Consider the following 64,536-nt stretch of genomic DNA (forward strand, 5'->3'; position numbering starts at 1 on the left):
AAGAGGGGCGTTTATTTGAGGTAAAACAATTAAAAATGAAAATTTTTACAAAACTTAAAAACATCGTTCAAACTAGCTGTTAAGTGTTTCTGTGTTGTTTAATCCCCCCCCCCCCCCCCCCCCCCCCCCCCCCCCCCCCAAAAAAAAAACATAATTATTTGGCATCCAATTTAATGCAGTGTGTCTTTTATGCATTTAAATACGGTACCTCGTGTATTCCACGCTCGTGACACTACCCATTACGTCATGACCCAAACAGCTGTTGACTCCAATAACATTGTCCTTAGTACATGCGGGTAGCTAATAGTGCAATACACAATGTCTATGGTTTGACACGCTGCTGTGCCTGCTTTTAAATTAAAATTTCTTAAAACTGCCGAAGAAAAGGGTATATGGTAAACACATTGCGGCAGGAAGCGTGTGCGCGAGTGGTGTAAAAACAAATCAAAAATGTATTTACCGTTTAATGTTCTGTTTGATGATTGGCTATGTACCGTACTTAGTACAAATGTTTTGGACTTACGGTACATGGACTCACTGTATAAAAGTGTGTGTTTAATTTTTTAATACATTTGACTTTAGTACTGTAAATTACTTATTATATGGACTTATAAAAATGAGGATGGTGATTTTTTTTCCCGTTCTTGTTGGCTTTTTTTCCCCCTCCAAAATGGGGGGGGGGGGGGGGGTTGCTTAATTCGGGAAAATACGGTAGTATAAACCTACAAATATGAATTTACAATCCTGGATGGTTTAAATATTGTTTAATTCAACATGCATCTGAATTATGCACTGACCGCCTAGTCGCAAAACTCTACTGGTACTGATGATAAACCCGGACAGATGATAAAGTCGAACACCTTGGAAATATTCGATTGCAATCGGTTATTTATAAAATTGAACACACTATCTAATAGTTTCCACTTACAACACCAACTGGTGCAAACAAAAACAAAATTGGTAAATATTCTGTATAAATAAGTGATTTACATAAATTTCATATTTTGTATAAAAAATATTTATCCAAAATTACTGGGGAAGAGGGTGTTTTTTGCGCATGCTCACTGTCGAAACATGAAGGCCAGACATTTGTTAACTTTTCATTACTTGATCAGAAATGACTGTTGCAGCTTTTTGGGGAATGTTTCAATAATAATACCAAGAAAATTTTGTAAATGACAAAGTGTTCGAATTTATCAGGCTAATGGTACTTTGCGGAACGGAACGAAACGGAACGGAACAAGTTAAGAGGCACCCCACGGGGTATAATCAAAATGTAAAAAACAATGCTTTCAAACTAATCAGACTACCATCTCTGATAAAAAATAACCTATCGCATTTGATTCATTGTCCTGGCTAGTCGCATGTTAGTGACAAATGAAGACTGTTCTTCTTTTCACTTACAGTTTAATTGTAGCTGTATCAATATAATTGTAACTCTATGTACTATCTACAAAATTTGAAACTGAGAATGCGTGTCAATGCTTGCAAAACGTATGAGCTGCAGAAGCAGTGCACGAAACTAGTCAGTTGGTTGTCTGTGTTACAAGCTGAAATCACATCAAGTAAGGTATTTCTTGTTCCGTTCCGTTCCGCAAAATACCATTACCTATATAGCTAATGGTACTTTGCGGAACGGAACGGAACCAAGTCAGGAATAAAACTCAGCTGCATGTAATGTAGAAATGACTAATCCGAATATGTTATAAACATCACCAGAAGTTCAATCGTAATGTGTCAGATGTAATCATTACTTAAAGATTACAGAAAGAAATTTCTTCTTTTCACTTACAGATTGTAGGTGCATACTTGTTACTTGGATTCTATGTACTATTTACAAAATTACAAACTGAGAACTAGTGCCAATGCTTGCAAAACTTATTTGTTGCAGAAGCAGTGCTTGAAACTAGTCAGTTGGTTGTCTGCGGTACAAGCTGAAATCACATCAAGTAAGGTATTTCTTGTTCCGTTCCGTTCCGTAAAATACCATTACCTATATAGCTAATGATACTTTGCGGAACGGAACGGAACCAAGTTAGGAATAAAGCTCAGCTGCATCTAATGTAAAAATGACTAATCTGAATATGTTATAAACATCACCAGAAGTTCAATCGTAATGTGTCAGATGTAATCATTACTTGAAGACCACAGAAAGAAAATTCTTCTTTTCATTTACGGATTGTAGGTGTATACTTGTTATTCTGATTCTATCTACTATCTACAAAATAAGAAAATGAGAATGGGTGCCAATGCTTGCAAAACTTATTTGTTGCAGAAGCAGTGCTTGAAACTAGTCAGTTGGTCGTCTGTGGTACAAGCTGAAATCACATCAAGCAAAATATTTCTTGTTCCGTTCCGTTCCGCAAAATACCATTACCTATATAGCTAATGGTACTTAGCGGAACGGAACGGAACCAAGTCAGAATTGATGCTCAGCTGCATCTAATGTAGAAATGACTTATCTGAATATGTTATAAACATAAACAGAAGTTAAATCATAATTTGTCAGATGTAATCATTACTTGACGATTACAGCAAGATCATTCTTTCTTTTCACTTACAGATGGTAGGTGCATACTTGTTACTCTGATTCTATGTACTATCTACAAAATTAGAAACTGAAAATATGTGCCAATGCTTGCAAAACGTGTTTGTTGCAGAGGCAGTGCTTGAAACTAGTCAGTTGGTCGTCTGTGGTACAAGCTGATATCACATCAAGCAAAATATTTCTTGTTCCGTTCCGTTCCTCAAAATACCATTACCTATATAGCTAATGGTTCTTTGCGGAACGGAACGGAACCAAGTCAGGAATAAAGCTCAGCTGTATCTAATGTAGAACTGACTAGTCTGAATATGTTATAAACATCAACAGAAGTTAAATCATAATGTGTCAGATGTAATCATTACTTGAAGATTACAGCAAGATCATTCTTTTTTTCACTTAAAGATTGTAAATGTATACTTGGTACTCGGATTCTGTGTACTATCTACAAATTTAGAAACTGAGAATGTGTGCCAATGCTTGCAAAATGCATTTGTTGAAGAATCAGTGCATGAAACTAGTCAGTTGGTTGTCTGTGGTGCAAGCTGAAATCACATCAAGTAAAATATTTCTTGTTCCGTTCCGCAAAATACCATTACCTATATAGCTAATGGTACTTTGCGGAACGGAACGGAACCAAGTCAGAAATAAAGCTCAGCTGCATCTAATGTAGAAATGACTTATATGAATATGTTATAAACATCAACAGAAGTTAAATCATAATTTGTCAGATGTAATCATTACTTGACGATTACAGCAAGACCATCCTTCTTTACACTTACATATGGTAGGTGCATACTTGTTACTCTGATTCTATGTACTATCTACAAAATTAGAAACTGAGAATATGTGCCAATGCTTGCAAAACGTATTTGCTGCAGAAGCAGTGCTTGAAACTAGTCTGTTGGTTGTCTGTGGTACAAGCTGAAATCACATCAAGTAAAATATTTCTTGTTGCGTTCCGTTCCGCAAAATACCATTACCTATATAGCTAATGGTACTTTGCGGAACGGAACGGAACCAAGTTAGGAATAAAGCTCAGCTGCATCTAATGTAGAACTGACTAATCATATGTTATAAACATCAACAGAAGTGAAATCATACTGTGTCAGATGTAATCATTACTTGAAGATTACAGGAAGATCATTCTTCTTTTCACTTACAGATTGTAAGTGTATACTTGTTACTCGGATTCTATGTACTATCTACAAATTTAGAAACTGAGAATGTGTGCCAATGCTTGCAAAACGCATTTGTTGCAGAAGCATTGCATGAAACTAGTCAGTTGGTTGTCTGTGGTGCAAGCTGAAATCACATCAAGTAAAATATTTCTTGTTCCGTTTCGTTCTGCAAAATACCATTACCTATATAGCTAATGTTACTTTGCGGAACGGAACGGAACCAATTCAGGAATAAAGCTCAGCTGCATCTAATGTAGAAATGACTTATCTGAATATGTTATAAACATCACCAGAAGTTAAATCATAATGTGTGAGATTTAATCATTACTTGAATATTACTACATGACCCTCTGGACGGGGCCTCTTTTCCCCAACCCCCAGGGCCATAGCTTGAGTAATCTTGTTTGAGAGCCACTAGGCATTGCTAAATACTAAATATCAAAATCCTAGGCCTTGAATTTTCAGTCAAGAAGATTTTTAAATGTTTTTTCCTATGTAAGTCTATATAAAACTTGAGACCCCCAAAGCGGGACCTCTTTTCACTCCAGGGGCTTAATTTGAATAATTTTGGTAGGGAACCAAAAGGCAATGCTACATACTAAATATCAAAGGCCTAGGTCTTTCAGACAAGAAAATGTTTAAGTTTTTTTCTATATAAGTCTATGTCAAACGTGGGACCACCGGGATGGTGCCTCTTTTCATCCCAGGGGCATATTTTGAACAGTCTGTAAAGAGGACCATTAGATGATACCGCAGGCCAAATATTAAGGCTCTATGCCTTGTGGTTTTGGACAAGAAGATTTTCAAAGTTTTCCGTTAACACCCCTGAAACTAGTACAAAGATGCCCTTTTTAATTATCTTTTATAATATAGGAACACTTAAATAGATTTTACATACTGAATAAAGTTTAAGATATAACAAGACACTTCAAGTAGTTCTCACATAGTCTGATGCCCAAAAAAAACAAACAAAAAGTTGGTCTACCTACTTACCCTATTTTTTTCAGAGCCGCTAGCGGAAACAAGTAACTTTTTCAGGCCTTACAGGTTTCTATTTTTCATATTTTCGGTGATTTTTTTATTTAAATAATATGTAATGAAATATTTTCATCAAGTAAGTTGAAAAAAACGACAGTGTTCATTTTACTTGATTAAATAATATACGAGTCGAATATTCTTAAATCTTTAACACATAACTAAAACACGTACCCGCAGAAACGTCGCAGGAACCGAATTAGATCTGTATAATAACTATGGAAGCATATCTATGTAGTTTATTCAACTTAATTTCTTGTATTAAATCAAAAACTTTTTCTTTGACACGAAATACTGTTGCTGTACGTACACCATGGGTGGTTTATAGTACAGAAATATGCATTTATTTGTAAAGCGTTTTAATGAAAAAAAAATTGTCAAAAGTGTTGCAAACTTCTGTCAACAGTTTTACAAAATATAAGCAGGTCATTATACTGAAGTTACAGTTGAATGTGATATCTTTTAAGTTGGTTCCGTTCCGCAAAATACCAATACCCATATAGGTAATGGTATTTAACGGAACGGAACGGAACAGGATAGATTTATTTTATTGACACTATTAAAATAATTTAATTGAGTTAATATTGGTATTATGGAATTCCGTATACAGTCGACATTGTATTAACTAAGAAGTGGTCTCTTAATGGAATGGTCTCTTAATGAATTTCAGTCAGATGAAAAGGAAAGTTATTTTAACTGGTAATGTAACTGTATTTATTATGAACATACATGTATGGTTTCAAAATCTGTTTTAACATCGTGAACACTTTTCCAAGTCCACAAACCGTGAAAATTATGGCTAGTTTGTTTGTCAGTTTTACTGATACAAAGGTTAATTGCATTCAGTCACGTGCAAAACGTGCTCGCTAATTACACAAATGAAGAATTGCGGTAGAATTTTGATACCCGATCACTTAATAGATACTTTTGTCGAATAATTTACCTGTCGGGACTACATTATTGTGGTCGCTAGTCGTTTAGTAGAAGTCTTTTAATGGAATGAATTTATATACTAGAAACGTTCGGGAGGGATTTTGACTGGTCGTTTAATACAAAATTTGCTGAATAGAGATGGTCGCAAGTTCGATGTCGATTGTATTAGTTTTTATTCATAACAGAGATTTTCGTAATTTTTAAGCCATATTTTACAACATTGCAGCTAGGGTCATGGTCAATTCATAGGTGGTTTGCAGTACAAGAATATGCATGCGCCGACCTGTGGGACGTTTTTTCAGGGGAAATATTTGTCACTTAAATGGGGTAAACCATAACTAAATGACTTTCTTTGTTGGTTCCGTTTCGTTCCGCAAAATACCAATACCCATATAGGTAATGGTATTTAACGGAACGGAACGGAACATGATAAATTTATTTCTAATAGGACTATCAAATACTTTAATAACGGAACTCCGTATAGTAGTTTTTATTTATAACGGGTGGTTTCGTAATTTTCAAGCCTATTTTAACATATTATTATTGTAACAGTTTGCGTTGGGGGTCAGGTCATGGATGATTTGCAGCAAAAGAATGTGTATTTGAATATGTGCTTTCAGTTGTGTACTCTTTTTTTTCGACGCCGCCCTGAAGGCGGTGTCGAGTATATGGGATACACTTTTACTTCGGACCCTGTAAAGATGGTAATGAATAGTTTCGGAGTGATAAACTGAACACAGTGAATAGTTTGTAAAAGGATCAACGATATTGTACAATACATTTTAGTGAATAAACAAAAAAATGGCAAAAAGAAAACATAACAAGAGGACCATGATGGTCCTGAATCGCTCACCTCTTCCCACATGACCTAGTTTTGAGTATGACGTCGTTTTTTCTATCATTTGACATAGTGACCTAGTTTTTGAGCTCATGTGACCCAGTTTTGAACTCGACCTAGATATCATCAAGATAAAAATTCTGACCAATTTTCATGAAGATCCATTGAAAAATATGGTCTCTAGAGCGGTCACATGGTTTTTCTATTATTTGACCTACTGACCTAGTTTTCGAAGGTACGTGACCCTGTTTTGAAATTTACCTAGATATCATCAAGGTGAACATTCTCACTAATTTTCATGAAGATCTCATGAAAAATACGGCCTCTAGAGAGGTCACAAGGTTTTTCTATTTTTATACCTACTGGCCAAGTTTTTGACCGCACGTGACCCAGTTTCAAAACTGACCAAGATATCATCAAGGTGAACATTCAGATCAATTTTCATGAAGATCCATTGAAAAATATGGCCTCTAGAGAGGTCAAAAGATTTTAATAATTTTAGACCTACTGACCTAGTTTTTGACCGCAGTTGACCCAGTTTTAAACTTGACCTAGATATCATCAAGATAAACATTCAGACCAACTTTCATACAGATCCCATGAAAAGTATGGCCTCTAGAGAGGTCACAAGGTTTTTTATTATTTGACCTACTGATCTAGTTTTTTTATGGCACGTGACCCAGTTTCAAACTTGACGTAGATATCATCAAGGTGAACATGCAGACCAACTTTCATACAGATCCCATGAAAATTATGGCCTCTAGAGAGGTCACAAGGTTTTTCTATTATTAGACTTACTGACCTAGTTTTTGAGGCACGTGACCCACTTTCAAACTTGACCTTGATATCATCAAAGTGAACATTCTGGCCAATTTTCATGAATATCTCATGAAATATATGGCCTCTAGAGAGGTCACAACGTTTTTCTATTTTTAGACCTAATGACCTAGTTTTTGACCGCACGTGACCCACTTTCGAACTTGACCTAGATATCATCAAGATGAACATTCAGACCAACTTTCATACAGATCCCCTGAAAAATATGGCCATTAGAGAGGTCACAAGGTTTTTCTATTATTTGACCTACTGACCTAGTTTTTAAAGGCACGTAACCCTGTTTCGAAATTGACCTAGATATCATCAAGATGAACGTTCTGACCAATTTTCATGAAGATCTTATGAAACATATGGCCTCTAGAGAGGTCACAAGGTTTTTCTATTTTTAGACCTACTGACCTAGCTTTTGATGGCACGTGACCCAGTTTCAAACTTGACCTAGATATCATCAAGATGAACATTCTGACCAATTTTCATGAAGATCTTGTGAAATATATGGCCTCTAGGGAGGTCACAAGGTTTTTCTATTTTTAGACCTACTGACCTAGTTTCTGAAGGCACGTGATCCAGTTTCGAACTTGACCTAGATATCATCAAGATGAACACTCTGATCAACTTTCATAAAGATCCCATGAAAAATGTGACCTCTAGAGTGGTCACAAGCAAAAGTTTACGGACGCACGCACGCACGCACGGACGGACGGACGGACGACGGACGACGGACACCGCATGATCACAAAAGCTCACCTTGTCACTTTGTGACAGGTGAGCTAAAAAATGTTGGTAATGCAACTTATTATGTGATTTAAAACAATGCTATCTGTCTTTCCTCTCCTTATTTGTAGAGCAGAACATATTTTTTTATTTACAATTTCGTCAAAAATGTTGATCCGATTTATTGATAAGGAAGGGTACTCTGTAAGTCAAGTTTTCTATTTCTATTCTTAGCATGACCTACTTACCTATCTCATTTTCTATAAATAGAACACACCACAGAGCTGATATACCATATACTGCAACGCGTGAATCGCCTGGACAAGGGAGCGTTCGTGTATTTTACAATAATCTTGCAGTAAACTTCGAAGAGAATATTAAAAAAAAAAATACAATTTGCCTGCATAAAAATTCCTTGGAAAAAAACGTATTTACAAAGTCTATAAAGGAATCAATAAGCATAGATATGTTGAAATGAACGAAGGAAGTGCTGCTGTTAACTTAATTATTTTTAACCTTTTGTCTTATTTTCTTTGTTGATAGGTACAGTGATGTAATTTCAGAATGCGCACACTTTAGCAAATTCCTATTTCTATTTGTTTTTTAAACAGTAAATTGCTGTGTATAATCTGCATTTTGAAATCTATAATGTAGGTGACTAAGGTCCATAAAACTCCATCAGTAAATAGAAAACACTCATTACATTACATGATAATAAAAATAATGTTCTGTGAACCACAACTTTGAAATAATTTCAACATTTCCTCATTTCCCAACAAACTGCATTTCTGTGAAACTTCATACACGCGCTCCTGCATAAAAGAACTTTTCACAGGAGGTGACCTTAGTTAGTGAAATAATTACTTTAATTTTGTATGTAAACGGACCACCTACTCGCAGTGTTAATGTCATTGCAGGTAGAGGATTTGTATTGCATGGTAAAACTTTTCTATCATGTTTATTCTTCATGTTTTAAACAGTTTATAACATATATTGTTTTATGTGCTAATGTTGATAACTTGTAGCCAGTCAGACTAATAAAGTAATGATTAGGTGATTTCTCATATTGCAAAAAAATGTACTTCAGACACAACACTTGGCGGCGTCTTTGATGCTTGCATCAATGAATTTCCTTGTTACTATATGCTGGAGTGTGATGTTTGGTGCAGGTCTTAAGACGACGTACACAATGCTTTGGTTTTAGTTGTTTTAAACCTTGATGGGCTTCCATAGTCGTTGAAGAGTTAGCTCCCTTATATAGTTTCGACGCCATTTGCTTTGCTTTACTGGGCGAATTTAGTCCATTTATACTGCCCAATGGTGTAAGTAATGACCCTTTTTCTTTTTCTACAATGAAATATGCATGTTTACGTTTAAAGGTTAATTAAAATGCGTGAATGCTGAAAGTACACAAAAAACATACCAATCACAAATATAAGGTTCACAAAAATAAGTCATTACAATTTACATATATACTTGTAACTGGAACAACTGACACGTATTAAACCTTCCTGCTTGTAATAATACAAAACCTTTACTGTAGTCTGTTAAGCATTTAGCACAGTAATTTAACACCGAATCTTTTAAAACAGCACCATTCAATCTTTAGTAACATTTAGTGCATTATGATCTAATGACCCGGACCGATTTATATACCGTAGGGTACAGAGTTTAGCTAGGAATAAACATATAATGCGATATAGCGTCTAATAATGCGGAAATTTGCTCATCTTAATTTTCCTTTAAACATAAACATGCATTATATAGCGGAGAAAAACAAAAAGAAACATAACTTACACCAAAGGGCCACATAAATCGACTAAATTACAAAAAATAAACGCCGAGGTTAGCATTGCAAATGGCGTGAAACTATTTAAGTGAGCTAACTCTTTAACGACTAGTCAAGCCCACCAAGGTTCAAAACAACTAAAACAGTTTTCCATAGCACTATGCAGGTCTTCTTAAGACCCGCACCAAACATTACAATATGAACTGATCAATAGGGCGTTTTCAGGGGTTGTATTCTGTCGCCGGAGTTTGTAAATCAGAGCTGCTCATCGAAATCTTGTTTTAGTTTGTTCAGTTTGGCGATTTGTCCTTCAGGGGTAAGACTTTGTAAACAGTACTGGAAAATTAGCGCAAGTCATTGTAATGACGTGGGGGGAGAGGGGGGGGGGGGGTTGGGAATGTGGGATCTTTTCTTTGATGGTTCCGTTCCGTTCCGCAAAGTACCATTAGGTAATGGTATTTTGCGGAACGGAACGGAACAAGAAATATTTTCAGCTTGTACCACAGACAACCAACTGACTAGTTTCATGCACTGCTTCTGCAACAAATACGTTTTGCAAGCATTGGCACACATTCTCAGTTTCTAAATTTGTAGATAGTACATAGATTCCGAGTAAAAAGTATACACCTACAAACTGTAAGTGAAAAGAAGAACGGTCTTGCTATAATCTTCAAGAAATGATTACATCTGACACATTATGATTTAACTTCTGTTGATGTTTATACCATATTCAGATTAGTCAGTTCTACATTAGATGCAGCCCGCCCGCTTAGCTCACTAGGGAGAGCGTTGGTCTATGGATCGTGGGGTCGCAAGTTTGATCCCCGGGCGGGGCGTGTGTTCTCCGTGACGCTTTGATAAAAAACATTGTGTCTGAAATCATTCCTCCTCCACTTCTGATAATTCATCTGGGGAAGTTGGCAGTTATTTGCAGAGAACAGGTTTGTACTGGTACAGAATCCAGGAACACTGGTTAGGTTAAATGCCCGCCGTTACATGACTGAAATACTGTTGAAAAACGGCGTTAAACACAAAACAAATCAATAAATAACCATTAGATGCAGCTGAGCTTTATTTCTGACTTGGTTCCGTTCCGTTTCGCAAAGTACCATTAGCTATATAGGTAATGGTATTTTGCGGAACGGAACGGAACAAGAAATTTTTTACTTGATGTGATTTCAGCTTGCACTACGGACAACCAACTGACTAGTTTCAAGCACTGCTTCTGCAGCAAATACGTTTTGCAAAGATTGGCACCCATTCTCAGTTTCTAATTTTGTAGATAGTAAATAGTATCTGAGTAACAAGTATACACCTACAAACTGTAAGTGAAAAGAAGAACTGTCAGACTGTAATCTTCAAGTAATGATTACATCTGACACATTTCGATTTAACTTCTGGTGATGCTTATAACATATTCAGATTAGTTATTTCTACATTAGATGCAGCTGAGCTTTTTTCCTGAATTGGTTCCGTTCCGTTCCGCAAAGTACCATTAGCTATATAGGTAATGGTATTTTGCGGAACGGAACGGAACAAGAATTTATATTTTACTTGATGTGATTTCAGCTTGCACCACTGACTACCAACTGACTAGCTTCATGCACTGATTCTGCAACAAATGCGTTTTGCAAGCATTGGCACACATTCTCAGTTTCTAAATTTGAAGATAGTACATAGAATCCGAGTAACAAGTATACACTTACAATCTGTAAGTGAAAAGAAGAATGATCTTCCTGTAATCTTCAAGTAATGATTACATCTGACACAGTATGATTTAACTTCTGGTGATGTTTATAACATATTAAGATTAGTCTGTTCTACATTAGATGCAGCTGAGCTTTATTCCTGACTTGGTTCCGTTCCGTTCCACAAAGTACCATTAGCTATATAGGTAATGGTATTTTGCGGAACGGAACGGAACAAGAAATATTTTACTTGATGTGATTTCAGCTTGTACCACAGACAACCAACAGACTAATTGCAAGCACTGCTTCTGCACCAAATACGTTTTGCAAGCATTGACACCCATTCTCAGTTTCTAATTTTGAAATAATACATAGAATCAGAGTAACAAGTATACACCTACGATATGTAAGTGAAAAGAAGAATGATCTTGTTGTAATCTTCAAGTAAGGATTACATCTGATACATTATGATTTAACTTCTGTTGATGTTTATAACATATTCAGACTAGTCAGTTCTACATTAGATACAGCTGAGCTTTATTCCTGACTTGGTTCCGTTCCGTTCCGCACAGTACCATTAGCTATATAGGTAATGGTACTTTGCGGAACGGAACGGAACAAGAAATATTTTACTTAATGTTATTTCAGCTTGCACCACAAACAACCAACTGACTCTTTTCAAGCACTGATTCTGCAGCAAATACGTTTTACAAGCATTGGCACACATTCTCAGTTTCTAAATTTGTAGATAGTACATAGAATCCGGGTAACAAGTATACACTTACAATCTGTAAGTGAAAAGAAGAATGATCTTTCTGTAATCTTCAAGTAATGATTACGTCTGACACAATATGATTTCACTTCTGTTGATGTTTATAACATATTAAGATTAGTCAGTTCTACATTAGATGCAGCTGAGCTTTATTCCTGACTTTGTTCCGTTCCGTTCCGCAAAGTACCATTAGCTATATAGGTATTACTTGATGTGATATCAGCTTGTACCACAGACAACCAACAGACTAGTTTCAAGCACTGCTTTTGCAGCAAATACGTTTTACAAGCATTGGCACACATTCTCAGTTTCTAAATTTGTAGATATTACATAGAATCCGGGTAACAAGTATACACTTACAATCTGTAAGTTAAAAGAAGAATGATCTTGCTGTAATCTTCAAGTAATGATTACATCTGACACATTATGATTTAACTTCTGTTAATTTTTAGAACATATTAAGATTAGTCAGTTCTACATTAGATGCAGCTGAGCTTTATTCCTGACTTGGTTCCGTTCCGTTCCGCAAAGTACCATTAGCTATATAGGTAATGGTATTTTGCGGAACGGAACGGAACAAGAAACATTTTGCTTGATGTGATTTCAGTTTGTATCACTGACTACCAACTGAGTAGTTTCAAGCACTGCTTCTGCAGCAAATACGTTTTGCAAGCATTGGCACCCATTCTCAGTTTCTAATTTTGTAAATAGTACATAGAATCAGAGTAACAAGTATACACCTACAATCTGTAAGTGAAAAGAAGAATGATCTTGTTGTAATCTTCAAGTAATGATTACATCTGACACATTATGATTTAACTTCTGGTGATGTTTATAACATATTCAGACTAGTCAGTTCTACATTAGATCCAGCTGAGCTTTATTCCTAACTTGGTTCCGTTCCGTTCCGCAATGTACCATTAGCTATATAGGTAATGGTATTTTGCGGAACGAAACGGAACAAGAAATATTTTACTTGATGTGATTTCAGCTTGTACCGCAGACAACCAACTGACTAGTTTCAAGCACTGCTTCTTTAACAAATACATTTTGCAAGCATTGGCACCAATTCTCAGTTTGTAATTTTGTAGATAGTACATAGAATCCGAGTAACAAGTACACATTTACAGTCTGTAAGTGAAAAGAAGAATTTTCTTTCTGTAATCTTCAAGTAATGATTACATCTGACACATTACGATTGAACTTCTGGTGATGTTATAACATATTCGGATTAGTCATTTCTTCGTAAGATGCAGCTGAGCTATATTCCTGACTTGGTTCCGCTCCGTTCCGCAAAGTACCAATAGCTATATAGGTAACGGTATTTTGCGGAACGGAACGGAACAAGAAATATTTTACTTGATGTGATTTTAGCTTGTACCACAGACAACTAACTGACTAGTTTCGTGCACTGCTTCTGCAGCTCATACATTTTGCAAGCATTGACACGCATTCTCAGTTTCAAATTCTGAAGATAGTACATAGAGTTACAATTATATTGATACAGGTACAATTAAACTGTAAGTGAAAAGAAGAACAGTCTTCATTTGTCACTAACATGCGACTAACCAGGACAATGAATCGAATGCGATAGGTTATTTTTTATCAGAGATGGTGGTCTGATTAGTTTGAAAGCATTGTTTTTTACATTTTGATTATACCCCGTGGGGTGCCTCTTAACTTGTTCCGTTCCGTTTCGTTCCGTTCCGCAAAGTACCATTAGCCAATTAATCATCAGTCAACGTTCATACAGTCCCCTTTTAACATACTCCTTTCAGTCCCTCACTTTGTGTGAGTTTGCTTACTAAATATAAATTTGAATTATGTAAATTTTTCAGCAAAGGTTAAGCTTTATTTTGATACCGACCATTGATTTCAATTTGCAGAAATAAAAAAGTTACAGGTAAAAAACCTCATTTTCTGTTCGGGTTTATCATCAGTACCAGTATATATAACCAGGGCTCCAGATATTTTTTTTGGCCTATGAGTATTTACTCTTCATAATTTTTGTGAATGAGTAAAATGGTAAAGTCTAAAATTTACTAGGAGTAATTTTACTCCTGAAAATTTGTAAATGTGAAAAAAAAGAAAACGGTTTTATAGCATATTTATTAATTTGGTGTAACACCCATAAATTTGTTTGCAGTTCAGTTTCAATTCAACATTCAAGTTTTTGCTTTTTGTTCTCCCTTGGCTTACTTTGGCTTAAAACACCGCTACTGAATTCAATAGAATACTCAATATAGCTGTAAATATATATGTTTTAATGATCGTTCTTGTTGGTTTAAAGATGCGTAGTGTTTGTTCACTTTTTACAATCTTAGAAAGAGACATTTTGTTGTTTACTCTACACCGGAGGTTGATATTTTAAACCGACACCGATTTAAAATACACTATCGTTACCATCAATATTGTTTCCCAACTATTTGATTTACGAATGCATTGGGTATATCATATAGTTTAACTTATAAAGTACCATTCAATGCGTGTGTACGTTCTGTGTGGGAGAATTAATGCTGACCGTGCTTTGTTATGTAAAGCCTTTAGATGATTCAGATTTTGTTTACGCTAGTAAAAAGTCATTGCAGGAGTTTCTGTAATTATGTCCCCCCCCCCCCCCCCCCCCCCCCCCCCCCCCCCTCTGGGGGAGACATATTGTTTTTGCCCTGTCCGCCCGTCCGTCCATCCGTACGTCACAATTCATTTCCGAGCAATAACTGGAGAACCATTTGACCTAGAACCTTCAAACGTAATAGGATTGTAGGGCTGCTGGAGTAGACGACCCCTATTGTTTTTGGGGTCACTCCGTCAAAGGTCAAGGTCACAGGGGCCTGAACATTGAAAACCATTTCCGATCAATAACTAGAGAACCACTTGACCCAGAATGTTGAAACTTCATAGGATGATTGGTCATGAAGAGTAGATGATCCATTTTGATTTTGGGGTCACATCATCAAAGGTCAAGGTCACAGGGGCCTGAATATTGAAAACAATTTCCGATCGATAACTAGAGAACCACTTGACCCAGAATGTTGAAACTTCATAGGATGATTGTACATGCAAAGTAGATGACCTCTATTGATTTTAGAGTCACTCCATCAAAGGTCATGGTCACAGGGGCCTGAACATTGAAAACCATTTCCGATCAATAACTAGAGAACCACTTGACCCAGAATGTTGAAACTTCATAAGATGATTGGTCATGAAGAGTAGATGACACCTATTGATTTTGGGGTCACTCTGTCAAAGGTCAAGGTCACAGGGGCCTGAACATTGAAAACCATTTCCGATCAATAACTAGAGAACCACTTGACCCAGAATGTTGAAACTTCATAGGATGATTGTTCATGACCCCTATTGTTTTTGGGGTCACTCCGTTAAAGGTCAAGGTCACAGGGGCCTGAACATTGATAACCAGTTCCGATCAATAACTTGAGAACCACTTGACCCAGAATGTTGAAACTTCATAGGATGATTGAACATGCAGAGTAGATGACCCCTATTGATTTTGGGGTCACTCCGTCAAAGGTCAAGGTCACAGGGGCCTGAACATTGAAAACCATTTCCGATCAATAACTAGAGAACCACTTGACCCAGAATGTTGAAACTTCATAGGATGATTGTTCATGACCCCTATTGTTTTTGGGGTCACTCCGTTAAAGGTCAAGGTCACAGGGGCCTGAACGTTGATAACCAGTTCCGATCAATAACTTGAGAACCACTTGACCCAGAATGTTGAAACTTCATAGGATGATTGAACATGCAGAGTAGATGACCCCTATTGATTTTGGGGTCAGTCTATTAAAGGTCAAGGTCACAGTGGCCTGTTCATGTAAAATCATTTTTTGGAAATAACTAGAGAACCACTTGACCTAGAATGTTGAAACTTAATAGGATGATTGTACATGCAGAGTAGATGACCCCTGTTTATTTTGCGCTCACTTGATCAAAGGTCAAGGTCACAGGCGCCTGAACAGTGACTTGAGAAGCACTAGGCCAAGAGTGTTGAAATTTAGCGGGATGACTGGACATGCCAAGTAGATGATCCCGATTGCAGCCAACCAACTCTTTGACTTTCGCTCCTGACCCCTATTGACTTCTTGCCTATAGGACTTTGCATTGCGGGAGACATGCGCTTTTTTACAAAAGCATTTTCTAGTTTCTTATACGTTTTTATACGCTTAAAAATGATCGCGCATGCGTATATGCATTATTTCAAAGCGTAATTTACGCTAATACGCATCTTATCTGGAGCCCTGTAAAACTGTTCCACTATTCGCCAAAACACTGTACGCCTATTCAATAAAGAAATGACAAAGTGTTTGGGCTTGTAGGCTGTATACACTGTACTTACTGAATTTATAAAATATATAAGTTTTGTATTGTATTTTACTTGGACAGTAAAACAGTATTTAATGGTCTGTTTCACCAACGATGTCCTCGTCTTGGACAAGAAATGGAATCTGTATGTATACGAGTTTCGTTTAAATAACACACGAGAAAAGTATATATTTATTCTGCTCAGCTTGACAGGACACAAGTATAGTTTTTTTCTTTTTCTTTTCTTCTTTGTATTTTTAGCTAGATTATTCGGGGAATAGCGGTGCTTTTCTACTAGCACCGAATTTGGTTAATTTTTTTTAGAAATGTCAGAAATATAAACTCGTTTAGAATTTTACTCAAAATATCTTCAGATCTGTTTTAGAAATACTCATATAATATATATTTAAGGTGTCCAGTCTTGAGAAAGGTTTTGAGGTATTTACATACTCTACAAGAGTAATAAATGCAACTTACAAGTTGTGGAAAACTTTTGTCAGGGTGACTTTGTCTATAATCATCAAAAATCCTCTCTGCCATTTCATAATTAGTTCTACCATAACTTGCTGTGGCAAGGATTGTGCTGATATTGTCTTTCTTGACAGTCTGTAAAAGATATTATTAATTTTCATCAAGAAACAAGTTTATGTTGTGATTAAAAATAATGTCGGGTTCTTTATCCCCACTTGAGCAAAAACTGCTCAAGGTGAGTTTTTATGATCTACATGATTGTGTGTTTCTCGAAGTCATTCATCGACAATGCAGTTCAACTGTTAACACTGTAGAAGTAATAATTTTGGCCCAGTCTTAATGAAAATTCGTCAGGATGTTTCCTTGTCAAAATGTTAACTTTGATTAAATATTGGATGGGTTTTGTATGGGTAATCTGGGGTCAACTCAAAACTAGGTCATACGGTCAAATCAAAGGAAAAGCTTATTAACACTCCAGAGGCCACATTTATACATAATATGAAACTTGGTAAGAATGTTAATCTTAATGATAATTAAATCCAATTCATATCTGGTTGAGATGGGTTTTAAAAAGTATGTCATGCAGGTGACCTAAAAACCAAAGAAAAAGCCTTAGCTTGTTAACACTATATAGGCCACATTTATGACTGTTTTTTCTTGAAAATTGGTCATCGGAACAAAATATCGAGAGAAAAAAAGACAAACATATCACAGGCCTGTCTTCGACTGGGCTAACCAACAAGTAAATTTTATACTATTGTAACGATTACTTCCCTTTATTCTTTCAGTAATCGTTACACTATCTAGTACATAACCGTCATTAACTAAACGAGTTTTAGTATAAAAACGGCATTTATCACAATGGGAAATTTCATCTGTGGTGAATTTAATGTCATTTCCAATTATTACGCATAAATTCAGTTTTTTTGTTTGTTTTTTATTTCGGTTGTTTTTATAGCTGTTTATATTGGGCTATATTCCCAATGCCAAAAGTATTGATTTTTTCAAAAATAAGTGCAGAAAATCCCAACCTACATTCTGAAAAAATCTCATCACAATTGCACAAACAGCGCCCAAATCATGGGCAATTTTGTAATGGCAGTATGTTAAAGAGGTTGTACAATGTGAAACAAGTGTATGAGAAAATGCTTAAACACATTCTTACTAGATTACTATGGGACTAAATATGTCCCAATTTGGAATGTTTATGTGTCAAAATTCCCAATATTGAGGGTATAGGTTATGTTCTCAAAATTGAAAGAAAAAACTCTTATTTCCCAACTTCAAATGTCAAGGGCTCTTTCCAATCTCCTGATGAAAAACCCTGCACTAGTTCAGATCTAATCAAAAGGTAGTTATAAGGAGTTACAATTTGGTTAGGTGAGCGATACAGGGCTTTCTTTACCCTCTTGTTACATCTCCCACCACACAGTGGTGTTGGTCACATACTGATTCTGGGTGTGTGTCTGTCACAAAGCTTGTCCGCACTCTTTTTAAGTCGAACATTTCTCATCCAGTTTTCACCAAATTTAAAAGGAATGTCATGTGTTGAGTAAGTGCTATTCCAAGTTTGATAACTTGGCACTCTGGAATTATGGCACTTGAAATTTCACGAAATGTTCAAACTTCCTTTGCGTTTTTGACACCAGAAGGACCTTTGTACTACTGTTAAAAGTAGTATAATTTATAGTTCCTTTTGGTGTCAAAAAAGTGCATGCGCATGTGCTCTAGTAAACAGTATATAAAGACTGACCTACTATTTAGATGAGTAGGCAGTTGTGGGAGACATTCCTTTATGTCAAATTTTGAAAGCAACTCTAGTTTTTAATGAGCTTTTGTATGTTATTGAAATGTTCTTTGTAGATGTCAAATGCAAGTATGAATTTGGACAGAAGGTTCCAGGCAGTGAATTGTCCACATTTACCAGGAAAGGAGTGGGAATAAGTCTACCGTTTGACAAATCCACATTGTGTTGGTATGAAGATTTAGTACACCTCTATTTGGATGATAACTATTTTTCTAAATATTTAACGATTTGGAAGAGTGTTTTAACATAAAATTTCAAATTAAACTTAATAATAACATTGAGATAGCAGTATTAAGATACTGACATACGAAAAACAACCAGTGGGGGTGGGGGGATGTTGCTTCTGCTTTGTCCGTCCAGCACTCCTTCCGTCCGGCAATCACACTTCATTTTCAATTAATAACTGGAGAACCATTTAAGGTAGTATGCGCCCTTTGTCGAGATTTTTAAAAAGGCGTCGGATTCCTTTCAAATTTAGATTAAATAAACGTGATACAACTGCCGTTGGTTTCATGAACCTTTTGTTTTATTCTGACGTCGGTACCATAGCAACATAATGACGTCAAAGCGCCATCTGTCGGCTCTAACTGAAATCGGGGTGTTTCTGTATTTTTGCGTTGTATCTCTTTTATTAGTGCATCAAAATTTAAAATTCAAACTACACTGAAATCACGAATAAAATATCTATGAAAACATTACTACATATTTGTCGCTAATTCTCCGAGTGTGTGTAAGTCAGTAAAAATGCAACGTCAAAACGTTATAAACGTACCTGTTTTTAACGTACTGTTGCATCTTTGACTGCATATAACGAAAAAACGGCGCGGTAAATGTTTTTCAGAAATTTTCTTTGAATTCCTCTATCATTTCTGCACTAAATGGACTAATAAAAAACATACCTTCTCGATTTAGATTTTGCATAATTCAAATTTGAAACGCGGCGCATTGTGCGTGTGACGGTATTGTGGGCGGTTTGTCCTGATCTCCGTGACTTACCCGTTTGATGAGCTCATAAAATAAGGCTGTTAAATACGGGAAAAGCACATACACTTTAAAGTACACAGAAAGGAATTTCTGAGAGGGTGATATGCAAAATTTTCACCGCGAGATATATGAATATCGACCGAGGCGCCATAATGAAGGCCGGATTCACACATCTACAAACAACACCTTCGTATAAAAATGTATCATCTCAGTCTTTTTATCAATGCGAAAGTATAGATATCTAAATGGGAGATATGAAAAAATAATATCACATGCATAGAAAACCAAAATAGCGTAGTTGCACATGTGATATGAAATTATGCACCATATCACATGCGCATAAATTGAAAATAACGGCTTTGCGCAGGAGTTATAAAATCACTGGTGGGTATGATATATCATTCGAGTTAAACTAATGGAAATATAATGGAAAATTTGCATTGGATATTTATGTCAGATAAAATAATATGTAAATCTTGCTCTTCAAGAGAGAGTGATATAAAACAGCCGACCGATCGTCGATGAAATGACAAAAACAAAACAAACAAAAAAAAAAAAAAAAAACGCACAGGTATATTGAATGATTTTCAAGGAAATTTCATTTTTCCCCTTTATTTCTCATAAAAGTGAAATAAAGGCTTGATATTCTTGTTTAGAGGGGTGAACGATTTTCATTTCACACTCTCTGATGCAATATTTTATTATACCGACAGAAATCGTCATAAAATGATTATGAGACGAACAAAACCCATATGGTATATAGTAACTGGGTGGAAAATGTGCTTCCGTGATTCAGTCGAAAGTAGTCCGGATTAGTTTAATCAGAGAAGAATTCTTTAAGACTATGTGACTTTCATTCTTATCTTTTCCAACTTACCTTGTTCAAACTATGATGTATGTATTAAATTTGTACATGTATTATTGTGAATGAAATATAAACTAACAAATTGATCCTGATTTTCCCATTTTTCGTACATTTTCGCGTCAACCGGGGGCAAAATGCGCATTATTTAACTCATGAAATGAATTTTACATGGAATAAGAAACTTTCCATGCATGTTTTCGAGTTGTTTGCTTGAAATGAAAACAGGGTATTTATTTTACAGTTCGCTTTCTGAAATGCGGCAATATGCGGGTACCATAATTTCAGTTGACTTTTATTTCACTGCAAACTATTCAACACCCCTTTTTCTTTTCGTTTTCTTGTGTGGATATTTTGTGGAAAAAAATAGATCTACGACGGAGGGAAAATGTAGAAATTGTATCAAACTTGTTTTAAAGTTGCTGAATTTTATATGAAACAAAGAAAAAATTCTTTTATTGTTATGTACCCTTTGTGCATGTTCTGTTATCAGCCAGCGCTCCTTGCAAGCGACCACTGGGATCCAGATTACTTTCATCAGTGAGCCGTAGTGCATAAAATTCGCACATATGATATTTCAATATTACCCTCAAAATTGATATCACTGCGCATCGTTTTACGCATGTTTGAATAAATATACGAAACTTATCCCTCTAAACTGGTTATCCTTGTATCCCGATTTTTTTTTTTTTTTTTTTTTTTTTTGACAAATGTTTCCTATGCCTTGTGTCATCATTTTTTCAGTAAATCAGTTACTTACTAACTAGCATTTTTTTTTACAAAAAGGACGCCTAATTTAGAGGCACTGTTCTTGCACTGTTCTACTCTCTACAACGATGACAAATAGAAATAGCAGCTATTGTTGGAATAAAGTTCTTTTTCACTTCTACACTGTGGGGAATCACATGATCAAAATAATCTCTAAACCAAAGTTATATTTTGAAGAACATGAATAAATTTCCTGCCATGATAAAATATGAAATTTAAACATAGCCTATCATGTTACTAATGAAAATTGTTAAATTATCATGTAGTTGACAATAATGATAGATATCCTGTAGTTACAAACACTAAGGAAAATAATAAGTATCAGTTTCTTGAAGTGTTCCAGATAATCAAAAGATTATTGTGATTGAAATCCATGTAGTTTTAGGATACATATATGTCGGCATAGAGACTATTTTGATCATGTGATTCCCCGCAGTGTCTAATATATGTTTGTTACCATCGCAGTATTGACAATGGTCTGTTGTCTTCCTTAGATAAATCATATTACGGAAACTGCAGACAAGGCCGAAGATAGCCGATATTCGTAGTATGATACATTTGAGGAAGACAAAAGACCGTTGTCGAAATTGTCATTGGTAACAAACATATTTTAGTAGTGAAAAAAAGAATTACAACTAAACTAAATGAACAACTGGACGGCTGGTTGTAGTAGATAATTGCTGTTGTTTTGTTCATTTAATATTATAACGACAATGAAATATCCTTAAATTGAAGTGTATGTGTGTTGTTTTCATTGGTTTATTCCCAACACACAATTGAACAGTTTTAATAAGTTTTCATTTTAAACATTTGTTTTAGTGTTTGGATATCGAAATTTTAAGAAATTAAACTGATATGAATCACTGCAAGGTGACATGATAAATATTTGACGTTACACAAACAAATGCATCGCGTTTCATATCGAGCTGAATGCTGAAAAATCTAAATCGAAAAGGTATGTTTTTTATTAATCCATTTAGTGCAGAAATGAAAGAGGAATTCATAGCAAATTTCTAAAAAAAAATTACCGCGCCGTTTTTTCGTTATACGCAGTCAAAGATGCAACAGTGTGTTAAAAACAGATACGTTTATAACGTTTTGACGTTGCATTTATGCTGATTTACACACACTCGGAGAATTAACGACAAATATTAGTAATGTTTTCATAAATATTTTCTTCGCGATTACAGTGTAGTTTGAATTTTAAATTTTGAGGCACTAATAAAAAAAAAAAAACGAAAAAACACAGAAACACCCCGATTTCATTAAGAGCCGGCAGATGGCGCTTTGACGTCATTATGTTGCTATGTTACCGACGTCAAAATAAAATAAAAACTATATTTTCGCAACGGCAGTTGTGTGACATGTATTTAATCCAGATTTGAGTAGAATCCGAAGATGTTTTAAAAATCTCTAGAAAGGGCGCATACTACCTTAACCTAGAACCTGTAAATCTCTTAGGTTGGCAGGGTTTATAGAAGTTTTAGTAAAGTGTTGTTAAGCAGTAAAACAAAATTATTTTTAGCTTAACTACTCGAAGAATAGTCTAGCTATTCTACTCACCCTGGCATTGGCCTCAGGTTTTGCATGCAAGTACATACAGCTATCATTTAAAGGCATATAGCTTTGAAACTTATTTTTTCTTTTTCTAGATCAATTACCAATCTGCACTAGGTCGGTGACTCTGACATGTAATTTGGGCAAATTCTATCTCCAAAACTAATGCAGATATTAAATTGAAACTTCACATGTGTCTTTTGGGGTTATTAAAGTAGTTGATAACAGCAAGTCTCTAACTCTGATAGGCATTTTGGTCAAATTGACTTAAAACTCTTTTGATATTTAACCTTTTTGCATTACATTTTCCTGCTTCTGGGACAATAATTCAAATAGTCGAGGTTGGCTGCACATCTGTTACGGAAAGCTCTTTTTTGTTACTTCTTAATTTTAGTATGTTGCCTGCTGCACAGTAAATGGGCCGAATGTGTTAGCATCAAAGTCAAAAATTAAAGTTCAAGATTTCTAACTTGTTAAGCCTTTTTATACGCCTGTTTGAAAAACGGGACATATTATGGGAACGCCCCTGGCGGGCGGGTGACGTCCACAGACCTTGTCCGGAGCATATCTTCTACATGCATGGAGTGATTTTGGTGAAACTTGGCACAGTTCTTCACCATCAGGAGATGGAATGTCATGTGCAAGAACCAGGTCCCTAGGTCAAGGTCACACTTAGATGTCAAATGTCAAATTCAAGAATGACTTTGTCCGGAGCATATCTTCTTCATGCTTGGAGGGATTTTGATGAAAGTTGCCACAATTGTTCATCATCATGAGACGGACGGTCCTGCGCAAAAAACAGGTCCCTAGGTCTAAATTCAAGGTCACACTTATAGGCCAAAGGATACAAGATTGAAAAATTCAAGAATGACTTTGTCCGGAGCATATCTTCTTCATGCATGGAATGATTTTGATGTAGCTTGGCACAGTTGTTCACCATAATGAGAGGGAGTGTCAGGCACAAGAACCAGGTCTAAGGTCAAGGTCACACTTAGTGGTCAAAGGATACAAGAATGAAAACTTTGTCCAGCACATATCTTCTTCATGCATGAAAGGACATTGATGTAGCTTGGCACAATTGTTCACCATCATGAGACGGAGTGTCATGTGCAAGAACCAGGTCCCTAGGGGTAAGGTCAAGGTCACATTTGGAGGTCAAGGATACAAGAATGAAAACTTTGTCCGGAGCATTTCTTCTTCATGCATTGAGGGATTTTGATACAACTTTGCACAAATGTTCACAAGCATGAGACAGAGTTTCATGCGCAAAAACCAGATCCCTAGGTCTATGGTCAAGGTCACACTTATAGGCCAAAAGTCAGATACAAGAATGACTATGTCCGGAGCATTTCTTCTTATGCATGGATGGATTTTGATGTAACTTGGCACAATTGTACGCCATTATGCAGGGTTTTTTCTAGCTAATTTGGGAACATAGCTTTTACCCCCAGAATTAGGAATGTTGACGCATAAATGTTCCAAATTGAGAAATATTTAGTCAAATAGGATATAGTAAGGATGTTTGTAAGCACTTTCTCATACACTTGTTCCACATTGTAGAACTTCTTTAACATACTTCCATTACGAAATTGTCCATAACTTGGTCAGTCTTTGTGCAATTTTGATGAAGTTTTTTGCAGAATATAGATTGGGAATTTTTGCATTAATTTTGGGAAAAATACGTACTTTTTGGCATTGGGAATATAGCCGAATAACGGCTATAAAAACGCTCAGAAAAAACCCTGTCATGAGACGGAGTGTCATGCACTGGTCCCTTCTTTTGAATTACTTCCCTTTGCTGTTACTATAAATAGATTATATTGTAACTTTCATTACAAGTCGTAGGGAAAAATCGAGACCACTTTTCTGTAGTACAACATGCATTTTACATCCAATTCTGAGGTGTATTTTGTGCTATCTCTACCTGGTAAGGACATTTTATGGACATGTATTTTTTTTTTTTCTCTCTCTTTAAAGATTAACTTCCCTTAGTTGTTACTATAAATAACTTTGTAACTTTTTTATAATTGACCATAGGGAAAAACCAAGACCACTTTTCTGTGGTACAACATTGATATTGCTTTCAAATTTTGGGTGTATTTTAAGGGATCTCTACCTGATAAAGATTTTTTTTCGTGGACTTAGAAAAATAAAAGAATTACAATTACATGTATTTCTAAAAAAAACATTGTAAACAACTAGAAAATTAAAATTCCATTTGCAAATACAGGTGCTAGTGTAAAGAAATTTGCTGTGACGGGCATATATTGTGACATTCTGGCACTCTTGTTCATGAAGTGTTATGTTTTAACTTCCTGAAAAAGTAAAATAATACATAACTTTTGCTGATTTTTGTTTTTATTCATCATTTTCTATCAGTGGTTGGGCAAGGGGAGGGACATTGCATGGGAATGAAAAAATCTTGTTTCTTTAGGGGTTAACTGTCATTAAGATGAAAAAATTCACTAAATTATTAAACCAGTACATCTTTCCAAGAAACCTGAAGAAAATAATTTTTTTTCTATTTTACCTGTCGAAGCAGAGAAGGAAAAAACAGCCATACTCAGATTTTTCCTGTTATCGTTTATAATAGTATACTTAATTGGATAACAACCTATTAAATGAAGACACAAGAACAAAATTTATTAAACAATTTAATTTTTTTCTATATTTCTTTTTTGTAGCATTGCCTAGTATACCTCTGCTTAAATCATGACCCAAGGGTCAAAATTGACACTTCCCCAGGGGTCACTTGATTTTACATAGGAAAATCATCATAAATTTGCTAAAAATAAACCACTAGGCCTAGAGCTTAGATATTTGACATATAGCATTGCATAGAGGACCTCTACAAAATTTGTTAAAATCATGACCCCCAGGGTCAAAATTGACCCCGCCCAGGGTGTCACTTGATTTTAGAAAGGAAAATAAAAAAGTTTCTAAAAATAAATCAGAAGCCTAGATCTTAGATATTTGTAAAATATCCAGTGCTAACACATTACATGAAAAAACGGCCTATTTTCAGCCATTAAATGGCTTTCAAATATTTTTTTTTTTGGTTGATTAAGTGCTTTTTTTTAATTGCAGTATTTGAATACTCATAAGACTCAGTTTTAACAAAACTTGAAGCAGATGTTCCTCTATGAATAAAATGCAGTTACATGTTTTTTTGGAAAAAAATTGCCCCTTTACTGTGCAGTAGGTAATGTGCATTTTAATAAAGATTTGAAATGCGAAATACCTGTCCTAGTAAATAGCCAAGTGAAGCTGCCGCAAGTTCTTTCCAGTTTTCCTCAGTTTCTCCATAAATGTTGTAAATCTCACGGCATAAAGCTATCTTCTCCTGTAATTTTTCATTAAGAGTACTGTTTATTTTTTTTTATTTTTTCAGCTTTTTAATAAATTATATGTTGCTGAAAGTGGTTGGTCAAATTGATACATTTTTCAGTGGTTCCATGTGCATTCATAAGCTGAAAGTGAAGGTTGCAAACCATATGGAGCTCTATGTCTCATTAGGTGTTGAACTGCACTTGCATGAAATCCATGGTACCTAGCTAATTGTTCCAGAGGTAGGAATTAATTATTAGCACTTGGAAGTATTTATTATGCCCTTTAAGGTAGTTTTGCACGTTTGATAAACCGGAAATGATGGCGTAACGTAACTTATCCGGAAAACGTAGAATACGGTAAATCCTCGATTCGGCGTACGGAAATGAAAATCATTATATGTCATGACAACCCATGAGTAAATTTATTGCAATGACACTGTTACTATCTTTCTGAATTAGAAATATGATATTCAAACATCTGACATCTTAAATAATTTAAAATAATACAAGCTGACCTGAAAAAAAAGGGGGTCTGGGTCTTGCTCATGATAGTCATCTCACTATGGTGAACATTTATTCAAAGTAATTTCAAAATCCCTTAATGAATGTCAGAGTTATGAATCAGACACGAAACATACCCTGTTAACCTTTGACTTGTGTGATCTTGACCTTGGAGATAGGAGTCTGGGTCTTGCGCATGGCATGTCGTCTCATTATGGTATACATTTTTGCCACGTTCTTTCAAAATCCCTTCATGAATGGCCAAATTAAGAACCGGACACAAAACCATGATAACCTTTGACCTCCTAATGTAAACTTGAACTTGGAGCTAGGGGTTTGGGTCTTGCGCATGGCACTTCGTCTCTTATGGTGAACATATATGACAATTTATTTCAAAATCACTTTATGGATGGAAGAGTTACAGCCGGGAAAAGAACTGGCTGGATGCACAAATGGACAGACAGACAGTGCGATTTTAATATGCCTACCTTTTTGGGGAGTGGGGGGGGGGGGATAAAAAGTTACACATATGAACTTTAACCTTAAGAATATATTTCCAGGGAAAAGAGGACGCCCCATTGGATACAGAAAGAGAAAAGAGGATGATTTCGTGAAAAGGCAAAAAAGAGGTAAGACATAAAAGGGTGGTTTTCAAAATAATGAAGCAAATTTACTTTTTCTTAACAAATAAAATGGTAAAATCTAATACTGACTAAATCTTTCTCTTGTGAATTTGAAATATGAAAAACAATAAATCACTTATATAACATATTTATTTCATTTGTAGTTCACTATCATTTTAATATTCAGCCTTCTATTTTCTGCCTTGAATCGGCCATTTACTTTGGCTTCACCCTCCCTATTGAATCCTATATAATGACCTCAGAATCTATAACTATCTGGGGTTCTATTCCATATAATGACCTCAGAATCTATAACTATCTGGGGTTCTATTCCATATAATGACCTCAGAATCTATAACTATCTGGGGTTCTATTCCTTAAGACCTCATTAAATTTCATTAACATTCCAGAACAGAGACAGTTAATGCCGACAATGAAGATCAGAGTGTGGATGTGCTGTGCTCAACTCTGTTCCACATTGTTGTCAGGTGATATCATCAACAGTGCAAGAGAGCGGTTTCAAAACCTTAGGATAATCCAGCGAGGGCAGTACATTCTTGACTGGATCAAGGCACATACCGCGTAACAACATTATACATTTTTCCCAATGTAAGAGATGAAAAAAATTTAATTTGGCTAATTTAAGTCAACATGAAATTTCATTTGAATTCAGGAACATTATATTTGCTATCACATGACAAAAGGGCATACAAGAGCTGTCTGATGACAGCGCGCTCGACTATTCGGAAAATTGATTGAAGAATGGGGTGAAAATATTTCCAAAGATATTCAGACAAAAGAAATAAATAGATTAGACAAACAATGTTCCTGTATTTCTTTGACTTCCATAAGTCTGAAACTCTAAATGGCAATGTATGAACCAATTTCAAAGTCCAGAAAAGGCCATAATTATATTTATTATATACTCGTCAGGTATGACAAAGACACTGGAAAACTGACAACAGCTTTTCTTGTTGGTAACATAAATGTCTGTAAGAAAGCATTTCTGGTGATATTGGGTTTTCCGGCAAGCACATACTACGCAATCCGAAGGAAGTACATGGGTAAGGAAATTTAACAGTGATCTTATTACATGCATTTCTGTAAATGCAGTTTCTTGCTTCACTATTTTCTAGTAATAATGAGTTTTCTTGAACTTCATAGCAAATTTTCAGAATTCAGTCATTTTTAACCTGGGTATTTTTAATTCATCAACATAAACTGTATCTATAAAGCATTCTAACATGGCTTGAAATGATTTCCAGTTAAAGAAAGAAAAAATCAAACTCTGTACATTTATTTATTTATAAAAATATAATTCTGATGCTTCAGTATTTAACCACTAGGGCTAAAGTCCTCGCAGTTCAATTCCTACGCATCTGAACTCTGTAGTGAATTAGAAGATAAACCAATCAAAGGCCTATAAGAACTTAATGAAAACTTGTGCTGTTTAAATATGGTATTTTGATCTAGTATTTCTATAAATAATCGTTACTGGGTCCAATTATAGAAGGATGTGTTACAATTACTGGACCTGGCAGGCTTCATGGATCAAAAGGAACAGCGTCAATTTACGCCATAAGCTGGCTGAACTCCTTTGCAGAAAAGAATGCTGATAAAATGCCAGACTCCACACGGTACAACAACTTATTTCCATAAATTGCTTTCTATATTAAATTGATTCAAAATTTTCCTTCCGGTGCCAGTTTAAGTAACTGCTGTAGGGCTCCATTTATTTATTTAGGTTTTATGGAACACCAACACAGTACAGTTTATCTGGCACCAAACAGGAATAAAAATTTTCGTTCCCCATTTCATTTACATCGCAATAAAAACAGCACATTTAGTTGGTTGTTGTCTTAGTTTATTATCACAAGACATCAACTCAGCCTTACGTAATATGCCAGCATTTTCATCAAAATTCTTACCCACCCAGCCAGTATCGTTCCAAATTCCATCCCTATTCGTTACGCTATACAGTTCCTAGACCAATATTTCTATTAAATCCATGATGATATTTACTTTTGCAGCTTGACTTTCCAAGAACTTTCGGATAATCCCCAGTTGTTTATGTTTTTCAGGTTGTTTTTTTTTTATTCTGACCATGAGCTTTCGTAAACAAAGCAAGCTAATGAACTGACGGCATTTACCAAAATGTTTTAAATGTGCTTACTTAACTATCAACTGTCTGTTGGCCACGGATTGTGCATTTATTAACAAAATATTTTAAATGTAGTTTTTGTTTACAAAAACAAAATGGTGTTGTGTTGATTTCATGGACCTAAGCACCAATATTCGATATCAATGTGCCTGAGTGCACATGGTGATTTAGCGGATGCATCATATAAACCAAAGTAGCTAAATAAATCCTATTATGATCATGACGTATTGGTTTTATTTGAACATGTTAGCATGTAAGAAACAGAAAATTCATTGATCTTCAACAAATAGCATAAAATAACTATTTTGAGTTTCAAGTCAAAAGCTTTAATACGAAGTTAACAGAGATATTTGACTTTATCAATTTAAAAAATAAATAAATTCTAAGTTAAAAAGGGGCATAATTCTGTCAAACTTCAAATCAGAGTTATGGTAATTGTGTCTGATGGTGTAGAATTTGATAGTAAATAACTATTTCGAGTTTCAAGTCCAAAAGTTTAATAGTAACAGAGATATTTGACATTATCAAAAAATTCTAAGTTAAAAAGGGGCATAATTCTGTCAAAATTCAAATCATAGTTATGCGGATTGTTTCTCCTGGTGTAAACTTTGATGATAAATAAGTACTTTATGTTTCAAATCAAAAGCTGTGATAGTAACAGAGATATTTGACTTTATCAGAAATTTTAACAAAATATTCTAAGTTAAAAAGGGGCATAATTCTGTCAAGATTCAAATCAGAGTTATGGGGATTGTTTCTTCTGGTGTAGACTTTGATATTAAATACCTATTTAGAGTTTCAATTTCATACCTTTGACAGTAACAAAGACATTTGACTGTATCGAAAACTTTAACCAACGCCGGCGCCAGGGTGAGTGCAGTAGCTCTAAATTTTCTTCGAAACGTCAAGTTAAAAACCAAAAAACTTTATATACACTTTTCAGATTGCACTTGCCATGCTGCCTCACGAAAACAACAATATACGAAATGTATTGTGATGATGCAAAAGCTCAACTCCAGACCTGTGTCGGCTTTCAACACATGTTAAAGATTTGGAGAAATGAACTGCAACATATCAAAATCCCAAAGGTTAGTTAACGCAAATGTAGCCTGAATAAGTTTAAGTAAACCTAATTAGTAACAAGAGGGTCATGATGACCATGTATCGCTCATCTGAGTAATATGTTCCACGTTTCAAATGATGCTGAAATAACTTCTAATGCTTCTAGCTAATTCTAATACTACAATGAGCCTGATCCAAGGAAAAGAACAGGTTACAAAAACATACTTACAACATTAACTTTCATACAAACTGCTCCTAATAAGAATTATGTTCTTCCCATTAATCAGTACCACTGGTAACCTTAAAAGAAGATAGCAGACAATAACAGATACACGGAATACATTACTCTTACAAAAGGTACATGATGGTTCCATATCACTCATATTATTTTAGTTGCTTGCTTCAAGAAATTTCTTTGCTTAAGCTTCACTAACAAAAGATAGTTGAGTAGGTCATGGTACAGATTATTCAAGATAACTACTGAAATCTGCTTAAAAATTTAAGCTGATGGTCAAAATCTCTTTGCTGTAGCTTCAAAAACGAAATAATAGGTCAGTAGGTCATGACAATTCAGTATGAATACCGAGATCTGTATCACACATTCTAATATGCTTCTATAGGTTAAAACACTCAGACACTAGAATGACATCACATTAACGTGTGGTGACTTCAATGTTTTTGTTGCTACAAAAAAAAAAAAGAGCACTACAGAATTCCTTCTCAATTTAGGGGGGTATATATTTTTTGTTTTTCAGTTGACAATTATTAGAACAAAACTTGTAATAGCATAGCATTCTCTTATCAGAAGACATGATTCACAGTATGCGACACGTGCTGCAAAATTAAAGAAGCAAGGTCAAAATGTACAGACAAAGAATCCCGTGCAAAATGTGACGAGAGACGAGATGAACATCTTAAACAACAAAAGTAATTTTAAACTTTGTTCAGGGTATTGAAATACTGCATCCAGCGTTTTTTACACCAATTTGGGAATGGAGCCAAGGCAATAACAATTGGGAAAATTCCGTTGGAAAATGCCTAAATTTGGAATTGTTGAGTGGTACCTTCTATTAAAAATTTAAAATTCAAACAAGAGGGTCATGATGACCGTAGAGCCCTCACCTGAGTAATATGAGCTACGTTTCAAATGTCCAACTGATGATTTTCAGAATTCTTTTTTTTTTAAGATTTTCCAATGTACAATCAAGTAACCCCTGGGGCGGGGCCAATTTTAACCCGCGAATCAGGATTTGAACAAAATTTGTGCAAGTCTACTAGGCAATATTAACTATCAAATATCTAAGATCTAGGCCTTCTGGTTTCTGTTTAGAAAATTTATGAAGCCTCATTACCGCCCAATGCGCAGGTGCCCTCGGGACGGATATTTCTATCCAATTCGTAAACACATGACAGATATTATTATTGTTCTCTAATGGTGCATACAAACATGGGAATTCAATTTCTGTATTCAATGCAAACTGTAAGTTTATAAAAAATGCTTTATATCAAACCTTCAACTGCAGTGCACATTACTATTTGCAGTGCAGAAAGACAGAAGTACTACAAACACATTTCTAAAGCCAAACAACAGCCAAACAAGTACCTGAGCATAATCATGGACGCCATGGACCAGGACAAAACAGCACTGCCAAGACTAGCAACGACTCCAAAAACACTTGGTAATTTGTGGAGGGTTAAAGTTGGCCTTATGGCAGCATTGGTCCATGGCGTCGGCATTTATGGTTTCTTCGATGCTTACCAGTGGGGGCACGGTTCATCCTATACTATCTCGGCCCTGGTCCATGTGCTGCTGATGCTAGACTCCCTTCCAGATGTTCTGTATCTCCAATTGGATAACTGTCCTGGACAAAACAAAAACAGGTATACCTTATTCAAAAATGAGTTAAAGTGTTCTTGCATAATAAATAAAGATTTCCTGTATATTTACATTATTAATACAAGTGCCAAACAAGAGCTGTCTGATGACAGCGCGCTCGACTATTCAAAGAATTGATTGAAGAATGGGGTCAAAATATTTCCACAGATATTCAGACAAAAGAAATAAATAGATTAGACAAACAATGTTCCTGTATTTCTTTGATTTCGATAAGTCTTGCACTAAATGGCAATGTATGAACCAATTTCAAAGTCCAAAAAGGGCCATAATTCAGTCAAAATAGTTATGTACTCTTGCCTACAGATGGAAATCATAATGATAAATATGTGTTCAAAGTTTAAAAGCCATATGTCAAATAGTTTTGACAAAACGTGGACTTGTATAAAAACAGAACCAATTTCGAAGTCCAGAAAGGGCCATAATTCAGCCAAAATAGAGGACAGAGTTATGTACTCTTTCCTACAGATAGAGACTATTATACTAAACAAGTGATAAAAGTTTCAAAGCGATATGTCGAACACTTTACAAAAAATATGTACTGGTACGGAAAACTTAACCAAGATTTCTAAGTCAAAAGGGGCCATAATTCAGCCAAAATCCTTGATGGAGTTATGTACTCTTGCCTATAACTGGCCATGGTGATGGTAAATAAGTGTTGAAAGTTTCAAAGCTTTATCTCAAAAGACTTTGTCAAAATGTGGACTGGTACGAAAAACTTAACCAAGATGTGACGCAGACGCCGTGGTGAGTAGGATAGCTCTACTTATTCTTAGAATAGTCGAGCTAAAAACTCATTAATACAAATGTTACTATATATAGTTAACAAAACTGAATGTGTTTTCAGCAGGTTGTTGCTTTCACGCACTGATTATCACTTACCGGCCTGGGCCGAAAATCATCATCCGCCCGGTAAACAGGTGCGCATGAAACCAACAGCTACATAAAACGTCATCATAGACATCAAAATGGCCTGTCACTGGTTTACACGGTAAACTGCTGACGTTGTTTATCGTAGAATTACATTGCTTGGCTAAACATTAGCAACAAGAGGGTCATAATGGCACTGCATCGCTCACCTGTTGTCATTGCACTTAAGTACACAAAATTACTTCTAGTGACATAAAATGGAAGGAATAAAAAAAAAATATTGTAAGTGAACTAAAGAAGGATCTGCCAAATAAACACAAAAGCACTGCAATACAACACAAATGCAGAGCAATATACACAAAACAAAGTCATATGACCTTATTATTTGACCTACTGACCTAGTTTTTGACCGCACGTGACCCAGTTTCAAACTTGACCTAGATATCATCAAGATAAATATTCTGACCAATTTTCATGAAGATCTTAAGAAATATATGGCCTCTAGAGAGGTCACAAGGTTTTTCTATTTTTAGACCTACTGACCTAGATTTTGTCCGCACATAATCCAGTTTCAAACTTGGCCTAGATATCATCAAGATGAACATTCTGACCAACTTTCATACAGATCCCATGAAAAATGTGGCCTTTAGAGAGGTCACAATGTTTTTCTATTATTTGACCTACTGACCTAGTTTTTGACGGCACTTGACCCAGTTTCAAACTCGATCTAGATATCATCAAGTTGAACCTTCTGACCAATTTTCATGAAGATTTTGTGAAATATATGGCCTCTAGTGAGGTCACAATTTTTATCTATTTTTAGACCTACTGACCTAGTTTTTGAAAGCACGTGACCCAGTTTCAAACTTGACTTAGATATCGTCATGATGAACATTTTGACCAACTTTCATAAAGATCCCATGAAAAATGTGACCTCTAGAGTGGTCACAAGCAAAAGTTTACGGACGCACGCACGCACGGACGCACTGACGCACGCACGGACGACGGACACCGCGCGATCACAAAAGCTCACCTTGTCACTTTGTGACAGGTGAGCTAAAAAGCGGATTTTTTGGTAATTCAATGGCAGTAACTCAAAAATGCCTAAACCAATTTGGCTAGTTATCAAACCTGGCCGCGGTCTCATGGTCAAACACATTTTGTTCAAGTTTGATGAAGATCAGAGAAATGTTCGACTTAGAGTGCGGACAAGAGTAAAACTGCAAATTTTTCGATAATTCAAGGGCTGTAACTCCAAAATGCCTGGACTGATTTGGCTAGTTATCGAACTTGGCCGATGTCTCATGGTCAAACACATTTTGTTCAAGTTTGGTGAAGATCGGATGAGAAATGTTTGAATTAGAGTGTGGACAAGAGTAAAAAGGCCGATTTTTGGTCATTTAAGGGCAATAACTCCAAGACACCTGAACCGATTTGGCTAGTTATCGAACTTGGCCGAGCTCTTATGGTCAAACACACTTTGTTCGAGTTTGGTGAAAATTCGATGAGAAATGTTCGACTTAAGAGTGCGGACAAGCTTTGTGACACACACACACACAGAGTCTGGAGTAAATCAATATGCCTCCCACACCACTGTGTGGTGGAAGACATAATGAAGCTGCTATTGTGCAGACAAGGTCAAAATAGCTACTTTTGGCACTTTCAGGGACCATAACTCTGGAACCAACAAGTGAATGAAGTATTGCCATGCAATACAAAGTCCCCTACTGGAAGGCATCTAATTTTCTCTTCTGCAGTATAACATAATAAACTGATATCTGTCAATGATGTATGAACACTATTGTACTATATATACAATAAAATATAACAAAGCACTTGGATTAAAATTTGCATATATAAAAACGTACAGTTGTTTTCATTTGGAATTTTTTTTTTGGCCGATTATACAAAAAGTTATCATAAAAGATATTTATAGTAACAACAAAGTGAAATAAACCCTATATAAAATATAAGTCCACAAGAAACTCTTTACCAGTAGAGATAGATCAAAATACACCTAAAATTTGGATGTAATGTGCATGTTGTACCACAGAAAAGTGGTCTCAATTTTTCCCTATGGCCAGTAATAAAAAAGTTACAATATAATAACAGGGAATTATCTGAAGTCAGAATATGGTTTTTAAATAAGAAAACGGGCGTTTTCAAATATGTTTTTTTTCTGTGACGTCATGTATATATTTTATCCACGCTTGTCAAACAAAGGAAAATATACATACCGTTGTATTTGTTTCTTTTTACCATAAATAAATTCATATATGAGCCATGCCTGCATGTCTCACTTTCAAATACGAGTCAAGCCTGCATGACTCACTTTCAGAGTTGAGCCATGCCAGTATGACTCACTTTCAGAGATGACGCATGCCTGCATGACTCACTTTCCGTCATACTGAGACATCCATGGATGACTTACTTCTGTAAACGAGCCATCCATGGATGACTCACTAACAAGGCTGACATCCACGGATGACACACTTCTGTAAACGAGCCATCCACGGATGACCATGTAGCTGTGTCATCCATGGATGACTCACTTTCAAGAGTGACTCAAATAATGCCTGTTATCAATTGATGTCTTAAATGTCGAGCCATACATGTATGTCTCAATTAAAGCACAGTCGGTTGATCCCTAGGTTTCATATGAATTTGTAAATACTGAATCTGAAATTCACCTGTTACTACGATTACGATGAGTTAAAGAAAATCATTCAAATTGGTATCAAAGTGTTATTATAATTTGGAGACAAGGGGTGTTGATCAGGAAGCAAGTCTAAGAAATAATCATAGTTGATGCTATTTGGGTATCTTATATGTCGTGCTTTATACAACAAATCTTCTTTTTTGAAGTTGCAGAAACATTAGCTCAACCGGACATAAATAGACTTGATCAGAATACTTTAACCACAGGAAGTATTGATGAAATGGAAACACATGTTCAGTGGCAAATCTAAACATGCTAATCTACCTCTTTGTATATCAAGTGAAAACCAGTTCAGTTTTTCAACTTTAATTGTTTATTATATTTACTATACAACATACTAATATTGAAGGTGTGTAAAATGTTCCTCGTATACTTTCAAATATTTGTTAACTCATCAGATCTGTCCGAATGATACTTTGAATTACTTCCATCAATCACAAGTAGATGTAATATCAAATTATAGTTTTAATTGTTTGTAATCTCTGTTTAACTGGACCACTCGTACACCCTTGTGCAAAATGCTAAATGATCACTCATTCTTCTGCCATCACAACTCCTCATGACTTCACCTCCGAATCCATTGCAACACCTGTATTTTTGAAAAGAAAAATGTAATGATTAATATTAGTAAATCTTATGATATAAAATCATTCATAAAAGGTGTTATCTGTTTGCAAAGATTTAGATACAGAAGCAAAAATACAGTTATCAGCTCTTAGTGTCAAATCACAGTATTAATTGAACTGTAATATACTCCTCATAAATGTGTGTTGGGCATGTTGACAGGTATATTAATTAAAAGTATACAAGACAAGCTGAAAAGTAGACTGAAATACAAGAGCTGTTTGAAAAACACATATCCCCACTGATAGCCTTAGATTTTAAAAATGACCTTGAACTTTGACCCAGGTTAAAGTTTAATAGGTGTCTTCTATTAAAGGAGACTAACCATCCTATAAAATGGAAGTATGTAAGTCAAAAAAGACCTTCGGGTGTTGAATTAAAATGGATTTCACCCTAAGTGCCCTTTGACCTTTGACCCGGAAAATTATTAAGGGTCATCTTCTCAAGGAGACTGGGTAAATTAGATTTGCTGATACTGATCTATAAAGGATACGATGCTAAGTGACCTTGATCTTTGACCCAGTGGCCCAAAATTCATAAAGGTAATCTTCTAAAGGAGACCAATCAACCTATGAAATTTGAAGTATGTAGTTCAAACAGATTTTAAGATATTGCTTTAAAATGGATTTGACCCTAACTGACATTGACCTTTGACCTCATGACCCAGAAATTATTTGGAGACTAAACATCTAATAAACTATGAAGGCTCAAGTTCAAATGGTTCTCAAGATAACCAGTGAATGAAGTCATCCATGCAATACAAAGTCTCCTGGAAAGCACCTAATTTTCTCTACTGCAGTGCAACATTATGAATATATACGATATCTGTCAGTGATGTATAAACAATATTGTATATATAGATATACAATATGTTGTATCAAACGCTTGGATTAAAATTTGCATATACAAAAACCTACAGATGTTTATTGTTAAGTAACATCCATAAATATAAACAAAAGTGTCAGAATGTCACAACATACTCCCGTCATAGCAATTTCTTTACACTAGCACCTGCATTTTCATATTGATTTTATTGGCCAATTATAAAACAAGAGGGCCATGAAAATCATGTATAGCTCACCTGATCTATTGACCTAAAGATCATCAGGATTAACATTCTGACCAAGTTTCATTAAGATATGGTCATAAATGGGGCCCTCTAGTGTGTTAACTAGTTTTTCCTTTAATTTGACCTAGTGACCTAGTTTTTGACCCCACATGACCAAGATTCCAACCTGGCCTAAAGATCATCAAATTAACAGTTGGCCAAGTTTCATGAAGATACAGTCAAAAATTTGACCTCTAGATTGTTGACAAGCTTTACCTTTGATTTGACCTTTGTTTCTAGTTTTTTGACCCCTGATGACCCAGATTCGAACCTGACCTAGAGGTCATCAAGACATCCATGAGTTTCAAACTTAAATTCAGGTCTCTCGAGTGTTAACAATCTTTACATTTGATTTGATCTGGTGACCAAGTTTTTGACCCTACCTGACCCAGATTGAAACTTGACCTAAAGATCTTCAAGATAAACATTCTGATAAAGTTATCACGATATTGTCGTAAATGTGGCTTCTACAGTGTTAACAAGCTTTACCTTCGATTTGATCAGGTGACTTAGTTTTTTACCCCATCTGACCCAGATTTAAACTTGAACTAAAGATCATCAAGATTAACATTCTGACCAAGTTTCATTAAAATAAGGCCATAAATGTGGCTTATAGAATGTTAACTGGCTTTTCCTTTGATTTGACCTGGTGACCTAGTTTCTGTTTTCACTTGACCTAGATTTTAACTTGACCTAAAAGTCATCAAGATGAACATTCTGACCAAGTTTCATAGAGATATTATCATAAATGATAATTAATAAGCTTTCATATTGATTTTCATTGGCCAATTATAAAACAAGAGGGCCATGAAAATCATTATTATCAATTATTTTTGAGATTCTTAATAAGCTTTACCTTTGATCTGACCTGGTGGCCTAGATTTTGACCCAAGATGACCCAATATCAAACTCATCCAATATTTCTGACTAAGTTTCATTAAGATTGGGCCAAAATTGTGACCTCTAGAGTGTTAACAGTCAAATTGTTGACGATGACAGACACTGGGCGATCACAAAAGCTCACCTCGAGCACTTCGTGCTCAGTTGAGCTAAAAACTTATAAGTTATTTATAGTAACAACAATGGGAAGTTAATCCTATATACAAACAAGAAAAAATATATCTAATATAAGTCCACACTAAACTCTTTACCAGGTAGAGATAGGTCAAAATACACCTACAAGAGGGTCATGATGACCCTAGATCGCTCACCTGAGTAATATGAGCTACATGTTTCAAATGTCAAACTGATGATTTAGAATTTTTTAGAAGATTTTCCGATGTACAATCAAGTAACCCTTGGGGCGGGGCCAATTTTACCCAGGGGTCATGATTTGAACAAAGTTTGTAGAAGTCTACTAGGCAATGTAAACATCAAATATCTAAGATCTAGGCATTCTGGTTTATTTTTAGCAAAGTTTTCCCTATGTACAATCAAGTAACCCTTAGGCCTGGGTAAATTTGACCTGTGGGGTCAAGATTTGAACCAAATTTTGTAGAGGTCCACTAGGCAATGCAAAAATGTCAAATATCTAAGATCTAGGCCTTCTGGTTTATTTTTTAAATTTTTTTGAAGATTTTTCTATGTAAAATCAAGTGACCCCTGGGGTCATGATTTGAACAAATTTTGTAGAGGTCTACTAGGCAATGCTACATGTGAAATATCTAAGCTCTAGGCCTTTTGGTTTTTTTTTTTAGAAAATTTTTGAAGATTTTCCTATGTAAAATCAAGTGACCCCTGGGGCGGGGTCAAAATTGACCCCGGGGGGTCATGATTTGAACAAATTTTGTAGAGGTCCACTAGGCAATGCTACATGTCAAATATCTAAGCTTTAGGCCTTCTAGATCTGGTTTATTTTTTTTGAAGATTTTCCTATAGAAATCTATGTAAAATCAAGTGACCCCTGGGGCGGGGTCAATTTTGACCCTGGGGTCATGATTTGAACAAATTTAGTAGAAGTCCACTAAGCAATGCTACATGTCAAATATCTAAGCTCTAGGGCTTCTGGTTTTTGAGAAGAAGATTTTTTAAGATTTTCTATGTAAGATCAAGTGTCCCCTGGGGCGGGGTCAATTTTGACCCCGGGGTCATGATTTGAACAAACTTGGTAGAGGTCCTCTAGGCAATGCTTCACACCAAATATCTAAGCTCTAGTGCTTCTATTTTTGAGAAGAAGGTTTTTCCTTTCGGTTGCCATGGCAACCAGAGTTCTGCATGGAATTCAATTCTTTGAACACCTTTTGTAGAGCTTCACACAAGGAACATTCCTGTGAAGTTTGGATGAAATTGGCCTAGCGGTTTATGAGGAGATGTCGTTTAAAGTAGAAGTTTACGGACGACGGACGGTGAGTGATCAGAATAGCTCACCCTGAGCCTTTGGCTCTGGTGAGCTAAACAAGAGGGCCATGAAGGCCCTGTATCGCTCACCTGACCTATTGACCTAAAGATCATCAAGATTAACATTCTGACCAAGTTTCATAAATGTGATCTCTAAAGTGTTAACTAGCTTTTCCTTTGATTTGACCCAGTGCCCTAGTTTCTGACCCCACATGACCCAGATTCGAACTTGACCTAAAGATCATCAAAATTAACCTTCTGACCAAGTTTCATGAAGATACAGTCATAAATGTGGCCTCTACAGTGTTAACAAGCTTTTCCTTTGATTTGATCTTGTAACCTAGTTTCTGACCCCACCTGACCAAGATTTGAACTTGACCTATAGATCATCAAGCTCAACATTCTGACCAAGTTTCATTAAGATATGGTCATAAATGTGGCCTCTACAGTGTTAACTAGCTTTTCCTTTGATTTGACCTGGTGACCTAGTTTTTGATCCTACATGACCCAGATTCAGCCTGGATCTTGAGGCCATCAAGATTAACAATCTGACCAAAATTCATGAAGATATAGTTATAAATGTGGCCTCTACAGTGTTAAGAAAGCTTTTCCTTTGATTTGACCAGGTGACCTAGTTTTTGACCCCAGAAGACCCAATATTGAACTTGGCCAAGATTTCATAGAGTAATATTTTGACAAAGTTTCATTAAGATTGGGCCAAAATTGTGACCTCTAGAGTGTTAACAAGCTTTTCCTTTGATTTGACCTGGTGACCTAGTTTTTGACCCCAGATGACCCAATATCGAAGTCGTCTAAGATTTTATTGTGTGACCTCTAGAACTACTGTTGTTACTGATCACTTGTGTGAAGTTTCATTAAACTGTGTCAAGGGGATCAGGAGAGATGGTGTGCACAAGATTGTGTCTATGTATATAGTATAGTAACAAAAAACAAAGTCCCGTAACTCTGCAAATTTTTTTTCTGAAAGAACCTAACATGCCCCATGCACAACTACATTTGTTACTGATCACTTGTGTGAAGTTTCATTAAATTGTGTCAAGGGGATGAGGAGAGATGGTACGCACAGGATTGTGTCTATGTATATAGTATAGTAACAAAAAACAAAGTCCCGTAACTCTGGGGAGGGGGGGGGGGGGGGTGAGGGGGAATGTTACAAAAACAAGAAGACCAAATGGTCCTTGGTCGCTCACCTGAGAACAGTTTGATCCAATTTAATGAGTATCCTAATACTTAAAATGCGGCCACTTTTGCATAGGCAAGGTATTTGTTTGATTCGACCAGACGATCTTGTTTATGACCCATACTTGACCTCTACCTAGCTTTTAAGACAAACATTCTGATCAAATTTCAAGAAGATCCACTGAAAGATGCAACCCCTATTGCATACACAAGGTTATTCTTTGATTTGACCAGGTGACTAGGTTTTGACCTAACATGACCCTATTTGAACTTGACCTAAATTTCATTAAAGCAAAATTTTCTCAGATTTCATGAACATCCTACCTAAAATGTAGCCACTATTCAATTAAAAAATTCTTTGATTATTACTGGGTGACCTAGTTCTTGACCCCAGATCACCCCTATTTGAACTCTGTCTGAATTTTATCAAAACAAACATTCTAATCAAATATCTTGAAGATCCAGTGAAAACATGCAGCCCCTATTGCATACACAAGGTTATTCTTTTATTTGACCTAGTATTTGACCCAAAATGACCCATATTTAAACTTGACCTAGATTTCACCAAAGCAAACATTTTGATCAAATTTCATGAACACGCTGCCTAAATAATGTACATGTAGCCCCTATTGCATTCACAATATTTTTCTTTGATTTTTTTGGGTGACCTAGTTTTTGACCAGATGACCCCATTTGTACTCCACCTAGATCTATTTTATAAAGACAAACAATCTGGAAAAAAAAATCAGGAATATCCAATGTAAAATGCAGCCACTATTGTATACACAAGGTTTTCTCTGATTTGACCTAACGACCTAGTTTTTGACCCAGATTACCCATATTCGAACTTGACTTCATTTTTTTTCAAGGCAAAGATTCTGACTAAATTTTATGAATATCTATTGTAAAATGTAGCTCCTACTGCATACACAAGGTTTTTCTTTGATTTGACCAGGTGATCTAGTTTTTGACCCAGATGACCCAGTTCGAACCTGACTAGATTTTCATCCTGACAAAATTCTGGCAAATTTCATGAAGATTAGGTGTAAAATGCAGTCCTTATTGATTACTCAACGTTTTTCTATGATTTGACCTAGTGACCTAGTTTTTGACCCCAGATGACCCATTTTCAAACAAGACCTAGATTTTATCAAGACAATCAGTTTGACAAAATTCATGAAGTTAAATTGAAAAATACAGCCTCTACAGCATTCACAAGCTCAATTTTGGGACAGACAGACAGACGACAAACATTTGAGTGATCACAATAACTCACCTTAGCATTGCTCAGGTGAGCTTACAAGGGTGTCATGGTGGTGAACATTTGTGCTTAGTTAATCAAAACCCCTCAAGGCATGAAGAAGAAAGCTCTGGACAAAGTAATTCTTCAATTTGACATCTGACCTCCAAGTGTGAGCTGATGTTAGACCTAGGGACCTGGTTCTTGCGCATGACAATCCGTCTCATAGTGGTGAACATTGAGCTAAGTTAAAATTCAAATCCCTCCGTACATGAAAACGAAATGCGCTAGACAAAGTCATTCTTGTATCTGACCATTGGCCTCTATATGTGACCTTGACCTTTGACCTAGGGACCTGGTTCTTGCACACTCCGTCTTATGGTGGTAAACATTTGCGCCAAGTAATATTAAAAACCCTTAAAGGATTTTTGAGTTACAGACTGGACAAGGAAAAAAGCCCTTTTGGCCTTTGACTTCTAAGTGTGACTTTGACCTTTCAGCTAAGTGCCCAGGTTTTTGCGCATGCCACTTTGTCTCATTCAGAAGATGTTGCCTATAGTGTTAAGAAAGTTTTTCTATGATTTCTGCTACTGTCCTACTTTTAAACCTTTTGTAATCTAATTGAGACTTGGTCTAGATTTGACAAAATCAAATATTTTTAGGTTTAAGAATTTAGGATGTGGCTCTAGAGTGTTTACAAGATTTTGTAGGGACTTGCCCTAATGACCTAGTATTTGAAATCAGGTAACTTGTCTAGATTTTATAGAGACAAACATCCTGACCAAAGTTTCATAAAGGTTTGGTACAAAATGTGCCCCATTGAGTGTTAGAACAAGGGTTTACTATCTATTGACCGTGTGACCTAATTTTTGGCCCACATTACCCAGTAACAACTTTGTCTGAGATTTTATTAATGGTAACAGACTGACCAAGTTTCATTAAGATGTGATTGAAACTGTAACCAATAAAGTGCATACAGGCAAATTGTTGATGACGATGACACAGGGAGATTACTATAGTTCACCTTAAGCACTTTGTGCTAAGATGAGCTAAAAATCTTACAGTTTAGATATGTGGTGCACAAGAGTTTAAGCAATTTGCCCCAAAGTGTGACCTTGACCTTGGTCATGGGTTGCGCGCTCTGCATGTCGTGTAGATGAAGTAAATTGGTGAAAAACTTGATGGACAATAAAAGTTTAATGAAAATTCATTCCAAAGTGTGATTGGTAAAGAGTTTCTATTATCTGACCAAATGACCTATATTTTATGCCTAGGTGACAAAGTTTTGCAACTACCATTTAATTCATTTTGACCAACATTCCAACAAGATTTCAGATATATCAGACAACTGTTCCTGTAACTTATTATAGGATCCCCATTTGACAAAGTTTCATCATATAAAGAAAAACATTCTGACAAAATTTCATGTAGATCACTCAGAAAATGTGGCCAGTGGATTGAAAACAGGTTTGTCCTACGATCTTATCCAGAGATGCATTTTTTTTTATTATGGATTGCCAAGTTTCTAAAATAATCTTGATTTCTTATTAAAAGCAAACATTCTGACCAGGTTTCCTATGGATCAGGTATGGTATTTGGAGTGTTAACAAGGTTTTTCTTTGACTTGACTAAGTGACCATTAAGACTAACATCTATAGCTATATTTCATCTACAGACCAAGTAAATGTCCTCTAGCCTATATACAAGCTTTTTCTATTGCTTGAACAATTGATAACCAACGTTTTCTAGATTTTATAAAGACAAACATTCTGACAAGGTTTTATATTGTTCATGTAGAAAATTTGGTATCTTCAATGGTTCATGGATAAATAGTTTTTTTTTATAAATTATGATTTGAGTTAGTGGCCTTGTGCTTAACAGCTGATGACTAGTTGTAAAATTGACCTGAACTTTAGTATGGACTTCTATATATACATGTAGATACAAGTACAAAGGGCTATAAATCTTGGCTTCCTCAAATAATGCAACTGAAACTTGCAGGAACATATTTCTTTATAGCAGTTAACAGTACTACCACATTTTATACTACGAGAAATGACTATGGAAGGACGGCTGAAAAGATGGTCTGCCAAAGCCAAAACTATATACTTCCACCTTCGGCAGGGTATAACAAAAGAAGCCATTATGAACTATGAAAAATGTTGTGTATAGAAATGGTTGCCATCCTTTACTTTATGTACTGTACCTATTTTTGTATTGTCATGTTATCTCTCTTCCATGAAATATCTCTGCCCCTAATTTTTATGACTGGTGATTTGTTCATTTGGAGGAACTGATTCTCTAGGATCCCAAGGGCTGTTTGACATGCTCAGTCAAAAAAAAACTTCAGAATGGCAAACATTTGAAAAGACATCTAAAAATATAAAAACATAAAAATCGTATTATCATACTGTATAATACGTAAATATTAATCAGTTTACAACTTTGAAATTCCCTTTAAAATTTCCATTTAAACAACATAGTTATATTATTTGTATGGTGAAAGCGCAAATATTTAATTGAAAATGAAATTTGCCAAGATATTATGTCCATTTACATAGTGTCCAAGTTTAAGGATAGTACAGCCATTTATGCAATATATATCAACAAGCCGACAGTGTATTCATATCACAGCAAAGAAAAGACCTAACCGCTTAACAAAAGCTGTCAGAGGACAGCAACGCTCAACTACTAGTGTGAACCTTGTCAATTGAATATTGAAAACGAAAAATGAGGCAAAATTTTGTAAAATTGCAAAACAGGGTTATGGAACCTGTGCAATGCATATCAGCTTATAACAATGGAAATTTGTGTTAAGTTTCAATCCATGATTCCAACTAGTGGGTACTAAGAGACTAGTTTTAACTTTATATACAAAAACCCAAGAAACTGCAAAGTTGGAATAGGGGCATAATTTTTGAAAAATACAAAGTAGAGTTATGGAACCTGTGCACTGCATGTCAGATCATCACAGTGAACGTGTGTGAATTTCAATCCATTCCCTTGATGGGTACCGAGATACTGGCTTACGCATGGGTAAGTCCAACAGCTCTACCTATTCTTTGAATAGTCCAGCTAAAAAGATTGACAATTGTGGAATGTAATTTGCCAATAGAAAATTAAGCAAGGCCTTTTTACTAGCCAGATAGTTTTAACCCTGAATTCAGACCGACAGCCTGCACTATAATTCATTAAGTATATTGTTTTTCACTGAAACATTTAGACTATTGTTTTGGTTTGCTCATTACCTGGTACTGATTCTCCAAAGGGTTATCAATGGTTTGTGCACTTTCACTCCACAACAGCATGCTTCTGTTTAAAGACATTACCCCTATAACCTGTTGAAATAAAAAAGTAATTTACAGGCATTGTTCCATATCATTGTTTAACAAAATTTTCATTGAAAACAGCCAAGTAGTGACCTAAACATCCTTCAATACACAATCATGAAACAAACTGTTAAGTTTTCACTTAATTCCGCTAAAATACAGTGAAATAAAATGGTTTAAGTTATTTCTTATCACACTGATAATGTTAAACAAACAGATAAATGCTTATTAATTAAGGTTTAGGAGTGTATCTTCAAAACACAGAAATATTTGATAAAGGAACAACATCTTTACAATTAATCTACCTGACCATTACATGTTCTGCTGTGCTGTCCCATAGGATGGATACCATACTTAAAATATTCTCAACAAGAGGTCATGATGACCCTGTATTGTTCACCTGTTAAATATGCTAAATGCAATATATGTAAGGTCTGTGCCCTGTGGTTGTAGAAGATTTTAAGTTTACTACTACTTGGTACTTTATCTATGTGACCCCAGGGGTCATGATTTGAATAAACTTGTGATTTGGCACTTGAACTAGTTTTTGACCCCCCATGACCCAGGTTTGAACTTGACATAAAGGATCATCAAGATAAACATTCTGATCAACTTTCATGACAATAGGGTAATAAATGTTGCCCCCTTTAATGTTATCAAGTGTTCCTTTGATCCGAGTGTGTGACCCAGTTTTTTACCCAAATGACCCTGTTTCAAACAACTGCTGGCTTAGGGATCATCAAGATAAACATTCTGACCAAGTTTCATGAAGATAGGGTCGTAAATGCTGCCTCTACAGTGTTAATAAGTCTTTCCTTTGAATGTGCAGGGTGACCTAGTTTTGACCCCCACATGACCCGAAAACTGCTTAGGGATCATCAAGATAAACATTTTGAACAGTTTAATGAATATAGGGTCTTAAATGTGGACTCTAAAGTATAAACAAGCTTTTCCTTTGATTTGAATAAGAGACTTAGTTTTGAATCCACATCTTGGCCTTGGAATATTCAAGATAAACATTCTGATCAAGTTTCATGAAGATAAGGTCATAAATGTTGCCTCTACAGTGTTAAAAAAGCTTTTCCTTTGAGTGGTGACCTTAGTTTTAGATCCCATATTACCCAGTTTCAAACTTGGCCTAGGGATCATCAAGATAAACATTCTTTCCAAGTTTCATGAAAATATGGTCATAAATATGGCCAAGCTTTTCCTTTGATTTGACTTAAATTTTTTAACCCACATGACCCAGTTTCGAACTTGACCCAGAAATCAAGATTAAAATGATTGTGACCATGTTTCATGAAGAGAGCTCATAATGTGGTCTCAAGATTGTTAACAAGCTTTTCCTTTGATTTGACTGGGTGACTTAGTTTTTGAACCCATATGACACAGTTTTTAACCTGGCCTAGAGATCATCAAGATAAACATTTTGTGCAAGTTTGTTTTGGGTTTAACGCCATTTTTTTCAACAGTATTTCAGTCTTGTAACGACGGGCAGTTAACCTAACCAGTTTTTCTAGATTCTGTACCGGTACAAACCAGTTCTCCGCAAGTAACTGCCAACTTCCCCACATAAATCAGAGGTGGAGGACGAACAATCTTAGACACAATGTCTTCTATCAAATTGCTGCAGAGAAAATATGCCCCGCCTGAGGAACGAACTTATGACCCCACGATCTGTAGACCAACGCATTACCTTTTGAGCTAAGCGGGAGTATCAAAAACCTTTATATGGCTAGAAGGGCCAAAATTTTAGAGGCATTAACTCTAGAACCAATGATGGAATCTAGTAGTTTTTTTTTTTTTTTTTTTTTTTTTTTTAAAGAATTGAGATCTTATTTTTACAAGTTGTATATAAGTGTGGTTAAAATTGAATGTAAAATGTCACTTCTATCGAGTTCATAAGGTAAAATTACAAATTTTGGTTCCTTCAGGGGTGTTTAGTCTGGAACGTATGATTGGACCTGACAGATTCATCATGGAATCTAAGATATATTTATGTGAAAAATATTTTGCAAGTTTGTATCAAATCAAAACATAAATGAAGTGACTATATGGCTGCAAAAGCAAAAATAGCAATTTTGGCCCTTTTCTAAGGGTCATAACTTTGGAACCAATGATGGGATCTGGCCAGTTTTCAAAACAAGGAACCAAGATGTTATACTCACACAAATTAGGTACGAGTTTAATTAAAATCAATTGAAAATGTGGGGCTCTATCATGTTCAAAAGAAATTGTGGATGGACAACGATGAAGACGAAGGGCGATCACAAAGTTTACCTTGTCACTAGTGACAGATGAGCTAAAAAGTTGTTTTCCCTTATAAAACATGAATACCATTTGTAAAGAAATAAAATAAAACTATATTCCATCAAGTTTTTTGATGTGAAATTTCAGCAATGGGTGATTATTGCAAATGCATTGAAACAAAGATATGTAACAGTTCTTTGATATTATTGATTTTTCAAAGGCGCTGAACTGTTTGTAAGTGATTTTGGGCTGGGCCCCTAAATTGTTGAAGAAAATGCTCATATACCTAACGTTAAACAATTATTTTTGACAGTCTGCCCTAAATAACAAGAGCTGTCACAGGAGACAGCGCACTCTACTATTTCGCTGCTGGATAGTGAAACTGGGCACATTTGTTGAAGCTGGAGCTGTCACTGGAGTGTTTAATGACTCCAACGTGGATGAAATATTGGATAATAGCTCGAGTCTGTGTCAAAAGAATTAAGTAATAAGAGAGATAAGGATCAAGTGTATCAAAACATTAAATATTAAGTACAATTCTTAGCAAAACGGGGGCGTAATTCATGAAATATTGGTGCAACAGTGATGCACCTTGTGTCATGTTAAATCAAATCCATTTTGTAATGACTTGAGATATAGTGAAAATGCATCGAAATTAACCTTTAATTCTAAGTTAAAGTGGCATAATTCATGAAAAATTGGTGCTAGAGTTATGAACCTTGTGTCATATGATGTGGGTGATAAGGTGGAACAACTATTTTAAGTTTGAATCAAATCCATTCAGTAATAACAAGAGTTAGTGAAAGTGCATCAAAACTTTAACCTAAAATTATAAGTAAAAAGGAGGGATAATTCATGAAATAATGGTGCAAGAGTTATGGCCATTGTGTAATATGATGTGACTGATGATGTTGAACAACTATTTTAAGTTTGAATCAAATCCATTTAGTAATAACCGAGATAAAGTGAAAATGCACCAACACTTTAACCTGAAATTCTAAGTAAAAAAGGGGGGATAATTCATGATATATTGGTGCAAGAGTAATATGACCCTTGTGCCATATTATGTGGGTGATGATGAGGAACAACTATTTTAACTTTGAAGTAAATCCATCAAGTAATAACAAAGATAAAGAGAAAGTGCATCAAAACTTTAACCAAAGTGCGGACGCGGAAGGATGCCGTCGCCGGGTCGAGTAGGATAGCTCTCCATACTTCGTATAGTCGAGGTAAAAATAGCTAGTTTATATCCCTGAACTGGACACGAAACAGACCCTGTTAACTGTTGACCTCTAATTGTGACATTGTCCTTGGAGCTAGGGGTCTGAATCTTGCACATGACACATCATCTCATTAATTATGGTGAACATTTATGCCAAGTTATTTCAAAATCCAAGGGTGTTCACATAATACGCCTCGCTCTTCCAGAGACGGGCGTATAAAAAGCTGAAAACATAACACAAATTATGTCAGGCCCTATTTACCATAGAATAGTTTATGCTGCCAGGCCATCAGTCTTTGCGAGAGCACCTGTGACCTATCAAAAGTTCAGTCTTCATACACTGGCTGTAACATCTTTTCCTGAAAACACAAGCCAACAAATAACATTAAAAATAGAAGTACAACAACAGTAATAAACAAGAGCTGTCAGTGGACAGCGCGCTCGACTATTCTCAGTGCTTGATAGTATAATATAAGCTATGAGTAAAACTATAACATTACAATAAGCATATTCTAAGTCTAAAAGGGGCCATAATTCAGTCAAAATGCTTGATAGAGTTGCCTCCTCCTTTTTGCGGACTGGGGTCATGATGGTAAACTAGTATGCAAAATATCAAAGCAATATCTCAATGGACTTTGAAAATATTTGGGGTGGTACGCAAACTTTAACATTTATTCCGAGTCGAAAAGGGGCCATAATTCAGTCAAAATGCTTGATAGAGTTGCCTCCTCCTTTTTACAGACTGGGGTCATGATGGTTAACAAGTATGCAAAATATCAAAGCAATATCTCAATGGACTTTGAAAATATTTGGGGTGGTACGCAAACTTTAACATTTATTCTAAGTCGAAAAGGGGCCATAATTCAGTCAAAAAGCTTGATAGAGTTGCCTCCTCCTTTTTACAGACTGGGGTCATGATGGTAAACAAGTATGCAAAATATCAAAGCAATATCTCAATGGACTTTGAAAATATTTGGGGTGGTACGCAAACTTTAACATTTATTCCCAGTCGAAAAGGGGCCATAATTCGGTCAAAATACTTGATAGAGTTGCCTCCTCCTTTTTACAGACTGGGGTCATGATGGTTAACAAGTATGCAAAATATCAAAGCAATATCTCAATGGACTTTGAAAATATTTGGGGTGGTACGCAAACTTTAACATTTATTCTAAGCCGAAAAGGGGCCATAATTCAGTCAAAATGCTTGATAGAGTTGCCTCCTCCTTTTTACAGACTGGGGTCATGATGGTTAACAAGTATGCAAAATATCAAAGCAATATCTCAATGGACTTTGAAAATATTTGGGGTGGTACGCAAACTTTAACATTTATTCTAAGTCGAAAAGGGGCCATAATTCAGTCAAAAAGCTTGATAGAGTTGCCTCCTCCTTTTTACAGACTGGGGTCATGATGGTAAACAAGTATGCAAAATATCAAAGCAATATCTCAATGGACTTTGAAAATATTTGGGGTGGTACGCAAACTTTAACATTTATTCCCAGTCGAAAAGGGGCCATAATTCGGTCAAAATACTTGATAGAGTTGCCTCCTCCTTTTTACAGACTGGGGTCATGATGGTTAACAAGTATGCAAAATATCAAAGCAATATCTCAATGGACTTTGAAAATATTTGGGGTGGTACGCAAACTGTAACATTTATTCTAAGCCGAAAAGGGGCCATAATTCAGTCAAATGCTTGATAGAGTTGCCTCCTCCTTTTTACAGATCGGGTCATGATGGTAAACAGTATGCAAATATCAAAGCAATATCTCAATGGACTTTGAAAATATTTGGGGTGGTACGCAAACTTTAACATTTATTCTAAGTCGAAAAGGGGCCATAATTCAGTCAAAATGCTTGATAGAGTTGCCTCCTCCTTTTTACAGACTGGGGTCATGATGGTTAACAAGTATGCAAATATCAAAGCAATATCTCAATGGACTTTGAAAATATTTGGGGTGGTACGCAAACTTTAACATTTATTCTAAGTCGAAAAGGGGCCATAATTCAGTCAAAATGCTTGATAGAGTTGCCTCCTCCTTTTTACAGACTGGGGTCATGATGATTAACAAGTATGCAAAATATCAAAGCAATATCTCAATGGACTCTGAAAATATTTGGGGTGGTACACAAACTTTAACATTAATTCCAAGTCGAAAAGGGGCCATAATTCAGTCAAAATGCTTGATAGAGTTGCCTCCTCCTTTTTACAGACTGGGGTCATGATGGTAAACAAGTATGCAAAATATCAAAGCAATATCTCAATGGACTTTGAAAATATTTGGGGCGGTACGCAAACTTTAACATTTGTGTGAAGCTGACGCTACGCCAACACCGGGGCGAGTAGGATAGCTCCCCTATTCTTCGAATAGTCGAGCTAAAAAGCTTTTTTTTTCCTGACAGTCGAGCTATTTCTTTTGAAACATTTTGGTTGCAAAATATCCTTTGTAAACTGTTGAAAACTCATGTCAATACTGAGATATCAAAAACATTTAATATCTCTTTGGATAGAAATAGTACATGTACCATAATGTTGAGCCTGCTACTTGTGGACAAACCACCTCAATGACTCAACATTTTAGTACATTAAAAACAAGAGGGTCATGATGACCCTTAATCACTCACCTGAGTAATATGAGCCACATGTTTCAAATGGCAATTTGATGCTAAAATATTAAGAAAGTAGATCAGTAGGTCACATTCATGGTCACTGAAAGTCAGTTTTAAGATCAGTGTGCAAAACTGTACATGTCATCCAAATTTCAAGGCTGTATCTTAAAAAAGCAAAAAAAGTAGGTCAGTAGGTCAAGGTCACAGTTAAGTGACCCCTAATCACTTGGGGTCATCAGGAAATTTAATTAAAACGTCTAGGAAATATGATCTGATAATGTTTGAGTTACTTTTTCCTACTTAAGTCATAAGAAGTGACCCAGGGCTGGGCCTCTTTTCACCCAGGAGCATAATCTGATAATTTTGTTATAAGATTCACTAGGCAATGCTACACACCAAATATTAAAGTCCTAGGCCTTGAACTTTCAGAATAGAAGATTTTTAAATTTTTCATTTCTATACGCCGTAATGAGTAGGATAGCTCTAGTTATTCTTCGAATAGTCGAGCTAATAACATTCATACACACAACATACAGATCCTCGACATTTGATACTTTACATTACTATAACCATTATTTACAAACTGTATTTTATTTGGTTATTTTACTATTTATCAATCTTTATTTATTTTATCATATATAATGGTCATTTTATCATACATAATGGTATGTGATCCATAATTAACCTGGTTGCATAATTATGTAGCTGTTAAGATTATATTATCTAAAATTTAGGTAAAATATGTCACACTTGGTACTTGAGGTAATGCCAGGGGTTACTTTTTAAGTCATAAAAGTTGTTACATCAAGGACATAATTATAGTGCATACATTTCAATTTTTTAAAGATTATTCAATCATTATCTAATCATTATATTTGTTTACAAAAAACCCCCATGACTTTTTTATGTCTGAAACAGTTTTTGATGTAGGACAGTTGTTTCATTTTATAAAATGAACACTAATTACAGGGGGGACAAAATCTGATTTTTACTTGCTTGTCCGTTTTTGTCATTTGCTATTTTTTACTTGTCCGTATGATAGTTATATAGTAAATTCTTGTCAAATTTCACTTGTCCGTACAAGCTTTGGGACAACTGGGCAATACAGACAATTGAATTTGACGCCCCTGTAATACTGATAGTTTTCATATCATTACACTGTGGTTATAAAAAAATCCTGTAGCTGTCAATCTTGCCAGTTTTAAGCAGCCTAGTAATTGTGGCAAATATAAGAAATTAAAATCATTCATATTTAACTGTTGCCCTTTGACCTGTTGTCCCTCTTACTGGTTTTTATTATTATTTAATATAAGAATAGAATGTTCTCCTACTTAGATGTGTCATGTATAGTCATACCTAAATCTTACAGAACTTATAGACATTAAGTGCAAAATTATGTACATAAATCTCCAACACCATGGCAGCACCATTCACCCTGCACAAATTCTTACACTGTGTAACACAGCTGAACTTTCTGGCAAAAACAGTTCCTGTCTATGTAAGGTATGAATTAAGTGTTCTACTTTGCCCGCAGAATTTTTCAAACTCGTTACATTGCTGTAAAAACATACGAAATACAAACCGGAGAAACTACAATTGATTCCCACCCAGCGGCACTTTTTCCCGTGACCAGTGTGAATTACAGTGCAACTGACCCATCAACTTGAGTGAGATTGAGAGTCCTGTAGTTGTACAACATCTGAAAAATGATGGAAGCCAGTCTTATTATCTTTCATTAAATAAAGGAACATCTAAAATGATCATATGTTTGTGCAATAGTGTCAAAACAATCTGACTGCCAAGAAAATGTGAAATTATATAAATAATTAAAAAGTGCCTTTGGCTTTCACAGCAACTTCACCATGAACATTTATATCATAAATTACTCTGACCTTTTCAAAAAAGTAAAGTGTCAAAATACAAAAACTCTAAACAAACTGATACCTGTATGTAAATTGTGCCATTATCTACAGTTTAAGTAATAAAAATATCAAGTACAAAGTGTGATTACCTTACTTAACTGGCCTGAAGTAACTGAATGTCCAGCTTAAATGCACTAACTCCTATGAAGAATATCCTGTCTATCCAATTTGTAAATGCAATTTCACTTGCACACTTGTTTCAAGGGCGGGGGAGGAGGGGGATAGTGTGAGGGGCCTCCCAGGATTTTTTTTACTTGGAGAAAAAGATCTTTTTTCCCCTTTCTTTGAAAGTCCGAATATTTTTTTCCGAACTTGAGGGTCAGAATATTTTTTTCATAGTAACCCAAAGATTTTTTTTTGGAATTCAAAACTTAAATTAGTAATAAGCTTGTTAAAGAAATGTTATGCTCAATCTTGCATTTTGCTGACTTAATTAAGAGAAAGAATTGTTATCATCAAGTGTTTGGGGTTTTTTTTATAAATCAGAAGAAAAGTTTCCTCATGACATTATTTGTCTGAATATTTTTGAAACGTGTCTGAACACTGAACCCTGCCTGACTCATTTTTAGCAGTCTGAATCTTTCTGAACAGTGTGTTTCTGTTCTGAACATTTCTAAATGTTTTGGAGGTTGTACTGAACTGTATCTGAAAGATTCAGAAATGAATTAAAAAAAGTTTCAGAAAATGATTTTACTGAACTTTTACTGAAATACTCTCTAAAGATTAAGAACTAAATTCAGGATATTCCAGAAATACACTACCTTACCATCAATATTTATTCCCAACAATTTGATTTACGCACGAACTGAGTGTATAATATAGTTTAACCTTAGGTTTATAGAGTACCATTCAATGCCTGTGTACGTTCAATGTGGCAGAATGAATGCCGATCGTGCTCTGTTATATGTAAAGCATCCAGACGATTCAGGTTTTGTTTACGCTAGTAAAAAGTCATTGCATGTGTTTCTGTAATTTCATGTACGTTTTTATACGCTAAAAATTTAGCAGACAATTGCGTATATGCATTATTTCAAAGCGTAATTTACGCTAATACGCATCTTACTTGGAGCCCTGTATAGTTGTTACACAAAATACTGTACAGTTCACATTAAGCATATAATAACATTTCAGGCTCAAACATACGTGTGTCTAGTGGGCCTAGTGGCATATTACTGCATACTTGAGGTAGTGTGTAAACTTACATGTACATAGTTACGCACAATTAATTACACTACCAGGTAAGGTTAAAAATGTAAATTATGCTTACCAGGTTGCATTACTTCATAACAATATCTAAGAACAGTAGTAAAACAAAGGGACATAATTCTAAAAAAAAGTGTGCCTCATAGTGGTGAACATTTCTGCCAAGTTACATCAAAATCCCTCCATGCATGAAGAAGAAATGCTCCGGACAAAGTCATTCTTGAATTTGACCTTTAACCTCTTAAGTATGACCTTGACCTTAGACCTAGAGCTGGGGCTTTGCGCACAACATCTTGTCTCATCCAGGGAAATGTTTGTGCCAACTGATATTCAAATCCTGTTTTGCATGACAAAGTTATACACCGGACAGGAAAAAAATTCTATTGAACTTTGATCTCAAAGTGTGACCTTGACCTTTAAGCTAGGGTTCTAGGTGTTGCGTCGTTTCATCATGGGGAACATTTATGCCTAGTAATATTGTAATCCCTTGATGGATGACAAAGTTCTGGACCAGACAGGAAAAAAACCCTATTGACCTTCGGCCTCCAATTGTGACCTTGACCTTTGAGCTAGGGGTCCGGATTTTGCGCATGACATGTTGCCTCATCACTAGGCACATTTGTGCTAAGTAATATCAAAATCCCTTCATGGATGGCAGAGTTATGGACCGGACAGGAAAAAAGCCCTATTGACATTTGACCCCCAATGGTGACCTTGACCTTTGAGCAAGGGCTCTGGCATTTGCGCAGGACATGTTGTCTCATCATGGGGAACATCTGTGCTAAGTAATATTGAAATCCCTTAAGAAATGACAGAGTTATGGAAACAGACCCTGTTCACTGCCATGTTAACATTTGACTGCTAAGTGTGACCTTGACCTTTGAGCTAGGGGTCTGAAAGTTGTGCACGACACATCGTCTTATTATGAGATACAATTGTGCCAATTGATATTAAAATCCCTTCATAGATGGGAGAATTATGGACCGGACAGGAAAAAAGTCCTGTTGACATTTGAACTCAAATTGTGACCTTGACCTTTGAGCTAGGGGTGCAGGTTTTGCGCATGATACGTCGTCTCATCATGGGGAACATTTTTGCCAAGTAATATTAAAATCCCTTCATGGATGAAAGAGTTATGGACCGGACACGAAACAGACCCTGTTCATGCCATGTTAACATATGACTGCAAAGTGTGACCTTGACCTTTGAGCTAGGGGTCTCAAAGTTGTGCATGACACATCATCTTATTATGAGGTACAATTGTGCCAAGTGATATTAAAATCCCTTCATGGATGGAAGAGTTATGGACCGGACAGGAAAAAAGCCCTGTTGACTTTTGACCTCCAATTGTGACATTGACCTTTAAGCTAGGGGTCCGGGTTTTGCGCATGACACGTCGTCTCATCATGGGGAACATATGTGCCAAGTAATATTAAAATCCCTTCATGGATAAAAGAGTTATGGACCGGACACGAAATTGCGGACGGACGGAATGACGGAAAAGCGCATTCCTATAGTCCCCGAAACTGATTTTCAACCAGTAGTGCTAATAATGGAATCTGACAAGTTCAAAAAAGGAACTGAGATCTTATGGTGATGCAAGTTGTGTGCAAGTTTGGTTAAAATAAAATCATAAATGAAACCACTATCGTGCAGACAGGGAATTGCTGCACATGCACACACACAAATTGTGACCCTTTAAGGGGCAATAACTCTAGAACCCATGATGGGATCTGGCCAGTTTTCGAAAGGAACCGAGATATCATGTCAATACAAGTTTTTTACCAGTTTAATCAAAATTGCTTGCAAAATGTGGTCTCATCCTGTTCACAAGAACTTGTAGACGGACGGACGAAGGGCTACAAAAAAGCTCACCCTGTCACTATGTGGGGATAATCGGCCTGGAATTCGAAATGGCCCTTGGCCGATTTTCACCTCCCGTCCCAGCTCTGTCATATATTAACCTCTAAATCCTTTTCACTACTTGAAACCTAGTGTAATAAATTCAATGTGGGAAGTCACAAATCATGTAATAATTTTTCCATTACAAAATTGGTATATTGGACCATTTCACAATTACAGTATTTCACAATTTTCATATCGATGAATAAACCAATATAGATTTCGCTCTGCATGTATGTAGGTTATTTGCTTGACGTGTTAAAATTTCTAATAACAATTTCAGCCTTCTTTGATTAATAGGAAAATGAATGGGGTAGTGTTGTAATAACTGATACTTCATTAAAAATTCCATTTCAGATTTGTACTGGGATTTTTGGCATACCTCATAGAAGCTGGCGTATTCAAGAAGGTAAAACTTTCGTTCCTCATGGTAGGACACACCCACGAGGACATAGACCAAATATTCAGCAGGTGCGTATCTACTTCATCCAGAACTTCATGGCAGAACAGCTTCCATAGTACTGAAAATTTAATTTAATGAACAACACTTAAATTGAACTGTTACAGCTTTACATTTATATGGAAATTTTACTGAAATAATGGGAATAAAATGCTGTCTCAGTGAGGTTAACTATTACGCCAAATATGAACAATCTTTTTATTAACCTTTAGCCTGCTAATTTTCCATAATGGACTGGTCGATCATTCAATTATTGGCAATACCTTTTATCATTTGATCACTGGATAGCAAAAAGTGCAGACCATGATCAGACTGCACAGATGTGCAGGCTAATCTTGGTCTGCACTAGTCGCAAAGGCAGAATCACTTGTAGCCAGTAGGCTAAAGGTTAATGTCAATATTTTGGTCAAGACAAAAAAATCTAGCCCAGAGATCAGACTAGTGGGCCTGACAGAAGCACAGTAAAAAAACAAACAATAATAATACCAAGAGCACTGCCTTGCGGGTGCTGTCGCTCATCTGATTTTTTTTTTTTGTATTATAAAAAATATTGTCCTACCCCTGCAGACCTTGATCCAATTACAATTTATTTTTTTTTTTTTTTCAATTATTTGAAAGTTATTAATAATTAAGACAAGAATCATTTACTTTAATTATTGTAATTAATTAATTAAAATCCAAACAACAGCAAAATAATTGTCAATTTAATTAAATTACTCTTCAGTTACATGTAGCAAACTGTCACAAACATGGCAATTAAATATTGGCTAAAGTACAGATTGTTGTCACCTGTGGGTATAAATTTCATACTGGTCAACTAAAAGAGGTATTAATATAATCTGGATAATTTATGAACCTGAAACTGTTGCTGGACAATTGATGAATATTAAGTCACAGAATTACAATAACTACAGACAATAACTTTGAAGCATTAATGTTTCTGAAATGCAATAAGGACTTATAAACAAGCTACTGAATTATAAATCTGTGAATAGTGTTCACTGACAGAGTTGTAAACTTTGAAGTGTTCAAGTTTTCGAAAATAAATAAGGACTTATAAAGCTACATCATTAATACGTATTTGATAGTAAAACCATAATTCTATTTGTGAATATAATTATGGCCAAATATTAATATAGTTATGTTTCTTGATGTACAGTGTCCGCTTATGATGGTGAAAAACTGTTGCAAGTTTTAAAGCAATAGCTTTGATAGTTTATGAGAACAGCGGACTTTAACATAATACTTAACCAAGAAAACTGATTTTCTAAGTTCAAAAGGGGCAATAAGTATTGCAAAAAGCAGGATGGAGTTATGTTTCTTGCTATACAGGATCAGCTTATAATGGTGAACAAGTGTTGCAAGTTTCAAAGCAATAGCTTTGATAGATAAAGTTGACCTAAACATAAAACTTAACCAATAAGTCTGATATTTTCTAAGTTCAAAAGGGGCAATAATTATTGCAGAAAACAGGATGGAGTTATGTTTTTTTGCTGTACAGGATCAGCTTATGATGGTGAACAAGTGTTGCAAGTTTAAAAGTAATAGCTTTGATAGTTTATGAGGAAAGCTGACCTAAACATAAAACTTAACCAGGCAACACCAACGCAGATCAAGTGATGACAGTAACTTTTTCTCTCTCAAAAAATCAGATGAGCTAAAAAGGATGGCCATAATGGCCTTAGATTGTAGATTTTATCAGTTTTAGTAGAGGGTCACAGATGGAAAGTTATAGTTAGACTACAGGAGGTTTACAGACAGTAAACAGAAAGCGCATGTCTCAAACAAGAGTGTGATGGAAGACAACTAATTTGAAAATTGGGATAAAAAGTGTATCTTGACCAGTAATTGTAAGGTACTGTATATAATTTATATGAAAATCAACCCAAATCCTTTCAAGGCCATGTCATTGTCAAACCGAACCAAACAGAATTAATGATACAGGATGGAGATCTTAATGGTTTTCAATGTGAATATTATCAGCAATGAACAAAATTTGATTACATTGCAGACTGTCAGTATGGTTATCAAGAGAAGACGTCTTCACAATATCATCATTGATAAAATGCTTTGAATCATGTTCCAGAAAATCCAACATTACAGGTATATCTCAGACAGTTCTTACCAAAAAAAAAAGAGTCTGTATTACAGTAGATTTCTGTAAAATTTCATTTTACATGTTGAAAGAGTTAAAGAAAACATAATAGGCAAAACAGTTCAGACAATTCTAACTTTGCGTCCTGTGTAGATCAAGATTAGCCAGCACATCCATTCAGTCTGATCAAGATCGGCACCTTCTGACAACCATTACCGTTTTAGTAAGCAAACCTAAACAGTTTATGTCCAAATTGAAAGATGGCAAATTAATACCAGTAAAGATATACAGTAACCTATCAAAATAGAAAACATGGAAACTCCACAGGTCGCTAACAAAACAAAAAATATAAGGCTGTTTGATTGAGCCTACTTCCTTATGCTCTACCGGCTGACATTTGAATGAATTGCAAATTTTAAGAATGAGTGAACTTTAAAGATTAATATAACAATTAGCAAAAAATATCATTGGATGCACTAACAAATACCGCTTGGACGTACAACTTCACTTAATTTATTTGACACCATACCTTGAACTGATTTTCAATAACTTGCAAGCAGCAGGGTTTTAGGGAAAATACCACAATTTGTATTGCAATTTTAATGCGATAAATTGTCAAAATTTGGAAAGTGTAAAAAAAATCAATGAAATTTTCAACATTTCATCAACCTAATACCAATAAAATAACTACTTTCAAATTGAATTTCTTTCTGTTTGGAATGGCAATTTTTTGCTCCAGCCCAGGAAGAAAAGAGTACGTAATTAGGATTAGGTTGGAATATGGCCCCATGATACAGATGAAAAAAGCATTGGGTAGTTAACATAGAGAATTCAATGCCAGTAGTACAAAACTTTTACTCCTGAAATAGCTGTGAACTTCCACTTCTGAATCTGTGGTGTAGGAGGAACCACGGAATTGTCAAGAACACTGTCACCTGATGATTGGATTCACAACTGCATAAACCCAGCATTTGGGCATTCGGCTTTTAGACTAAGCAGAATCTTAAGTTTCACAAAAAAACATTATCCACCTTTAAAGAATGCATCTGGCAGAAAAACACTTCTATAGTTCATTAACTGAAACTTCAAATCAAATAATTAAATTGATGTTCAGAGCCATTCCATATGTTAACTCGAGTCTATGAACTTTAGTTCATTTAACGAGACATTGCAAAATGTAAATTACAATTTGCATTATCACAAATATGCTTATTGTACCTTGGGGTGTAAGATAGGTTTTCCAGCACCGGTCACATCAACATACTTCTGGTTACATGCCTGTATGCTGAAATGAAACATGAACTTTAGTCTTAAATTGCAGGACTTTTGACCCCAGAGGTTTATGACTTTGGTGATTGGATGAATCTCAACAATATGAAGAACCATTCGCAACCCCATGTATTTAAAATAATAAGAGACCAAAATGGAAAAGCAACAATCAAATACAAGAAATGGACAACTGACAAAGTAAGTACATTTATCACGCTTGACGTCACGGTAGAGTAATAAAGCCATTTAATAAAAATGATAATACACTAGACTAAATAATTGTAATAACACTTTGACGTTGTTTAGATTGACTTGTGCTTCTGAGGGATCTACTTTTCAGATTTGATTGCTTATAGTAAAAGGTCGAATTTTTTAAGTTTCAACATGAAAAGCAAAGCTGTGAACAAAAATAATATTACATTTGTGACTTTCCACATTGACTTTATTAAACTCATTGAATAAAATTGACAAAATGCTTGGCAGAGCCTCGAATTACATTACTTTATTCAACTTTTTAATAAATTCAGTATGAAAAGACACTCATGAAATATCCTCTATGCAGGGTTCCCACACTTTTTCTAGCGCGCCGCTATGCCGTTTGACGCCATGACGTAATTTATCCTGTCACTTGCAGTATTTTCGACCCGATATCAGAGTGCCGTCTATCTTTCTTGATATACCGTCAGTTGGTCATGTGACCAGTGATATACGGTCAGTTGATCATGTGACCTTATGATCGATATTGTTGTCATAAAAAATTTTGCATTGAAACCATCACCACTGTGTTGGACATGTCCGAACTAAGAAAATGAGTGGTCAAATAATGAGTTTTTATTCAAAAACGAAGAAGTTATTGCGATTTTGTCGGTGATTACGTCATTATATAAGTGACGTCATTACGAATATGACGTCATTACAACGGCTGTCGCACACTTATTTTTGTAAAATAAATTGCCAAATATCGGAAAATGAAGTAAATGACAAGATAAATAGAATAATAGGTTAGTGCCTAAGATGGAGAAAGTTTATCTGGCTTGGCTCCGGACGTTATCAGGTTCGCCTTCGGCTCACCCGATAACCTCCTCCACTTCGCCAGATAAACTTTCTCATCTACGGCACTAACCTATTATTCTCTATAACTCTGACGTCAGAACAGTGATTTGTTGTATTATAATTCACTGTTTTCTGCCTTCTTTGTTTAATAAGAAAATGAATCGGATCGTGTTAGAATATTTATTTAATACAGCTTGTTTTACCAATAGGCCGGTTTTCCATGACTGATGAAATTTTCTGTTGCAATAATTTAGTCCACTATGTTTTACTGGCTCTTTCGGACCAGCATCAAGGAAATTAATTTTTTTAAATCTTCGATACAATTCCTTCTCTGATTTCTTCATTACTTTTTTTTTCCTTCTCGTCACAAAATTAATCATAAAAGGAAATGCGATGTCAGTTTTTATTTTTGCTCATGCTCGCTTTCTTACTGCCGACGCCATATTCGCAGTTACTTAGAAGGGGAGATGATTCTAGCAAACTAGTAACGGCACGGTTCGGATAATATCGCTAACCTGTATTAGCGATGTAGTCATAATTCAAAACCCTGACGAAATATTTCAGTGTAAACATAACGATCGGAAGATGGTTTCTTGGCATTTTTGGCAATTTCAGGGGTTTTAAAACAGAATGATATAAAAAATCAAATGGTTTTTTAACAACATGTCTTGAATTTAATTTGTTATTCATGAAAATAATTCCATTATAACTAAAAGGATGCTTATGGGTGGTTTTCAAACTAATGAAGCAAAAGTGTGACATAGGGGTTAACAATTTAAACTCATTTTTTATGGTGGTCACCTATTTTTATGATAGCAAATATTTCCAAGTTGAAGGAAATAACGGTAGGAAAGTGTTGAGAAATGCCAATCAGAAAATATTTCAGCCTTTAATTCGAAAGTTCAGTGAATTTCCATTAAGATGGATGAAAAATGTTGCATGGTTTTATGACAAGGAAATATGTATAACAGTATTTTTTTCATCATAAATGATATGTAATGGGTGTATGTGTACGGTTTGAAACTTATTTAATCATGTCTGTGGACATTGGTTCTAAAACTGAACTGAATAAAAGTAAGGTGAGAGAGAAGAAAAAGCTTCATTATTTTGAACCCCGGTGTTCAAAAAAACACACTGAAATTCACAGGGCAGTCGGTCTGGCAATTGTGAGTTTTTTTACAGGACTGGAATATTTCTAATACACTGGATAATCGGATCTTATAAAAGATTAGTATAGCCTATTTAGATAGAGAATATTAGGTTAGAGTCTGATAAATTTAAATTTATTAAGTGACTCTGAGAAAATATGGAAGTCGAGGCTCTGCCGAGACTTTTATATTTTTGTAGACAAACTTTTTAAATTTAAATTTATAAGACAGTAACCTAATGTTCTATTTATCCTACCTTCTAATCTAAATCATTCTTTAATTAAAGTTCAAAATTTACCTCCAACTAGATCCGAGTCTGTCTTAAAGGCTTTTCTTCAGGAAATTGGGAAGAGGCCTTGACCTTTCAAATTGGGAAATTTATGTGCGATGATTATTTTGGGAAAAATTATCAACCGGAAGTAAACATTGAAAGACGAAGCAAATACATCTCCCCTGAAACTAGGACTAGATAAAGCAACATTTATCTGACCCCTTCATTTTTGCCTTTATTTTGCATGAAGGTAGGATAAAAAGAATTACATTAATTAAATCCCTTAATTTTTTCCCTATATATTTAGATGAAACAGTTTTCAGGCATTATGTTTTCATGCTGTAAAAACCCTCACCGTAGGTACTTGGATTCAGTGTTGTTATATACCGAACACAACAAATGAAGCTATCCAGATGCAGAACTAAGGTATCATGACATTGTGCCACTACTATGGAAATGCCAATCTTACTCTGTTCATCATCTCACATGATCCCTGAAAATATAATATATCAATATCCAGATTCATAAAATAAATAGCTTAAAAACTGTTGTCAAACTTCACAGGATCTACAGAAACAATGATATATTGTCATGGTGGGACAACTACCTGGAGGATATAACACGAGAGGGTAATTTTGGAATCTAAGAATTGTCACCAAATAATATAGTGTCTTTCTTTAAACATTTAGCAAATGTGCCCTCATTTTATTGGTTATGGCTCAATTTTCTACTCCTACAGTGCACCTCCACCTTTGCCCAAGAACTTAAAACAAGAACTTAAAAACAAAACATACCCGCCCGCTTAGCTCAATAGGTAAGAGCGTTGGTCTACAGATCTCGGGGTCGCGAGTTCGATCCTCGAGTGGGGTGTATGTTCTCCGTGACTATTTGATAAACGACATTGTGTCTGATATCATTAGTCCTCCACCTCTGATTCATGTGGGGAAGTTGGCAGTTACTTGCGGAGAACAGGTTTGTACTGGTACAGAATCCAGGAACACTAGTTAGGTTAACTGCCCGCCGTTACATGACTGAAA

At 35.5% G+C, this 64,536-nt stretch overlaps 1 protein-coding gene and 1 long non-coding RNA gene across 2 annotated transcripts; one reads left to right on the top strand and one right to left on the bottom strand.

Moving 5' to 3' along the window:
- The first annotated feature begins 31,594 nt into the window (after nucleotides 1–31,594).
- On the top strand, nucleotides 31,595–59,867 carry LOC128556611 (uncharacterized). The gene is made up of 4 exons (XM_053542162.1): nucleotides 31,595–31,701; nucleotides 32,317–32,655; nucleotides 57,561–57,674; nucleotides 59,675–59,867. Exons 2-4 carry the CDS (start codon nucleotides 32,390–32,392, stop codon nucleotides 59,865–59,867), a joined length of 573 nt encoding a protein of 190 aa, XP_053398137.1. The 5' UTR covers nucleotides 31,595–31,701; nucleotides 32,317–32,389.
- On the bottom strand, nucleotides 45,093–54,161 carry LOC128556338 (uncharacterized). The gene is made up of 4 exons (XR_008370582.1): nucleotides 53,759–54,161; nucleotides 49,830–49,926; nucleotides 46,015–46,104; nucleotides 45,093–45,140 (listed from the first exon to the last, which is right to left on the bottom strand). It is a non-coding gene; the product is annotated as an uncharacterized LOC128556338 (long non-coding RNA).
- Nucleotides 59,868–64,536: the final 4,669 nt, after the last annotated feature.

Source organism: Mercenaria mercenaria, chromosome 4 (genome assembly GCF_021730395.1).
Source record: "Mercenaria mercenaria strain notata chromosome 4, MADL_Memer_1, whole genome shotgun sequence".
Lineage (NCBI taxonomy): Eukaryota > Metazoa > Mollusca > Bivalvia > Venerida > Veneridae > Mercenaria > Mercenaria mercenaria.

Bases quoted from the DNA above. Each gene is read 5' to 3' on its own strand.
- LOC128556611 (XM_053542162.1), top strand. From the start codon at position 32,390: ATGGACGCCATGGACCAGGACAAAACAGCACTGCCAAGACTAGCAACG. The intron at 32,656-57,560 runs GTATACCTTATT...ATTCCATTTCAG, and splicing joins CCTGGACAAAACAAAAACAG to ATTTGTACTGGGATTTTTGG. The intron at 57,675-59,674 runs GTGCGTATCTAC...ATTACATTGCAG, and splicing joins ATAGACCAAATATTCAGCAG to ACTGTCAGTATGGTTATCAA.